Below are 70,378 nucleotides of genomic sequence, written 5' to 3' on the forward strand. Positions count from 1 at the left end.
TCAGTCCTGTATTTGCAGCATTCGGTCGACCCAGAACACTGGAATTACTCCTCTCCGCCGCATCCTACCCCGTCCCGCCAAAACTACCGAAGACCCGGGATTCGAACTTGAAATCTAAGGAGCGGCCCGCTCACCCAAACACCAGGCCCGCCCAGAGGAACCATGCGCATGCGCCATTTTCAGCCGCACCGTGCTCCCGCCTCCGTAATCCGCATGCGTACCGAAACCAGGAACCTCCGCGCGCGCGCGCGCCCAGTCCGCAGCGCATGCGCAGAGCCAGCAGAGCGGGGCCTGACTTGGACTGCACACTGTCTTCCTCTTCTTCCTCCTCTGGGCGCTTCCGGGACGCCGAGGCCTGTTCCGGAATAGCTGGCACCCGCTTTCTCTGCCTCTCTCTCACGTTTGTGACCTTCCGGCGCCATTAACTCGGCTGGTGGAGGACCCTCCCCGCCCACGCTGCACTCCTGTCACTCGGAGCGCGCGCCGCGCCCCAGGAACCAATCAGCAGCCGCCGGAGGTAAGGGGGGGACCCCGCGAGTCTGCGAGAGGCAAGCGCGCCGACGGGGCGGGGCTTGAGAGGGTGGGGCGTGCTCAAGCCGCGCCCCCTGCTCTACCGTTAGGAGGTTGCTGGGCAGCTGGCCCAAGTGAGTGGGAACCTGAAGGTCTCACATTGGTGACGCCGTTGGCTGGAGGTACAAATAAATTAGAGCTCCTGTGAAGTGTCCCCGTAGCACCGATATGGCCCTCCTAATAACATCAGGAGGATATTTCTGGAAATACTCCCATAGAAGCCCGAAGCCCGACATACCCAAGGAATGTATTCTTGAGACCTGGGTTTGGGGGTTCTCTATGCCTGAGTATAGGGAGGAGGCCCCGAATAAAATTGCAAATATAAATAGTTTTAAGTACTAGGGAACACTTAGAAAAATTAGTAAGTAGGGCTGGGCACGGTGGCTCACACTGTAATCCCACCAGTGTGGAGCCAGAGACAGGATTGCCTTGAGTTTGAGGCCATCCTGAGCTACATAGAACAGGACCCTGTTCCAGAGGGAGAGGAGAGGAGGAGAAAGCTGTAGACTATTAAGTTCTGGAATGTGTCGTGCCTCAAGCATTAGAACAGTTAGAAATTTCTCCAGGAAAGTTTGCAAAGCAACTTGTCAATTCTGGAAGATTCCCCAGAAGAGACACTTGAGAACAGAAGTGGTCGTGGCTCAGTCTGTAAGCACAAGGACCTGAGTTTGAACCCTGCAACCACATGAAAAGTGGGATGTGGTGGCGTGGATTTGTAGTCCCCTGCTGGGGGCGCAGAGCCGGGCAGATGTGTGGGGTTCCTTGGTCAGCAGTATATCCTAGTTGATAAGCTCCGGGTTCTATTGAGATACTCTGTCTTAAAAACAAAGTGGGGCTGGCAAGAGGGCTCATTAGGTAAAGGTGCTACCAAGGCCAAAGAGCTGATTTCCATCTCTGGGACTTACATGGTGGGAAGAGAAACTGGTCTCTCAGAGGTTGTCACCTGACTTCCACATATATGATACGTCTCTGTGCATGTGTGTATGTGGGTGGGTGGGTGTGTGCGTCTGCGCATACACTATTAGTGATTTGAAAGAAAGTGGATGGCACCTAAGAAACTACACCTGAGACTGACACCTGGCCTCCACATGTACACGCACACATGCATGCACACTACACCTGAGATTGACACCTGGCCTCCACATGTACACGCACACACGCATGCACACTACACCTGAGACTGACATCTGACCTCCACATGTACACGCACACACACATGCACACTACACCTGAGACTGACACCTGGCCTCCACATGTACACGCACACACACATGCACACTACACCTGAGACTGACATCTGACCTCCACATGTACACGCACACACACATGCACACTACACCTGAGACTGACATCTGACCTCCACATGTACACGCACACACACATGCACACTACACCTGAGACTGACATCTGACCTCCTCATGTACACGCACACACACATGCACACTACACCTGAGACTGACATCTGACCTCCACATGTACACGCACACACACATGCACACTACACCTGAGACTGACATCTGACCTCCTCATGTACACACACACATGCACACTACACCTGAGACTGACATCTGACCTCCACATGTATACGCACACAGGCATGCACACTACACCTGAGACTGACATCTGACCTCCACATGTACACGCACACATGCATGCACACTACACCTGAGACTGACATCTGACCTCCTCATGTACACACACACACATTCACACTACACCTGAGACTGACATCTGACCTCCTCATGTACACACACACATGCACACTACACCTGAGACTGACATCTGACCTCCTCATGTACACACACACATGCACACTACACCTGAGACTGACATCTGACCTCCACATGTACACGCACACACACATGCACACTACACCTGAGACTGACATCTGACCTCCACGTGTACACACACACACACATGCACACTACACCTGAGACTGACACCTGGCCTCCACATGTACACGCACACACACATGCACACTACACCCGAGACTGACATCTGACCTCCACGTGTACACGCACACACACATGCACACTACACCTGAGACTGACATCTGACCTCCACATGTACACGCACACACACATGCACACTACACCTGAGACTGACATCTGACCTCCACATGTACACGCACACACACATGCACACTACACCTGAGACTGACATCTGACCTCCACATGTACACACACATGCATGACACAGAAGCTCTGGAAGTCTCCACCCCAAGAATATACTTATTAGGCTTCATCTCTGTGAGGTCAGTGTGAGCCCTGTAAATAAACAGTTACGTAATAGTTTGTGGAGAGTGCTCCCAGAGAACTCTGGAGACAGCAGGTCGATGGCCGCTTAGGTTCTGGATTGTTCCCCACAAGAGCTTTAAGTAGACTCAAATACTGATTCCAGAACACTGCGCAATGGACACTTACTTGCCCGAAAGGGGGATAGTCACAGTAAACAGGCGCTTTAGTGTGAGGCAGGATCCCTGTGGGGCACCGGGGAGGTTTTCAGAATAATAGGGGGGAAGACAGTTAATTGCAGGGGAGGAAGAAGCCCCAGGTTGTGGAGAGGTCCTGGGTCTGTAAACAGTCATTTACACTCTGAATCACTCCCATAAGCATCTGTTATCAGCCCTTGCCCTCCTCGGTCAGTCCAGTCTGTGGCTGGGAAGAGGGGCTAGACAAGCCCTACACAGCTAGCAAGATTGCCCCTCATTTCTAGAGTGTTTCACGGGGACCTGCTGATGTCATCAAGGCCTGAGGTGACATGGGGAGGGTTTTGAAGGAACACAGTGTAAGCGCCAGATGCTGTGTGTCTAGGTTCTTGGGGACCACACTGTCCCCACCTCTGCTGCTTCTGCTGTCTGTGGAAGGCAGCCATAGCCACTCCGTAAATTGGTTGGGGCTAGGTTCCAATGACAGTGTATGTTTGGAAACTCAAAACAATGTAGATTCGGTCTACAGGCCATGGTTTGCCAACCTGACCTCTTGAGCTAGACCAGGCCGTCCATACAGTCCTGTGGACAGGGGAGGACTCAGGCCGTCCATACAGTCCTGTGGACAGGGGAGGACTCAGGCCGTCCATACAGTCCTGTGGACAGGGGAGGACTCAGGCCGTCCATACAGTCCTGTGGACAGGGGAGGACTCAGGCCGTCCATACAGTCCTGTGGACAGGGGAGGACTCAGGCCGTCCATACAGTCCTGTGGACAGGGGAGGACTCAGGCCGTCCATACAGTCCTGTGGACAGGGGAGGACTCAGGCCGTCCATACAGTCCTGTGGACAGGGGAGGACTCAGGGCCGTCCATACAGTCCTGTGGACAGGGGAGGACTCAGGCCGTCCATACAGTCCTGTGGACAGGGGAGGACTCAGGCCGTCCATACAGTCCTGTGGACAGGGGAGAACTCAGGGCCGTCCATACAGTCCTGTGGACAGGGGAGGACTCAGGGCCGTCCATACAGTCCTGTGGACAGGGGAGGACTCAGGCCGTGCATACAGTCCTGTGGACAGGGGAGGACTCAGGCCGTCCATACAGTCCTGTGGACAGGGGAGAACTCAGGGCTGTTCCACAACACATTCCACTGTAAAGAGACACTAGTGATGGAGAGTAGGTCATCTTGAGGATTAGACACTGGAGAGATCTGGGAAGTTCAGAGTGGGAGGGCTGACCAGCAGAAGGTAGTCCATGGGAACCCAGTGGGCCTGGGGGAGCCAGCCCCTGCCGCTCTCACCACACTCACAGGTCAGCAGTCCTTCAGCTGATTTGTAAGAAAATGACTTGGGAAGGAGACTCTTGTTTTTGTGCGGCTCTGCTCCTGTAGGTTGTTTGTGCTGGAACATTTTAGCAGTTGTGAATAGATATATTTCTCACTGCCCTCAGGGGTAGACTGTGGGATTGCCAATACTCGTGTCTTGTTTTGCCATGGTTGCCATTAAGCTGCCTTGGTGATCAGACTGGCTGCCTGAGCTCTAGCCTCCACACTCACATTTCTTATAGTCAAGAGGAGGGAGAGGCAAAAGACTGTGCCTGTTTCTGTAAGGGGACATTTTTGAGTACTCCCAAACCATGCTTCTGATACCACACCACTTACCACACCAAGAAAAAAAAAAATTAAAAAAGTATTTTCTGGATAGCTGTGTGTTTACCTCACCAAATGGAAGAAGTCAGGAAAGATACAGGACACTGGCAGCCACCTGCTCCCTCAGCCACAGATCTCCCTTTGGGTTGTTCTCTGTGCATATGTATGTATGTGGTTACACGCACATGCATATAGTACCCAAGGAAGCCAGAAGAGGGCGGTGGGCCCCAAAGCTGGAGTTCGAGGTGATTGTCAGCCGTCTGATGTGGATGCTGGAAATGGGACTCCGTCTTCTGCAAGAGCAGTGTGTACTCTTAACTGCTGAGTCATCTCTCCAGCCTCTGCTTTGTTTGTAGGGTTTGGTTTTGGTTGTTTTTGTGAGGATTCATTTATAACAGTGGGTGGGTGGGTGTAATGGGTGCAGGTATGTGTGGATGCCAGAAGCATTGGTAACTTGGTGTGTGAAGTCAGTTCTCTCCCACCATGTGGGTCCTGGGGATTGAACTCAGGTCATCAGTGTTGGTGGGAAACATCTTTACCCACTGAGCCATTTCTCTGGTCCAGTGGTTCCTTTTATAAGGAGGAGCCTTCATATAGTCAGATGAGCCCCATGGAGAGGGAGGACTCCTTTGCGCTAAAATCTCATTGTTCCCTCCAGGTGACCATGTCAGAGTCTGGGCACAGTCAGCCTGGGCTCTATGGGGTAGAGCGGCGGCGGCGGTGGAAGGAGCCGGGCTCCAGTGGCCCCCAGAACCTCTCTGGGCCTGGAGGTCGGGAGAGAGACTACATTGCACCCTGGGAGAGAGAGAGACGGGTGAGTGACCCCAAAGATGGCATGCAGAAATCCAGGGCTCTTGTTTGGTTGAACTCCTGCTGTCAGCCAGGCTCAGTACAGGGCTAGTGGACATATCCATGTCCAAAACTGCCCTCAAAAAGCAAGGAGGGAGAATAATAAAGGGGCTATTTTTGATGATGTGGCTAAGAAGACCTTTGAAGAGGTGACTTTGTGATTTGGGGTTTTTTTTATTCCTTTTTTAAGGTTTATTTTATTATTGTTATGTGGAATGGGAATGTTCACATGAGTACAGGTACCCTTGGAGGCACCAGATTCCTTGGGAACTGGAGTTGTGAGCCACGTGCTGTGGGTGCTGGGAACTGAACTCAGGTCCTTTGGAAGAGCAGCAAGTGCTCTTAACCACAGAGCCATGTCTCCAGCACCAAGAGGTGACTTTGAGTTGGGGCCTGAAGGTGAAGGGTCAAGCCATTCCAGACCCTAGATGAAGAGCACTGTGGACAGAACACCATGTGCAGGGGTCGTGGTGACCTGTGTGGTGGCTGGTGAGGCTGCAGCAGGAGGGGGACCTGAGAGGAGGTGAGCTCAGATCCCACTGGCATGACGGCGTTTCACAGAGAGGATTGAGCCAGAGCTGATACCGGCTCCTGTTTCAGAGTCGCGTGCCCCACTAACAGGGCATGTATGCCACTGTTTGCAGAGTGTCCTGTCTCTGTGGGGCTTCCTGAACCCTCAGAGGTGCCGTGTGAGCCCATGGACTCTGTTTCATGCACAGCCCTTGGGGGACTGTCCAGATCTTCCCACAGCTTGTCAGCCGTAGTCCCTGAAGAAGCTGCTGAAAATCTTACCTTTGTCTCAGGCGAGGCTGCTCCCTGACCTTTGTACATCCTCCTTACCCACCTGACCGCAGCCCCTTCTTGTCATTCTGCTCATGTGTGTTCTTCTCCTGCTGGGCTTGTTCTGGATCCCCTGCCCTTCCCATCCTCCTTGTTAGACACCCCTGCTCATGAGCACAGCTGTCTGTCACCCCCTCCCTGCCCTTCCTCCTTGTTAGACACCCTGCTCGTGAGCACAGCTGTCTGTCACCCCCTGCCCCAGCCTCGGTGCTGGAGGTGTTCTCTCGGAGCTGTTCTTGCTAAAGCACTCTGGGTCATCCTGGGGTTCCAGCGGGCCTCTGAGCCAGTAGAATGAGTAGGACTTATAGAGAAACAGGCACAATGAGGGTCCACAGTGACCTTAACCAGGAGCAGGCCTGAAATTTGAACCTTCCCCTCTAGACTAAGGGTGATCGGGAGGCAGAAGAGGATGACACATAGGAAGGAGTGCATTTGCCTGTGAGAACAGGGACAGGGCCAAGGGCTTGGCAGTCAGGGTAGTAAGGATCCCAGTGGCTCTCACAGAGCAGGCACCTGCCATGTATCAGGGGTCCCACTAGGCAACACACAGGCAGTTTCCCTCTGTCCTATACTGTCCTGTGAAGGTGGAGTTCCTGCCCTTCCCCCAAGGTTGACCAGGTAGGAGTGGGTGTAGCTCTTACTTGGGTTCCCACACCCCGCTCTCCCTCCTTCCCATGGGGCTGCAGAGGACGCTGTTGGGGGTTGCAAAGATGTGACTCAGAAGCCGGGTGAATAGTTAAGAGCAAGTTCCCATGCTCAGCCACATTCTGCATGGGTTTCCAGTCTCAAGGGCGTAGTATCAGCACCTGGGTAGGGTTGGGAGGCATCATGGAGGTTGTCTGGATTAATAGCTGCATTCTCTCTCCTCAGGATGGCAGCGAAGACCCCAGCACTAACGTCATGCAAAAGACCCCCATCATCCTCTCAAAGCCCCCAGCAGAGCGGGTGAGCATTGAGGACCTCAGGAGGGAGGTGGGAAGAGGGGTGATGGGAGGTCTCCACGGTGATCTGCAACCTTCTCACTCCCACAGTCAAAGCAGCCGCCACCAACCACAGCCCCTGCAGCACCACCAGCCCCAGCCCCACTGGAGAAACCCATTGTGCTCATGAAGCCACGTGAGGAGGGGAAGGGGCCTGTGGCTGGAACAGGGGCTACCACCCCTGAGGGCACTGCCCCACCACCCCCCACAGCCCCTGCGCCACCCAAAGGAGAGAAGGAGGGGCAGAGACCCACGCAGCCTGTGTACCAGATTCAGAACCGGGGCATGGGCACTGCAGCACCAACTGCCATGGACCGTGAGTGGACCCCACAGCCTAGGCAGGGACCAGTTCCTAGCCGCCTTAGATCCTCTCCATCCTGTCCCCTCTTTCCATCGAGCCATGGTGGGCCAGGCTACGCTCCTGCCTTCCTGGCCCACTCAGACCCTCACTGCCCTGTGTAGACGGCAACCGTACTTTCGTTTCCCAGACACTCAGACCCAAATAATCACACAGAAACTATATTAATTACAATACTGTTTGACCAAATCTTAGGCGTCTTTCTAGCTAACTCATATCTTAAATTAATTCATATCTATTAATCTGAGTATTGCCACGAGGCCATGGTTTACCAAAAAGGTTCTGGCCGCAGCATCTTTTTCCTTGACTCTGCCTACTCTCTTTATCTTTGTTCAGATTTTCCACCTGACTTTACTCTGCTAAGCCATTGGCTAAAACAGCTTTATTCACTAACCAATAAAAGCAACACATATACAGAAGGACTTCCCACATCATTTCCCCTTTTCTATCTAATTAAAAAAGGAAGGTTTTAACTTTAACATAGTAAAATTACATATAGCAAAATAGTTATCAAACAAAAATTATAGTTACAATATTTAGTCCATTTACATTTGGCAAATTAAGGAAAATACTTTAATACTTTATCCTGTATTTGTGAGTCTACAGTTTTATATCTAATTTATCTTTCATCATAACTAAGGAAAACTATAACTGTCTTCAACTCCAGCAAAGACCCCAGAAGGATATAATATTACCTAAGTAAACAGAAGTGCATTGTAAGCAACTTCCAAAGTTCTAGAAATGACAGAGACATCTTGCTGCCTGGACAGTCACCCAAAGTTCTTCTGTGATGTTGGGGCATCCACCTTAGTCTTTAGGCAGCAGTCTTTTCCATGAAGCAGGAAATTTGAAGGTTTTTTTTTTCTGCCTTGTAATGGCAAAGTTTGTCAGTTCCTGTTTTCTGTGTCCTGCAAAGTGTCTGGCAGGTTCTTCTGTGAAGCAGGAACCCTGAAGGACCAGCCCATCTTTTGGAAAGTTTAGCAGTCACTTTTCTGTGGGTCCTGCATGTCCAGTTCAAACAGCATACCATTAAGCAGTCCAGGCAAGAGCAATTTCTTGCCCAAATGGCTAGCCTTGTATTGAAGGCAAATGCCATAACAAGTTTCTTCAATGCCCATTAACCTCTCTGAATTGGTGCTGCCAGAAGCAGGCATGTCTCACTGTCAAGAAAAGTCTAGGTTCTTAAACCATTTTAATGCCATATTCTGTAGGTCTTTGGAGTGTTGAAGATTATCTAACTGAAATATATCTCTGTATATCTAGAAACTAACATGACTAAAAGTTTATTATAGATGACTATCTATTAACCTGTATTTCTTGATTATACATACATTACATTTTTAAATGAGCTGCAAACGTAATACCTTAAACAAGAGCAGAAATACATATCGACCTTAAATCTGTATGGACCAAAACCCATACCAATGCAAAGTATTCATCTCTATATGAATCCTCTCTCTTTCTGTCCAGCTGTGGTGGGCCAGGCCAAGCTCCTGCCCCCAGAGCGCATGAAGCACAGCATCAAGCTGGTGGACGACCAGATGAACTGGTGTGACAGCGCCATTGAGGTACAGCCTCCCTAAGTCCCACATGTCTGTCCATACCCCTCCAGAACAGCCCTCAGGACCTGCGAGGAGCTCCCATCCAGCTTAGGGGCTGCAGTTGAAAGACTGGGTTTGCTGATGTTAGGCGAGAAACAGTGGGGATTGGACCCAGGGCCTCCTGCACGCTAACAACTTCTCTGTTCCCGAGCTCCAGCTCCAGACTGCTTTGAACTTTTTTGGTTCAGAAGTAGGGTACTAAGTTGCCCCTGCTACTCTTGAACTGTCCAGTTTTCCTACCTTAGCCTCCTGTGACACCAGGGCTAGTTGAAACCCTGACATGCTCCGATGTCTCTTGCTAGACATCCCTGCTACCCTAATACCAGAACCTCTGTGCCATGGCACAGCAGAGGAAGATCCTGATCCCGCTCCCACACTCCTCTGGGGTCCAGCCGCATGCTGTCTTCACAGTGCCAGCCAGAGGCTCCTTCCCTGCAGCTCCTGCTCTAGCGAGGGCATCGTATTATCAGGCCGACGTGCCTGTGCCTCTCTGCTTTTGTTCCTCTTCCACTGTTCAGCAGACTCGGGAAGGGCCGCCCCTTCCTTACCCCTGTAGCCTCAGCCTTTTAGTGCAGCATGCCAGTGCTGTTGGTTAACCTGGCCGTGCCTGCTGGCTCCACTGGGCCCTTTCTGTAGTGATAAAGCCACTCTTTTTGCATTGCCTCGTTTGGCAGCCTCCACCTCTGCAGGGCTATTGAGCACTTGATATTGTGACCCCTATTTAATGAATTAAAATAGCCACATGTGATCCTGCTGCCACAGCGAACCTCAGTCCTGGGTAGTTTGGCTCATTAGACTCCAGTTGGCCTTTGGAAGAGGTTCTTCTGCCCCCTGGTGGTAAAGATCGGCAAAGCTGGTGACCGGAGGCAAAGGTCTCAGGTGTTTACAGACTTAGCTCCTTGTTCTGATCTGCAGAGACTGCCCAGAGCAGGGGCCTGACTTGGGTGGTCCTGTCTTCCTGCCTCTCCACTCCTCCCCTGAAGTACACTGGCCTTTCCCCACTGGTTCTCAACCCTCCCTAGCTGCCCCTGCCAGGCTCTACTAGGCTTGTGAGGCTCATGTCTTCCATTGCCCCCCAGTACCTGCTGGATCAGACTGACGTGTTAGTGGTCGGTGTCCTGGGCCTCCAGGGGACAGGCAAGTCCATGGTCATGTCACTGTTGTCGGCAAACACTCCAGAAGAAGACCAGAGGTGAGGCACGGAACAGTGTTGAAGACCAGGGGAAGGTGGTCATCCATGGGGAGAGGGACTGGGATTGTAACGAAAGGCTTCAAGGTGGCTTCCTGTCCTGGGCTCATGTCATGGACGAGGATGAGTGTGGGCTGTCTGTGGAGTGAGGCTCACCAAGGCTTTCAGAAGGTGGTGGCTGCCTCAGGCTCTCCTCTTGCTCGGGTAGTCTTTTAATTTAACTTTTATGCGCTTGAGTGTTGTGCCTGTGTATATGTCTATGTACTGCTTGCTTCATGGTGCCCACTGAAAGCCAGGAAAGGTTTCAGATCTCCTGGAATGGTGGTTACAGGCAGTGTGAGCCTCCCATGTTGGCACTGGAAACTGAACCAGTGTTCTCAACTGCTGAGCCATCCCTCCAGCCCCTCAAGTGAATTATTGACGGATGAAGCAGCTGGAACAGAGCCCAAGAGTTAAGGGTACCTGGTGATCTGGGAGATAAGACAGGGAAAGAGCGAATTCTGCGCTAGCCTTGGTCCTCCTGTGTTATGTTCCTCTGCACAGGAACGGTGAGGCCTGAGGTGCCGCTGACTTGCACACAGGTCTTCCGTGAGGGGACATGGGATGAAGATAAATGGTGGTAGTAGAAGAGAGGATTTGGAAGGGGACCTTAAGAACTGCATCCTGACACTGAGGCAGGGCGCCTGGCCCTCCTAGAAATAACCTTTCCACATGCGCGAGTCATCGGTTAATCAAGCCCTACCCCCTACATGGAGAGTGACCTGCCACATGTCCCACGTTACATATGCCTGCCTTCTCCCCCTCTCTCGTGTGCACATGCTCACACACACATCCGCTAGGTTCTCCCTACTGTCTCCTAAGGCACCTCTTAACACAAGACATCTGGCTTGCAGTGTCTTGGGACTTACTACTTCAGGCGCCACCATACTGTTGGCATTAATTAGCCTCTTTCCTAAAGTTGATTCCTCTCAGTGCCTCACTGGAACTTTCCCTCTCTATCTACACAACCTAGCGGGAGCAGGGAAGGCAGGGACGGGGGACTAGAGGAGCTTGAGAAGACCAAAGGAAGACTCAAAATAGGGATGGGCCATGTCTTGTTAGGGTTATTATTGCTGTGATGAAACATCATGACCCAAAGCAATTTGTGGAGGAAAGGGCTTATTTGACTTCCACTTCCACATCATAGTCCATCACTGAAGGAAGTCAGGGCAGGAACTCAAACAGGGCAGGAACCTGGAGACTGGAGCTGATGCAGAGACCAGTGGAGGAGAGCTGCTTACTGGCTTGCTGTCATGGCTCGCTTAGCCTGCTTTCTTATAGAATCCACCTAGGACCAGCAGCCCAAGAATGGTACCACCTGCCGTGGGCTAGGCCATGAGATAATATGCTACAGCAGTGGTTCTCAACCTGTGGGTCTTGACCCTTTCACAGGTCACCTAAGACTATTGGAAGACACAGGTATTTACATTACGATTCATAACAGTAGCAAAATTACAGTTATGAAGAAGTAACAAAAACAATTTTATGGTTGGGGGTCACCACAGCCTGAGGAACTGTATTAAAGGGTTGCGGCATTAGAAAGGTTGAAAATAGTTTTGCTTGCAGCCTGATCTTATTGAAGCATTTTCTTTCTTTCATTTTTGAGGGGCAGGTGGTTCAAGACAGAGTTTCTCTGTGTAGCCCTGGCTGACCTGGAACTTGCCCTGTAGACCAGCCTGCCTTGAACTCACAGAGATCCACCTGCCTCTGCCTCCCAAATACTGGGATTAAAGATGTGTGCTGCCACCACCCAGCCCGTGAAGGTATTTTCTTAATTGAGGTTCCCTCTCCCATGACTTTAGCTTGTATCAAGTTGACATAAAACCATGCAGCACATTGACTCCTTGTCATCTTGACAGACACACATACCACATTCAGCCACAACCTTTCCTTTCTCAATGGTCCCAAGATCTCACGTGAAAGACATAAATAACTTTAAAAGACCTACAGTCTTTTTTAAAAAAAATACTTATTTATTATGTATATAATATTCTGTCTGTGTGTATGCCTGAAGGCCAGAAGAGGGCACCAGACCTCATTACAGATGGTTGTGAGCCACCATGTGGTTGCTGGGAATTGAACTCATTGCCTGCTCTTAATCTCTGAGCCATCTCTCCAGCCCAATACCCATCTCTTTAAAAACCAAAAATCTCTTCTACTGTGGACCCCCATAAAAAGCAAAATTAAGTTAAATAGTTTCTTGTTTCAAGAGGGAAGAACCAGGGTACAGTCAAAATCAGATCAAAGCAAAACCAACAATATAAATAGCTCAGCGTCCAATGTCTGGGATTCACTCGATCTTCTGGACTCCTCCAAGGGCCTTGCGTCACTTCTCCAGCTCCACCATCTACCGCTCACACACTTGTCTTCTGGGTTCTGCAGCTCCACTGCACCAGAGCTGCGTTCTTGGTGCTTCTCCCATGTATGCTGGCTGGTTTTGTGTGCCAACTTGACACAGGTTAGGGTGATCAGAGGAAGGAACCTCAGTTCAGGAAATCCCTTGGTGAAATCCGGCTGTAAGACATTTTCTCAATTAGCAATTCATTTCCATTATGGGTGCTGCCATTTTCCTGCTGCTGGTTCTGGATTCTATAAGAGAGCAGGCTGAGCAAGCCAGGGGAGCAGGCCAGTGAGCAACACCCCTCTATGGTCTCTGCATCAGCTGCTGCTTCCAGGTTCCTGACCTGACTTCCTTTGGTGATGAACAGCAATGCTGAAGTGTAAGTCTATTAAACCCTTTGCTCCTCAACTTGCTCTTTGGTCATGGTGTTTCACCACAGCAGTAGAGACCCTAACTAAGACACCATGGTACTGGCATCGCCAAAACACTGGGGTCTTCTGCTCCAGCTGGGCTGTACTTTCACCAATAGCTTCCCCTAGGCTCTCTTCATGGTGCCAAGTCTCAACTTCTTTACATGACCCCTTCAGTCCTGAGCCTTCAACTGCCACTGAGGCTGCATCTTCCCCAGTGGCCTCTCCTGGCCTCTCACAGTGCCAAGCCTCAGCTGCTCTCCATGACCCCTTCCTGCCTTCAAAAGCAGCACTTCCTGGGTGACTCTTACATTACCAAGTTCAGTTGCCAACTTGTACAACCTTGGCCACCTCTGGAACACAGCTTCTCTGTGATGACTCACAGGATACACTTCCCAGAAGACTCAGTGATGCTGGCCCTTCCACAGTCCTCTCCAAAACAACATGGTCAGGTCTGTCACAGCAGTACTCCACTATCCTGGTACCAACACAACACTATTGCTGTAATGAATTTAGTTTACCTTTCCATATTGCTGTTCGTCATTGAAGTCAGGGCAGGACTCAAAGAGGGCAGGAACCTGGAGGCAGGAGCTGATGCAGAGGCCATGGAAGGTGCTGCTTACTGGCTTGCTTACAGGCTTGTTAAGCCTGCTTTCTTATAGAACCCAGGACACCAGTCCAGGGATGGTACCACCCGTCATGGTCTGGGCCCTCCCCCATCAACCACTAATTAGGAAAAGTCCTGCAGGCTTGTCTGCAACCCAGTCTTACCAAGGCATTTTCTCAATTGAGGCTCCCTCTTCTCAGATGACTCCAGCTTGTGTGGAGTTGACATAAGACTGCTCAACACCAGACACAGTAAAGAACGAAGGCCAGGTTGTTCCCAGAAGCTGGAGCTGGGCTTTTGTACAGAGGGTGCCTTATCCTTAGTGTACAAAGGGCTGTAAGCCCTTTGTGTGGAGTCTCGCATCTGAAGCACAGTTTTATTGTTGCTGTGATTGGAGATGGGGGTTTGTTTTGTTTCTTTAAGACAAGGTCTCTCTACATAGCCTAGGCTGGCTCCCATCCCACAATCCCTCTGCCTCAGTGTCAGGTTTTTCTTCTAGGGGAAAAGGCCCATACTTCTTACCAAGTCTTGGCCTGGTGGAAACCCAGAAAAGGTTAGGGAGCACCGTTGCCTGAGCCTAGAGGTCAAAGGTCCAACTGCCTCTCCATCCCCGGCCTCTCTGCCCAGTTGCATATACAGCTGCCTGTGCCGTCATGCTGTTTCACCTCTTGGGTGGCATCTTTGCACACCCCTCTTAGCAGCAGGCACAGTCCCCTGTGCTGTCTGTCCAGACTCCAGAAACCGCTGTCTCAGTTTGCATTTTACCCATGGCTCTTTTTGTCAACTCCTAAAGATTTCACCTCATTTACAGCCTGCTTCCCTCCTTCATGCCCAACCCCTGCTCCCAGCCATTATCTCCCCTGGCAGATGCTGAGATCTACCCAGCCAGTCTTTGTGCCTTCGCTCAATTCAGCAAATGTTTACCAAATGCTCCTTACATTGCCAGCCCCTGTTCTTGGTGCTGGGTTCCACAATACGCATGACTGTCATAGCCTGCCATGTGGGCTTGTTTTCTGGGGAGTTTGTAAAGAGAATCCATCTGGCATGTTAGAGCCATTTGGCATGTTGGAGGATGATAACAGCCAGGCATGTGGTGAATGCCTGTGGTCCCAGCTTTCAGGAGGTGGAGGCAGGAGGATCAGGCATTTGAGGTTATCCTCCGCCACATAATCAGTTCAAGGTCATCCTCAACCTTATCCTTGTTCAAGGACAACAAAACCAGTTTTAACAATTGGGCCAGATTAATTTAAATCCAGCACTGAAGGAAGAACGGACTCAGTGGATAGTGTGCCCTAATGAGAGGGAATACAGACACAAAGCCTTAGGCCTGGGATTTGGGCCCGAGTTGCAGAGCAAACAAGAAGGGGGTCAGTAGCTCAGGGACAGCTTGCCAAGTGAGGCCCATGGGTCTCAGTCACACTGCAGAGAAACATGCGCAGAGGGCTATAGGAATGAATGTGAGAGGCCCTGGGAGGTCCCTTGTCTGCGGAGCCACCTCCAGCCTTTCCTGCAGTCCTTGCACACAGCAGAGAGGGCATTTTCCAAACCAAAATCTATTCATCACTCGTCTGCTTCAGGGCATCTGGACTCATACACCCCCATCCCAACTCCTGCCAGTGTCCCATGAAGAAAGGCCTATATGTCTGCCTGCTGATGTCCTACCTCAACCTGGCCTGTTGTTGCCTTTCTCCTCAGTCTTGCCCTTTGTGCCTCCTGTCAGTCTAACAGCCCTGGTCTGCATCCACCCGTCCTCACATGTACTGCCTGTCCCTCTTCACTTGCTCCCTGGAGCATTTTCCTTGCCCTCAGAGCAGATCCACCACCCCCACCCATCCCATCATTGTCTTTTCTTAGCCGCATAGTTTCAGAGCATCTTTGAGCTAAATGGAAGTCTTTGGAGCCAGTGGCTTTGTTTCGTCTGATACTCTGCCCGTGAGCACTCTCACATGGATGTTGGGAATCAAACCCAGGTCCTTTAGATGAGCAGTGCACACTCCTAACCACCAAACTGTCTCTCCAGCCTAATTGCACACTTGAGTATGAACTTTGTAGGTGATATTTACACCACAAATACCAAAAGTTGGACACACTTGGTTGGGTAGTAGTATCATTCCCTTATAAATAAATAATTGCAACGGTGTCTTCACTGTGTAGACCAAGCTAGCCTCATAGTGATCCTCCTGCCCTTGCCTCATAAGTGCTGGAATTAACAATATACCCCCACAATGCCTAGCAGTTTTCATAATTTTTTGTGACATAGTCCCACTGTGTACCCTGGCTAGCCTGGAATTCATAGAAGTGTGTTTACCTTGTTCCTCCAGTACTGGCATTAAAGATGTGCACCACGGCTTCCTGCCCTTGTCATCTCCATATTACAGATAAGGAAACTGAGGAAGAGGGCTTAATGGCCAGGAAGACAGAGTTGAGATCTGTAACCTGGAAGTCTGGCAGTCTCTGCCTGTAAACGCTTGAGTCTGCTGACTCCCTTAGCTGCACTGACTGTACCTGTGGGCGGGCATGAAGCTGCATGCTGAAAATCATGTTGTCACTCCCTAGCCGTGGCGTCAGATGGAAGAGATGGAAGGCCTGGGGGCTGGCAGAGGGTCCGTGTCTCAGGTATTCTGTGGCTGGAGAGACTCAGTGCCAGACAGCTCATGTGCTCCACGTGTTCTCCTCATAGGGCGTATGTCTTCCGGGCTCAGAGTGCCGAGATGAAGGAACGAGGGGGCAACCAGACCAGTGGCATCGACTTCTTCATTACCCAGGAGCGGATCGTCTTTCTAGACACACAGGTGCCAGCCCAGCCCCAGCCCCCCTCTCCCTGGCCCTTAGCATCCTCCTGTTAGAGTGTGACATTCACTTTTGCACTGTGGCCTGGAGGATCTCCAAGCACTGTGCCTTCAGGTGTGGCCTCGGGTCTGTATCAGTCTAGATCCTAAACTTCAACCTTATCAGGAATGTGACCTGAAGTTGAACTCTGCCCCTTCACCTGTCAGTGGGGGTGCAGGCTCTACTCAGCCTCTTGCAAGCTCGTTCTAGTCTATGGAATGGTACAAGAAAAGTGTTTGACCAACACCTGGTACCAGGTTCTTGCTTAGAATTGTCACTATCATTGGGACTGACCTGCCATGGATATCTAGGCAGTGGTCCTCAGCTCCTCACCCTCAGGCCCTTCACAGGTCCTTTTCCATTTCTGACCCCAAGTTTCAGAAAAGGGAAGTCATACTGCCTGTCTGCCTGGGAGTTGCCCCGAGGTTTAAAGTTTCACAGTAGCCCTGACAGAGGTAGACCTGAGCCGGATGCTCCCAGCTCTCAGCACTGTGGTCTCTAGAACAGACTCTCTCTACACTTCGACCTGTTTGCCTGGCCAGTGTCTCCCTTCTGAAGACTCCCATGGTGCATGCTTCTTGACATTTGCGGCCTCTGATGCCTCTGTTCTCCACACCCCTCCACTGTGGTGTGAATCACTGCTGTGTGTGTCCAGTCCCAACTGCCTGGAGTCCTTTGGGCACTGGGCCTGGCCCAGCGTTGTTACTCCCCCTTGGGGAGGTTCTGCTCTCCAGACACTGACAACACAGAGTGGAAAACCTGCTATCTGGAAAGGCTTCAGGAAAACCTGGAACCCTGAGTGCTAGGCCTTGTTGTATAGGGTGTGCAGGGACCTGAACACATGCAAGCCTGGCTAAGAGCACCTTCCAGAACAGCTCACACCCTGCTAAGCGGCAGTATGACTGACACCAGAGTGGTTTCCCGAGGTGTTCAGTTGCCTGTGACTTTCAGGAAAATTCAACGTGCTAACCCGTTTCTTCTGTGTGCACTGATGCAATTTGTAAATTCACACCAAGTTTCACACTAATCATTTTTTGACCTAAGTAATTATTTCAGCAACACTTTGGAAGCACATAAAAAACAGCCAGCGACAAAGAGTCTTAAAGGGGCCAGGGCTTATTTATGCTCTGTGAAACTTAGGAGCACCAGGGGCTCTTGGGACTCCAGGCTCTTGGAAACAGCAAGGCTTGGCTCAGGAAGGCTGGGAGTTCATGGTTCGCCCCCTCTTGCTGACCAGCGCTGCACTGGTTAGACTGACCTGCTCTGCTGCTGGCCTCACTTTGTCCTCGGCAGTGTTTACCTGCACTCTCAGAGCATGCCTTGCAGTAACTGCCTCACCTTCCGGTTCCATCTCTTGCAGCCCATCCTAAGCCCATCCATCTTGGACCACCTCATCAATAATGACCGCAAATTGCCCCCAGAGTACAACCTCCCTCACACCTATGTGGAAATGCAGGTGAGGGAGTCTGGTAGGGACTGAGCTGAGGGCTGAGGGGGGAGCAGGGGGGTGGACCAGGGGCTGGGCTGGGGGAGAGGGGGCAGCCCTGGCTGAGGACAGACCTGGCCTCCAGCACTCACTTTTCACCCCTTGCCCTCAGTCTGGTGCCCCTCTATGTAAGGCGGCTGCTGCTTCCTACCTGGCCACATTTAGGGCTGGCCTGTAAGGAAACAGGTCACACAGTGTCGCTCACAGAAAGAAGCCCTTTGTGCTGCTCCTTGAGCTGCATCCTGGGAAGAAGAGCTGGTGTCTGACCTCTGCCCTCCCCATCCCTTCCAACAGTCACTGCAGATAGCTGCCTTCCTCTTCACGGTCTGCCACGTGGTGATCGTTGTGCAGGACTGGTTCACGGACCTCAGTCTGTACAGGTGAGCTGCGAGACAGGCTGGAGAGAGGACAGCCTCAGGCCAGGGCCCCACTGGTCCCCTCGGTACCCATGGGGATACTGTTGCATGTTTGTTGTAATTGGTCGTTCCTACAGGTCCAAAGGCCTCTGCTGGCTTCTCCACACTAGGATCTAGGTAATGCATGTCTCCTCTGCTAAGGCCCCATAACAAACCTTCACCAAGTTCTCTCAGTCACTATTAGACTGCTTACAGGGCAGTGGTTACAGCAGGAGCGTTAGTTGTCTTAAAGCCACCCATGGGAAGGCCTGCACATGGAAGGACGATGGCTTCCCCATGGCTATGAGGATGGAGCCCCTCCCTAGTCCTTCCCAGCGTGCATGCTTGTGCCCTCCCTGATACAGGTGCAGTTAGGGCAGAACTGCAAACAGCTACTTGGGAGGAGTGGCTGGACACTCAGGCGAGGGTCTCATGCCTTCCTCACCCTCTCCTGTGAGGGGAAGTCAGTGGTCAACAAGCCCGACATGGTGGTCTTTAGCCAGTGGGCACAACTGAACTCATGCAGTGCGACAGCCTGCAAAGCGCTTACCCCTCCATGGACCTCACCTCCGTGTGGTGACCACAGCCCTTTCTGTGCTGCCTGATAGCGCCCACACCATGAGGAAGACACCCCCGGGCATCTGGTTAGCCTAGGGCTCACACCATGAGGAAGACACCCCGGGGATCTGGTTAGCCTAGGGCCCACACCGTGAGGAAGACACCCCGGGGATCTGGCTAGCCATCCCTCCTGCAGCTCAGTGCCAAGGTGCTCCTCGTTATGCCTCTTGTCCCTGGCTGGAAGCACTTGGCCTGTATATCTTTTCTGATGATGCCCTCATGGCGTGAGGCCAGCTTCAGTCCTCCTCTCCCCTCCCTTCCCACACCCCCACCATGGTGCCTGCCACTCTGAAGTGACACCACTGTTCTGATGACCTCCCTTGGTGCAGGTTCCCAGCACTACATGCAGGGTCTAACACAGGCGGGTGCAGAGTGCACAGGGGCGGGTTTGTTCAGTCCTTGGAGTTTGGTTTTCCAGCAAGCGTGCGTACTATCTGGTCCCTCGGGCAGCAGGAATAAGGCGGTGGGCCGTGGGGAGGAGAGTTCTGCCTGAGCAACTGGGGTCCCCAAAATTAGGTGTTTCCAAAGTTTGAATCCCAGCTATGTTGAGTGGGTACCTGCCTGTGTTCCTCATTCTGTGCAGACCGAGTAAATCAAGGAGCTCAAAGCATCCGGTGCAGCACCCACAACAGCATAGTACTGGCACAGACCCACTATGGCAGTGTTGTGCCCTGAACGGCACAGTAGTGGGTACAGCACAGTTCCTGGTTCAGAAAAGCGCGTGTTTGGTGGGGGCTGCTCCTGGATAACTCTAGAGGTGGGGCTGAGTGGTGGGTCTCCACAGCAGTAGAAGTCTTGCCAGGAAGCAGAAGGGTGTGACCACACCTCAGTGATGTAATTCTGGAGCATCCACCAGGATTCGTTCATACAAGTAAATGAAGGAGCCCTGTCCCAGGCTCTGGGCACACAGGTGTGAAAAACACAGAACAGGCAGCTCCTGTGGGGGTTGTGTTCTGCTGGGACCCTCGACAGAGCTTTGTTGTGAACCCATGGTCTGCAGCTGGACCCTGGGAATCATGGGTAAACATGTAGAGAAAGCCCATGTACTTAACAGGTCTCGTTTCCCCATTAGATAACGGGTTTGTTTTATTTACTGTTACACACTTGGAAAATGTGTTGGAAAACAGCACAGAGTGAGAACATCCACATAAAGACCTGTGTGCAGATATTTATAGCACCTCTGTTCATAATGGCCGCTCAGAAGCAGCCAGCATGCTTTGAGTGGGTGAATGGATGAAGAAGTGGGTCCATCCAGACAATAGGGTGTTATTCAGCACTAGGAAGAAATGAGCTGTCAAGCTATGAAAGGAACGGAGGAACCTTAAATGCATATTGTTAAGAAGCCAGTGTGGGAAGGCTGCAGCATGTGTGGTTCCGGCCATGTGACAGCCTAGAGGAGGCAAGGCCTGGGACAGGAGGTGGATGAGGGTGAACTAGCATAGCACAGGGGACTTCCAGCACAGTAGCCCCCCACCCCTGCTATACTGGGGACTTCTTGCCCAGTGAATGTCTCCAGACTAGAGTGTCTGCACCAAGACTGAGCGCTGTGTGTAGGGTGAACTGGGGGACAGTGATGATCATGCTCTGGTCTGCCATTGTCACAGATGCCTGCTGTGCATGCAGGAGCGTGGGTCAGAAACTGTCTTGAGAGATCTTGGTTGGTTTTATGCTTAATTTGTTGGAGTTTTGTTTGTTTTTGAGGGACTCAGTTTCTATGTAGCTCATACTGGCCTCAAACCCCAGGTGGCTGGGATTACAGACACACGCCAAAACTCAAAGACAGTGCAGTTGACCCAGGTGCCATGAGCTGGTGTCATAGCCCTAAAAGTGCATGAGGAGGTTGTCTGACTTTGACCAGAATCTCAAGGGGCATCCTCCCCAGGATGTGGAAAGGGGGTGCACATGCATGGCCATCAGCCCCTCATTCCACACCTGCAGGTTCCTGCAAACGGCGGAGATGGTGAAGCCGTCCACCCCGTCCCCCAGCCATGAGTCCAGCAGTTCCGCAGGCTCGGATGAGGGCACTGAGTACTACCCGCACCTCGGTGAGAGCTGCTCTGGGACCAGAGGGTGGGCAGGCATGAAGACTTGGGAAACACTTTTGTGCCTGCGAGAGGGGAGTCTCTGGAGCTCCCTCTCTGGTCCCCACTATCTCAGTCAAAGGCTGGGGCCAAGCCTGGGTCTGGCTCCAAGTCAGAACGGGAGAGGAGTTGGCCTGCTGTGTCTGTGTCCTTGATGTCCCAGGGGGAGGGACCTGCTCTCTGCCTGTTGTGTCCTCCCTGGTGCGCTTCGACGATTGTGTTTCTGGACACACACATGTACACACTAGCCTCCTCTTGTGTTCCTGATCACACAGCTGTCCTTGTCTGTCTTGTCATCAGGCTAGGGATCCTTGATGCTGGAAATTGGGTCTGACTGTCTGTCCCCTGCTCCGCCCTGCTCACAAATGCTGAATGACTTGAACTAGTGGAGAAAGAGTGTAGGGCAAGGCAAAGCGTTGTCTGCTGCATGGCTGTACCTTCCACCCGCCCCCCCACCCCCAGTCTTCCTGCAGAACAAGGCACGCAGGGAGGACTTCTGTCCCCGGAAGTTACGGCAGATGCACCTGATGATTGACCAGCTCATGGCACACTCCCACCTGCGCTACAAGGGTGAGCATCCCCAGGCTTCGTCCCCCTCCCCCCCCCCCCCGGCTGGCCAGTGGCCTAGATCCTTGTGCCACTCCCTCCCAGGCAAAGAACCCCAGATGAGCCTTCTGGCTGCCAGTCCCCCACCATAGACCACAGCTCAGGCTGCGGACTGGTGTTTTCCCAGGGACACTGTCCATGCTGCAGTGCAACATCTTCCCAGGGCTGCCACCCGACTTCCTGGACTCAGAGGTCAACTTGTTCCTCGTGCCCTTCATGGACAGTGAAGCCGAGAGCGAGAACCCACCTCGAGCAGGTAGTTACTCTTAGGGACATCTGGCCATGGGGAGACAACCTGCCCTGGGGCCGTGAGAACTCCCTGGCCTGCCACTGTTGCTGGGGCCTTTCTTGGGATCACCTTCAGCATCGGAGAGGTTCAGGAACAGCTGGTCCGAAGCAGAACTCTGAAGACCCATCCCCCATTTTAGGGCCTGGTTCTAGTCCTCTTTTCTCGCTGCTGCCTGGGTACCGAGGCCACCCCAGCTTCCAGTCCTTGGTTAGCAAGCTCCGCAGTCAGGTGATGTCCATGGCGCGGCCTCAGCTGTCGCACACCATCCTCACCGAGAAGAACTGGTAAGAGTTGTTTGGAGTGCATTTGAGTGCCTGAAGGGCACTCTTGCAGGGGGACCTAAGTAAGTAAGGGGGACCCTTAGTAAGTCTCTCCAGTCCTTGCTAAACAACACTTCCCCAGGGCCAGCAGCACGGAGTTTTGTGTGACTAACTCGTGGGCCTCAGCTGGCTACGGGGGTTTTTTGTTTGTGTGTTGTTTTTTGTTTGTTTGTTTGTTTGTTTTCTGAAAGCTTGTAGTCCCAGCACCTGAGACTAAGGCAGGGGGGATCATTATGAGTTCAAGGCCAGCTTAAGCAACACAGTGAGTTCCAGACCAGCCTGATCTACAAAGCCTTCCTTATCTCAAAAACAAAAGTTTAGGTTCAAAGAAATGTCACATAGCAAAGTCAAACACTTATCGTATGATGCCAGGAGAAGGACCGGGACCCTGGTTAGGCAGGAGATCTGTTCACGGTCATGAGACTCTTTGTTAGCCGGGCAGTGGTGGCGCACACCTTTAATCCCAGCACTCGGGAGGCAGAGGCAGATCTCTGTGAGTTCGAGACCAGCCTGGTCTACAAGAGCTAGTTCCAGGACAGGCTCCAAAACCACAGAGAAAACCTGTCTCGAAAAGCCAAAAAAAAAAAAAAAAGAGAGAGAGAGAGAGAGACTCTTTGTTTTCCTGCTCCCTGCCTGCAGGCGCTCTGTCCCACCCTCCTTCACACTCAGAGGAGCCCTGCCTCCAGCCTGCCCTGTCTGGGAGAGAGTTGAATATAAGCAGGGCCTGGTGCAGCCTCTCACTCTGCTGCTGCAGTCACTGAAGAGTGGAGAGCACAGGCCACGGCAGGGTGCTTCTCACTGAGCACTTAGGGCACAGCTCAGGTTCCTGTCATTGCTAAACCAGGGCCTGAGGGGAGGGGAAGACCTGGGCTGTGCAGCTGCTGTTGAATGTTTTGTCCATCATGATGGGGGGTGGGGAGTGGAGACACCTTTCCCCCTTGGGCCTTCATCCAAGCCCAGCCCCTCAGCCCCCAGGAGAGGGCATGGAAGCAGGGCCACTCAGTCAAGGTGGCACCATCGCTCCAGGTTTGGGAAGCTCCTTTGTATGTGGAAACTTACTGGGCCTCAGTTTCCACCCCTGACTGCAGCCCTCCACCCACAGGTTCCACTATGCTGCCCGGATCTGGGACGGGGTGAAGAAGTCCTCAGCCCTGGCAGAGTACAGCCGCCTGCTGGCCTGAGACCGAGGGGGTAGCACACAGGGAACCCCTGTCCTGTGGACAGTAAAGGGCACAAAGCCTTCCCCCAGCAGGGGAGGAGAGCGACAGAGGCCTGGCAGAGGGATCATGGCTCCCTCCCAGAGACGTGAGGTGTCTGAGGCCAGCCCCTCCCTCAAATGGGATGCTGCTCGGGGTGACCAAGAGATCCCACCCCCAGCCTGGGATGAGCAGCCCTTCCCAAATCCCCATAGAGACAGGCAGCAGGAGTCAGAGCGGTCCCCAGGAAGCCTTCCCTAGAATTGGAGCTGGGGTTGGAGAGCTCTTTGTGGGGGGAGTTGGGGAGGGAAATCTGATGGTTCAAATAAACCTGGTCACAGGAGCCTGCTCTGGGTTTGTTCTTTCCCCGACCCATCACCCGCTCCAGGAACAGGGCAGCTGATCTTGTCACTAGAGCAACACTAATGTCTGTTTAGACTGAAAAGGTAGAATTGTCATGTGTGGTTTGGCCTATAATCCCATCAGGAGATGGAAACAGGAGGACCAAGAGTTCAAGGCCAGCCACAGCTGTGTAAAGAGAGCAGCCTGGACCGGAGACCCTGTCATAAAAATAAATGCAGGCATGGTGGTGCATGCCTTTAAGCCCAGCATTGGTTGGGGGGTGGGATGGGAGGATCTCTGTGAATTTGAGGCCAGCCTGGTATATCTACAGAGCAAGTGCCAGAGCTGTCACACAGAAAAATCTTCCCTCAAAAAATCAATCAATCAAGAAATAAATAAAATAAAGGAGTAATAGGATCGTCCTGTAACAAACTGTTTGCCCTTACCCGGCTCTTCTCTCTCCCTTTGGACCCACTGACTCTTGGCCTTCAGATGCCCAGCAGTGCACACATCCTCCTGCTTACAGACAGTGGAGCTTACAGACTTGCTCTGGAGTTGTGGCCCCATGCAGAGTTTGTCCGTTGGTCTTGAGTAGAGGCCTTCTAATGAGTCTTTTACAAACACATGGGAGAGTCCTGCGGTGCTGCCTGCACTGGGTGCAGTTCTGGGCCACAAGTCTGCACGCTCCTTTGCTACTGGATCTGATAGCAGAATCTTTCTTTTCACCTTCGTTGTTTACTGTGACCCCTGCATTATTTTCAGAATAAAGGAACTCCCGTCTTTTCTTTGATCTGACTTTTGTCGTAGAATTACCACTGCTGATGGGTGTTTTTCTTAGCTCTGGTTTGCCTTTCTTAACTGGCCATCACCACGGAACCCACACAAACAGCAGGAAGTCTGTTCGGTCATCCCTTGATTCCCTTCACAAACATGATAGACAGGATTTTGTTTTTGTTTTTTTTGTTTTTTTTTTTTTTAGATTTATTTGTTAATGTATACAACGTTCTGCCTGCACGTATGTCTACAGGCCAGAAGAGGGCACCAGATCTTATTACAGATGGTTGTGAGCCACCATATGTTTTCTAGGAATTGAACTCAGGACCTCCGAAAGAGCAGCCAGTGCTCTTAACCTCTGAGCCACCTCTCCAGCTCTGATATACAGAATTTTTTATAGTTTATTTTTATTTTATGTTCATTAGTGTTTTTGCCTACATGTGTGTCTGTTTAAGGGTGTTGGATTCCCTTGAACTGGAGTTACAGACGGTTGTGAGCTGCCATGTGGGTGCTGGAAATTGAACCAGGGTCCTCTGGAAGAGCAGCTGGTGCTTTTAACCACTGAGCCATCTCTCCAGCCCCCAATATGCAGAATTTTGTCTTCTGTATTGTCAGCACAGTTGATCACAGTTCCTACTGGAAGACCCAGGGAAATCCAGAATTTTGCCCTGGAGGGCCCACCACGTTCTGGTTTTGACATCTTGAGTACCTAGGAAATCAAGAAGGAAGGAACTCCAAGGACAATGGAATATGCGCTTCCATATGATCTTAAGGAACTTCCAAAGCCTTATGCCCTGCCCCCAACTGTGCAGATACCCTGCTGCTGCCCTTCCCTGTCCAAACTTGTGTCTCATGTCAGACAAGGTGCACATGTCTGTATTCCCAGCTCTGAAGAGACAACAGGGTCACAAATGCCAAGCCAGCCTTGGCTATATAAAGATTAGACCAAATCACAGATCCATGAACAGACCAACCTCTGCTCATCCAGGTTGTGGGAGGGCTTCCTCTGTCCGGGAGTTTGCCCCAGAATAGGGCAAGAGAAACTGGCCAACAACCAGGCCTCATCCCAGAGAGAGGGAGCCTGAGGTTCAGTCCTAAACACCAACTAGTCTGGGACAGCCAGAGCGGGGCAGGGAGCGCCCTGCAGCTGGGTCACAGAGCTCTGTGCAGGGTCAGCTCCGTGGCCAGCTCAGTCAGATCAGCTGGGGATGGATGGTGCAGAAGGTGCCAGTGTGCTCAGGGCAGTGACAGCAGAGGCATACATGAGGGGCTTTCATCAACCATGCTTTTTTTTTTTTTTTTTTTTTTTGGTTTGTGGTGGGGCTGGCTGAGATGCTCAACTTGTCTGATGAGGAGTCAGGCGATGACTTTAGACAGGAAAGCGTGTCCAGCTTCCTGAGCACTCCCTCTGCCCAGTGTGGCACTCAAGGTTGTAGAGTTACCTTTCTCTAAGAGGGGCGGTGAGATGAGCCAGCGTGGCCACCAGAAATATCACCCAGGCTTCTGCAATTTATTACTCTCAGCCAGTGGAAGGCAGATTTAGCCATAGCCAGCAGGGACTTGGTGTCCACTGAAGGAAGTGCCACCCACTTCTCTCCTGTCCCACTGGTGCTGCCTGGCTCACACTTACACTCTGACCGGAGCACAGCATGTGCTGGGCTTAAGGATGTCAGCCCTAAAGCCAGGCGGCCTCTGTTCAGACCCCAGCCCAGTGACCAAACCATGCTGGGGGTCTGCTTTCCCGTCTATGAAGGTTTTTTGACCAGTGGATCTGAGCTAAAAAGGCAGGCTCAACAGAGCCCTGGCTTTCCAAAATAACGGGCATGTCTCTGCCGTTTTCCGCAGTACGTGTGGCTGTCCCTTTGCCACTGCTGCAAGGAGAGCCACCTGTCGGGAAGCAGTATCTGTGAGCACCCCTTGACTGTGGGGTTTGGTACAATCACACGATGTGACCTTGAACAACTTCTGCCCACTCTGGACCACCACTGGAAGGTGGCAGTATTTCACACAGCCCACACCTGACAACACCATCCCAGATCCAAGAGGGTGCCAGACTTCCAGAGGCAGGGAAGTCTGCTTGGCTTAGATCAATTGCCCTGGAAGGCATTGTGGTATACTTCCAGTGCTTGGGAAGCTGAGGCAGAAGCATTGCTATGAGTTCTAGGTCAGTCTGAGTTACAGTCAGGCCATATCTTAAAAAGCAGAGGGCAGGGAAGAACTGAGAGAATTAGTAAAGGTGTTCGCTGACAATATGACATGCTTCGATCCCCTGGAACCCATGGTAGAAGGGGAGAACTGACTCTTTGGGCTTGTCCTTTGACCTCCAAATACACACTATGGTGCGCGCGCGCGCACACACACACACACACACACACACACACACACACTGATAAGTAAATGTTAAAAAGAAAAAAGAAAAGAAAAAAGTCAGTGCACCTGACTCTAGCAAGTGAAGTATGGCCCACACCTGGACAGCTGCTATTGGCAGGTGTCCTTGTAAGCATTGCGGCTCAATTGGAAAGGGAGTCAGGAGCCAAGGTATACTGAGTGCTATCGTTTGGATGGAAAAGTTCTGGCAGTCAGGGTCCAGGAAATACTGAGTGTTACAGCTCAGGTAGAAGAGTGTTCTGGCAGTGGGGGCCAGGGGATACGGGGTGTTATAGCTCGGGTAGATTAGTGTTCTGGCATTCGGGGGCCAGGGAATAACACAGGTCACAGTAAGCATAGCAGCTTACAGCCCTGCTTTAGGGAAAGGCTTCCCGATGTAACAGGTCTACTCTGGCAGGAGAGGGCTTTCCCAGCGAAGTTGTTGCAGTTCGGTTCTGGTGCCTGGAGTATAACAACTGCTTTCTGCTAGGGGAAAGATCCCCCAGGGAAAATGTTACAGCCGCACTCCACTGGCTCTATCTCAGCTCCAGCAAAAGAAGGTCTTCACCCAAGCCTCATTCAGGAGACTTACTGGAAGTGACTGCCTCTACCAGGGTAGAAGACAACAGCAGCAAATGGAACAGACACAGGGCTTATATAGGGCTTCTTGGGTGGAGTTTTTCTAGAGAGATTTTCAGGGTGTGAATTGGCCGGATTGAGTTCAGATTGGCTAGATACCTGCTCAGGGATTGGTTGGTTTTATGCTTAGTTGATCATTGGCAGAGTTGGCTCTGGTTTCAGATCCAAACTGTTTCTTTCACTGACCTTTTTTAGCTTTTTGCCTCTAGTTTTGGGGCCAGGTCATATATCTTTCACCGACTCTAATTCTAGGGCCAAGGTTTGCTTCTTTAGCACTGGTTTCAGAGTCAGGGTGCTCTCTTTGGTTCCGGGTTCAGGGCTGAAGTCTTTCTTTCACTGGCTCTGGTTTCAGGGCCAGGATGGGTTTCTTTGGCTGGCCTTTCTACCCTACAGTCCTGCCCTGATGACCCCTGCCACAGCCCTGGGAGCCAACAGCAATCTGAACTTGCCAGCCTAGGCACTGCTACTGCCCGAGCCCATGTTCTCGGCTGTCAGTACGTAGCCTTCAGCAGTGGCTATGTGTCACCACTGTCATAGGTGGTTTAATATCAATGACAAATTAATCTTGCTGCCTTGGCTTCCATCTTGAGGTCTGTCATAAGTTGTCTGAAGCCCAGATGTAACTCGTCACCTCGCCCTGCCCTGTGGTGACTTGAGATACATCCCACTTGTTAATCTCGGTGACCCAAGCCTAGCATGTGTCATAGCGGTTGACCACAGTAAAACAGTGTCAGCATCTCATAAAGAACTTTCATTCTAAGCAGGTTTTACCCAATGCCCAGGGGATACTGCCAGTGGAACTTAAGAAAACCATAGCCTGACATGTGTCTGTCCCTTCCACTCCCTTCTCACTATTGCCTTTTCCAAATAGAAAGAAATCAAAAGACTGAGTTTGATGCCCAAACCTGTAATTCTAGCTGCTTGAGAACCTGAGAAAAGAAGATTGCAAGTTCAAGGCCTTCCTGGGCCACAGAGGGAACTTGAGCTAGTTAGTGAGTCCCTATCTCAGAATAGAAAATAAAAAAAGACAACTGGAAATAAAGTTTATCTGTAGAATATTTACCTAGAATCCCCGGCGAGGGGATGGGGTGTGGCTCAGTGGTAGAGCCCCTGCCTAGAATCCCCAGTGAGGGGCTGGGCGTGGCTCAGTGGTGGAGCTCCTGCCTAGAATCCCCCAGTGAGGGGCTGGGGTGTGGCTCAGTGGTAGAGCCCCTGCCTAGAATCCCCCAGTGAGGGCTGGGCGTGGCTCAGGGGTGGAGCTCTTCCCATTTGAGATGCACTGTTTCCTTTCTCAAGAAAACAAATCATAAAAGCTAAAGTGACAGAGGCTTCGCCACTGTAGGCCTGGGAAAGAACAATATGGCTGACTAATTAATGTGTACTCACTGATAGTCCTGTCTCAGCAGCTGGGGAACGAGATTCTCCACCCACTTGTACTGGCTTTGAGAGGAGGACTAATGTGCTGGGGGTTGCCAGCTAGCACACGGGGTGTTAGGAATGGAACCTGAAGCCCTGCCTCAACCTTCACATGCTGGTATTCCCGGCGTGCACCACCGCATCCAGCCATCTCCGAGTGCAGGGAAGTGAGGCCCAGGAAGTTAAAAGTCATTTCCTTAAGACCTTCAGCCTGCTTCAGAGGCAGGACGTGGTCCAGCACTCGCGGGTCTCTTTTGGCATAAAGCCCCTCAATGGCTTCACTGCTGCATACTCAACTTGGCATGGCCAGACCTCCAGTCGGCACAGGCCTGAGGGAAGAGACCTGATGGGGCTGGTGTGTGAGCAGTGACCACCCTGGCCTCCTGCCTTCCGAGTACCGGTGCCTGCTCAGGAATGACGACAGATCAGCAAATCCTGTCCTGTGTCCGGGCCTTGCTGTCCTGATGAATACGGTGGGCAGGGACAGCCGGTGTAGACATTCTGTCATTGCGTGACCATGTGCATCCCCAGCCATGACACTAAGGCAGGTGCTCCGTGTGTGTTCTTGTAGGTACTTCAGTGTGTGCAGGAGCAGGCACACACAGCGCTGGTGTGTAAAGGTCAGTGTGTGCAGGAGCAGGCACACGCAGCGCCGGTGTGTAGAGAGGTCAGTGTGTGCAGGAGCAGGTGTGTAGAGGTCAGTGTGTGCAGGAGCAGGTGTGTAGAGGTCAGTGTGTGCAGGAGCATGTGTGTAGAGAGGTCAGTGTGTGCAGGAGCAGGTGTGTGCAGGAGCAGGTGTGTAGAGGTCAGTGTGTGCAGGAGCAGGTGTGTAGAGAGGTCAGTGTGTGCAGGAGCAGGTGTGTGCAGGAGCAGGTGTGTAGCGGTCAGTGTGTGCAGGAGCAGGTGTGTAGAGAGGTCAGTGTGTGCAGGAGCAGGTGTGTAGAGAGGTCAGTGTGTGCAGGAGCAGGTGTGTAGAGAGGTCAGTGTGTGCAGGAGCAGGTGTGTACAGGAGCAGGTGTGTAGAGGTCAGTGTGTGCAGGAGCAGGTGTGTAGAGAGGTCAGTGTGCAGGAGCAGGTGTGTAGAGAGGTCAGTGTGTGCAGGAGCAGGTGTGTAGAGAGGTCAGTGTGTGCAGGAGCAGGTGTGTGCAGGAGCAGGTGTGTAGAGGTCAGTGTGTGCAGGAGCAGGTGTGTAGAAAGGTCAGTGTGTGCAGGAGCAGGCACACGCAGCGCTGGTGTGTAGAGGTCAGTGTGTGCAGGAGCAGGTGTGTAGAGGTCAGTGTGTGCAGGAGCAGGTGTGTAGAAAGGTCAGTGTGTGCAGGAGCAGGCACACGCAGTGCTGGTGTGTAGAGAGGTCAGTGTGTGCAGGAGCAGGCACACACAGCGCCGGTGTGTAGAAGTCAGAGGATACCCTCAGGGATGGTACCTTTCATCACCTGTTTGAGACAGGACTCTTCAATGGCTGGGAACTTTGCCATGTAGCCCAGGCTAGCTGGCCCTCAAACTCCCAGAGACCCCCCCATCTGTCTCCCACCTCATCATAACTGGAATTACAGGTCCTCTGTGTTATTGTGACTTTGAGTCTGACTGACCTCGGGCTCACTATGTAGCCAAGGACGGCCTTGAGCTTCTGATTGGCCTGCTGAGTACCAGGGTTATAGGCACACACTGCCATTCAGTTTGTGGGGTGGATGGATGGATGGATGAACTCAGCTTTGTGTGTTCCAGGCAAGCGCTTTACCCACTACTACTCCCTCCCTCAGCCTCAACTTCCTTTTTCAGTGTTAGACTTTCAGCTGATGTCTTTGCACCTAGTAGTCAAGCCTTCTACAACTGGGCTACATGCCTGCCCACCCCTTGCAGGCTTTGCTCCGCCTTTCTCCAAGGAACTTGGCTGGAAGGAGGGGCCTGTTTTCTTGTTCAGTGGAGAGGACGTTCCCAGGAGCCTCAGCTGTGCTGTCTCAGAGAGACATGAACTATGGATGAGGTTTGGGCAGAGGAAGTGCCTGGAACAGCAGGCTGGAGAGCTGCGGAAAAGTTTGAGCAACTATGTGCGCACACGCACACACACACACACACACACACACACACACACTTCTGTGGTTCTGTGGGGAATGGGCCTGGGCCTAACCCAGCAGAGCAGAGCCAGAGCTGCAGGCACAGAACAAGGTCTGAACTCCAAGAAACTGAGGGGATGGAGTGGAGAAGGGAGACAGGAAGTAGGGACCCATTGGCTGAGGGAGTAGAAGAGAGGTGATAAAGAGCCTACTGCATCCCTCTCGACCTTAAGACTTGTGGTGAGACTCCTGATTCCTAACCCTCCCATCGCAGCCCCACACGGAGCCAGGATTCCCTGAGTTTGGGATGTCAGCAATCCATAGGGTACAGGGTCATGGGCTAATTTAGAGCATAGATCTAGAAGGGACCTGCTGAAGGTCTATGCTTCTTTAATATGTGTGAGCGCCTGCATGTATATCTGTGCATCACACACAGGGCTTGTGCCCACAGAGACCAGTAGAGGGCGCTGCATCCCCTGGAACTGAAGTTACAGGTGGTTGTGGGCCACCATGTGGGTGCTGGGAGTTGAACCAGGTCCTCTGCAAGAGCACCCAATGCTCTTAACCACTGAGATCTTTCAAGCCCTGAGCTGGAGCTGTTATTGTAGTGGGTGCTTTTGTTTGTTTTCTCTTGAGACTTTTTTTTTTGAGCCGTCGGGGCTAGCCTCAAAGGTTTCTTTCTAGTTCTAGGGGTTAAACACGGGGCCTCAAGCATACAAGGCAAGTGCTTGTACCCCTTCCCCAGTACAACCCCAGCTGAGCCTCTGTGTAGCTGAAGACAGCCCTGAACTCCTGATCCTGCTTCTGCCTCCCAACTGCTGCAATTTCAGGTATTCCCTACCACACACAGCCAGGTCTGGGCTTTTTCTACCCCTGCAGCCCCTTTGGTAGGGCCATGAGTACCCCTAAGTAATTCTTATAGAGACAAAACAAGGGAGAGAGACTTCCTGGGAAAGGGAGTTCTGGGTAAAGTTACTTGCATACAAGCCTGGTGCCCTGAGTTCAATCCCAAGAACCGACAAAGATGGGAGGAGAGAATTAATTCAAGTTGTCCTGTGACTTCCGTGCTTACACACACACACACGCACACACACACACATGCACACACACACGCATGCACACACATGCACACACACGCATGCACACACACGCGCACACACACACACACACACACACACATGAGGGGAGAGAAAGTCCTTTTACAAAGCAAAGAGAGTTCACCCCCCATAATCTTTCCAGGGAAAGGGAACCTTCAGTCTGGGGCTGTTTGCTAGGGCCAGGTCACCCAAGGCTAGAGCTATCCTCAGATCTGGGAATCCTCAAGAAGCAGATGGGTCCAACTTGGGTGAGCCCAGCTCCCTTGTCCCACATCCTTGTCTGCCACCTGCTTTGTGCAGTCTCCAGAACCTTCTTGGGAGCTTCACGAAGCTTGGAAGGTTTCACAGGGCGTAACTGCCAAGCTGGATCTCAGCCCAGCCTCCTCTGCACAGAGCATGAGGCAGAGCCGGAGAACACTTCCTTTGCTGCCTCCCCTGCAGGCGGCTCTCCAAAAGGCTGTTTCTATTGCGAGCTTCCCAGGACTCAGAGTCTCTTCCGGAACCACCGGTCATGGGTGTGTGGCTGATCCCATCCGTTCACCTGCCCCTGCCTCTCTGACTCTCAGGAACCCCAAATTTGACTTCTCATCTCACTGCTGTGTTCACACCTCTGACTCCACAGCTCAGAAATACCCATCTTTCAGTTATTTCCAGGCCATTCTAAGTTGGCCACACTGGGCAGCAAGCTGCAAATCGGCTTCCCCACAACCTGTAGGCCTCAGTGGTTCTTCTGCACTCCCAGCAACTCATTTATTTTTAATGCAGGTTTACTGTGAATAACTCTGAATGCCCTAGAACGCACTCCATAGACCAGCCTGGCCTTGAACTCACAGAGATACACTTGCCTCTGTCTTCTGAGTGTTGAGATTAAAGGTATGCACCACCACCCCCTGGCTTTCTCTTAGGTTTAACACTTGTGACCCTTAATAGGGAGTTCAGGCTTGAGTCCAGGCCAGAGTCCTGATCACTTCTGTGTACCACCGTTTGTGGGACCACCACCAAGAACCACACACAGAGGAAGGCCCTCACAAGTGACTAGGAGACTAAGCCCAGTAGTCTCACCCCTTGTGGCATACATACCAGTCACAACCATGTGTTATCGGATCCCCCCACCCAACACCAGACACACCCTCCAGCCTTTCAGCCTAATCCTGGTAACCATGCTCATCCATGCTGCCGTGGCTTGGATCTTAAGCACCAAAAAGAGGCATGGGTCCTCAATGCAGCATTCAGAGGAGGGGAGCTGGGGTGCAGTTCATCTTCAGGTAGGATGCTCACCCAGCATCCAGGAAGCCTTGGCTCCATCCCCAGCACCCATTAACCAGATGTGTGGTATACACCTGTAATCCCATCACTCAGGAGGTGGAGGCAGGAGGATCGGAAGTGTGAGATTCTTCAAGATGTAGTTCAACATCAAGGCAGGCTGTGTGAGGCCTTGTCTCTACAGAAAGCTTTTAGGACGGGATCGGGTCATAAGGGCCTGAAGGCATCAGTAGATTGCTCTGTTAATGGGTTCATAATATGACGTAGGGTGTACGCCATGGTTAGTCTGTGTGTCACTGCTTGGGTACCATGACAGCCTCACCTGTCGTGTATTTCCGGAGCCAAGAAATTCTAAGCACAGGCATATAGCTATGATGCCAAGCATCATGGGCTGAAGCCTTGGAAACTGAGCCAAAAGGAAGCCTCTTAAATCTTCAAGTTGATTTGCTTAGGTATTTTGTGTAGATCCACTATCTCAGAGTCATGGAGACTTATAGGATTCTAGATGGGGATGTAGGTCAGGGGTAGAGCACCTGTCCTGAATCCTCCAGTGAGGGGCTGGGGTGTGGTTCAGTGGTAGAGCCACTGCCTAGAATCCCCCAGTGAGAGGCTGGGGTGTGGCTCAGAGGTAGAGCCCCTGCCTAAAATCCCCCAAGGCTCAGTGACTAGAGGACTTGTCTAGCATGAAGCTCTAGATGTGGTCACTGGGGAGAACAATCGGTCTCCCACTCATAGACTTAAAAGGCTCAGTCTAGACTATTGAGGGGTCCATCTGCCTTTCTTCTCCTCACACGCCCCATGAGCATTGCACAGCCTCTCATTCTGCCAGTCTCCCATGCCCCACACCGAGGGAAGCCCCAAGCTTTCTGGCCCCCTCTTCCTTGCAACCCATGCCCACCATTGTTCCCTGCTATCAGGGCAGGCCCAGGGTGCCCTGTGTCGTTGGCCCCAATCTCTGTGTCTATTCTCTCTCTCTCCAGAAGTCGCCTTCACCATGTGACTGTAGGGCTGTCAGAATGGGACAAGAATGAAAGTTTAGTACAAGGAGTGGGTGTGCAGCTCAGGGGTAGACAATGCTTGGAGCCGGGCCCCAGGTCCATGCCCAACACCAAATTATAATATAGAGTACCTCAAGAGGTCCTCTCTCACTCACACACACACACACACACATACATCCAACCACACACACGCACACACACACACACCACATGAAAACACACAGCCTCCCAGGCATTTTACTACTCCCGCCTTGGCCTCGTGGGGAGCAGGGAGAGAGACCACTGAACAGTCCTGGCCACCCCTCCACCCCTCAAGCTCCCTGCCCTGGGGGGGTCAAGTGTGACCATATTCAGTATTTACCCCCTAGATCCAGGGCTATCTGTGTGCCTCCATAACACCCACCCTGCTACCCGTCCCACCCACCTCCCGCCCAGCAACTGCAGCGCTCAGTTTGATCACAGTAGCCATGTTTGGTTGATGTTGGTTTTGTTTAAGGGCTTGGCTGGAGGGTGAGGTGGAGGAAGCAGACTGGGGTGGGGGTTGGGGGGGCTGCACTTTCATTTGTCTTCTGACAAATCGCGCCTCTTCCAGCTGTCAAGAATGTACTTGAGGAGGAGACCGAGCTTCCTGCGAGTGGACAGCGGGGCGTCTTCGCTGGTTCCCTCCGCAGTCACCCGCTTTTCCACACCGCAGTCACCAGACGCCTCCAAGCTCACCTCAGCCTGGGGCTCATCTTCCTCCAGGGCCTTGATGCGGACGCGTTGGGCGTCCTCAGCCATCTCATTGAGACAGCCCTGGAGCATGGTGTAGACCGTGCCGAAGCTGATGCCCCCGGCCACCAGCGTTCCGAACACAGGGATGCCCCGCTCGAAGGCACGGGCCACCCGCATGGCACCATCCGAGGACTGCGAGTACAGTCGTAGGACAGTTTCTGGTGAGACCTCATTGGCCAGAGGGGAGCGGATAACGGAGCGCAGATCCCCTGCCTGCTTGCCCACCTGCTCGGCCAGTTTGGCCAACGAGTCATCGTCTAGGCCGAAGCTGCGGTGGTAGCCACGCAAAGAGCGGATGAGCAGGGCGTCGTCGTAGGCGGCTGCCAGTCCAGGGACAGGCAGGGCCTGGATGACCCCGGACACCAGGGCTGTCTTAAGCACCTGCTCTTGTAGCATGTCCTTCTTCCTTTGCAGAGCCTCCAGCGAAATGTCAGGCAGGGAGAGCAGGCCAGCGTGGCGACGGTGGGCGGGCAGGTCATGCTCCCAGGTGGACATGAGCATCGGGAAGTCATAGCGGGTTGGCGACAGGTTGGACACCAGGAAGATGCGTGGGTCGTTTATGCCGGCTGCCCGCAGCCGCTCCGCGCAGTGATCCCGGATCTCCTGGAGGACAGCGGCCTCGCTGAAGCCCGAGGGCCGCTGGCTGCGGGTGGCCGCCAGATCCTCGTCCACCTTGGTGCGCACGAAGTAGAACTTCTTCCCCTGGCGCAGGATCTCCGAGGCCAGGCGGGTCTCCACGGCGCCGCAGCGGCGTGGGGAGACGAGCAAGAAGAAGTCATAGCGACCGAAGTCCACCTGCTTCAGGTACTTGTCTGCTGAGCAGCCTGGAGAGCCGGCCCCCGGCAGGTCCCACAGGGTCACGTCGGGAAACTGTGGGTGCGGGTAAGGCGAAGGCTGCATGGTGGTCTCCACGACCCCTGTGAGAGCTGCACCAGGATCCTCGGCCCCCAGGCCACGCAGGGCATTGATGAGGGAGGACTTGCCGGCTCCCGACTCGCCCGTGACGCCCACCTCCAGCCGGGTACTCTCTGAGTTGGCCAGCAGCTCCCGGAGGCGAGAGGCGGCTTGAGGGATGTCGCCAGACTCAAAGGCGGTGCGCAGGGCCTCCAGCTCTTCTTTGGCCATGAGGATGGTAGTCTCTTCCTCAGGCACTCTGGGCAACTTGGAAGCTGCCATGGTTCAGAGCTGGACAGGAAGATGGGGGACAGTCACGGGACGTGTGACCTCTCAGCGTCTGCAGAGGAGAAGGGAGACGTTCATATGACAGAGGGGGAGGTGAAAGGACTCTCTTTAGAGTCTCTTTACCACCCGCTTTCTCTTCCTCAAGAACTGGGGTACTCTAGCTCTCACCTGCAATTCAGCACTAGGTGGGGGGCGGTGAGGCAGGAGGATCAGCATGAGTTCCGGGACAGCTGGGGCTACACAGTTTCAAAACAACAATGCCCGGATGTGATGACACTCGCTTCTAGTTCTAATAACGGGAGGCTGAGGCAGACAGAGCTACATGAGTTCAAGGCCAGCCTGATCTACACAGAGAGTTCAAGGCTGGCCAGGATTTCATAGTGAAACTGTCTCAAAAAACTGTAACAACAATCCAGGTCTAGTTCCTCACACCTGTGTTCCTGGTACTTGGGAACCCTCAGCTATACAGGGAGGGTTCATGGCTAACCCTGTCTCAAAATAAGAATCCAGATCTATTTAACATGAGTTAAAGGATTTTGGGCCACTGGCTTGCCGTGTGACCTGGGACAAACGGGCACCACGCTGGGCCTGTTTGTCGCTACGGTCAGTTGGCATAATAACCAAGCAGCCTACCGAGACACTGTCGGGTCTGTGAGTAACCTAGGAAGGACTCAACTTTGTGAGGGACGCTTTGTGCCCAGAGCATGGCTGGGTGGCCTGCTGAGACCAAAACCTTACAATATCTGGGTTGAGACGGTATCACTATATAGCTCAGGCTGGCCCAAAACTCACTGTGTAGCCCAGGCTACCCTGTACTCACAACAGTTCTCCTGAGTGCTGGCATTACAGGTATGAGCTACGATGCCCAACTGACGCTCGGTCTTACTGTGGCCAGGCCTCCCATCCTGGGCGGCAGGACCTGCCTGTGGCTCTGGCCAAGCTGGAGAGTCACTACTTTTCAGCTGCCGTGGTCAGCAGGAGCCAGTAAGAGGTGGCTCTTCCACATACTGGCCCAGCCCTGCCTTGCTTTCCTCATCTGTGAGATGTGGCTGTGACCATCCTCACCACAACGTCTCCTAAGAGTGGGAGACTCCCATGAACTATGACATTCATGAAACAATGGCAGACACACAGCAGGTGCTATTAGCCACCAGTGTTGTGATTCCTATCTGTGACCTACAACGTTCTTTTCTAAAGACGGGGTCTGGCTGTGTCTAGCCTCTAATCCAGAGCAGGGCTCTTACCTTAGCCTCCTGAGAAGGGATTGCAAGAAATGCCCCCATGCCTGGCTAGGCTTGTAACTTTGAGCCTCTGTCCTCCTGAGCCCCGCCTGTCTGCCTGCTCTGAGCCACCTTCAAAGGCCTCTTGGGCCCCCTTAGGCCCACCTATGTTACCAAGTCACGCCAGTCAAAAGTGAAGGCATTCTTCATTCAGCCCCCACCCAGGCCATGGTGGCCTTGCCAGGCCCACTCTCTTGTCTCCTCAGATCTCCTTGCTGATGGTCTCTCCATATCCCCTCCCTGTAGCCCTGACGATACCCAGCTCTCCCTCTTCTCATTTGTGAACCATGTGACCCAAATCCTCGAAAGTGCAGCCACTCACCCAGTTGTGGTGGTACATGCCTGTAATCTTAGCACTTAGGAGGCTGAGTTAGGGAAATTACCATAAGTTCAAGGCCAGCCTGTGCTACATACTGAGGTCCTGTCTCAAACAAACAAGCAATCCCTGCCCCCCCGGCCCCCCAAAAAACCCTCCAAATAAATAATGAAATCTCTTGCTTATAGAGAGACTCCCTTAGAATCAGGGCCCATTCATCTGGCAAGGAGAGGGATCTAGGCTCAGATAACACAAGGGATATCTCCCTGCTCAGAGATGCAGTCAGAACTCTAGTCCAGGTCCATAGGCTCCTTTAGCCACCTCCCCCTCTGCCACATCCCCCTTCCTCTTGGCCCTCCTGTACCCCCACTTCCTCCTCCACTGCCCTCCCCACTCTCTGACCCTCTTTCCCCAGCTTCAGCCTCCCCTTCCCAAGCCCCTCCCTTACCTACCTCACCTACCTCAGGTGTGATCTGGGACAGGTCCCAGCAGCCCGAGGCAGAACAGTCGTCAGTGGTGATGGGGTTCGGATGGGAACTTTGGGAAGCTCGGGGTTTCTGTGCACGGACCCAAAGGGCCCAGCTGGAAAGCCCGGCCCCTCAGGGACTCACCTGACCTGCAGGCTCTCCCTCTCCCCTCACACTCTCCCCGCTGGTGACGTCTCCTCCCCAGCTAGCCCAAGATCACAACCTGTTGCTAGGGCCCATTATAACAGTGAGTGTCATTTCATTGGTCAGCTGGGCGCCGTGTAATAATGAGGCAGTGACATCAGAGGGCAGGGTCCCAGGGAGCAGAAACTCCAACCCCAGGTGCCCCTAGAGCCGTCATATGGGCTCACTTTTGGCCTTTCTAACAGATTTGTTCAGAGTCCCCTGTTGGCTGAGGACGGAGGGTGCATAGAGGGTTTGGCTAACACAGCGAAGCCCTGGGTTTCATCCCCAGCACCAATCACACCCAGCGTGGTGGCACTCAGTCACTAAACCAGCCCTCCGTAGTTGGAGGCAGAAAGAGCAGAGGTCAAGGCCATCCATGGCCACGTAGCAAGTTCTGAGGCCAGCCTGGGTCTCAGGAAACCCTATCACAAACAAACAAACAAATATAAACATACAAACAAGCCACCCCAAATCAATAAGAGAAACTCTCTGTGTTCTCCATCACCCCCAGGACAAAGTCCTACATGAATAACTTGGACATCTGAGGCTCTGGCCTCGCTCACCACCCTGCAGTCGAGGGAACACTTCAGCAGGCTGCTTGCCAGCCTGTCATAGTCACTCTCTCTATGTAGCTCTCAGGTGTCCCATGCGCTCTGGGGCATGAGGGCCAGGGTGGGGGTGGGGGTTAGCTTGGCCACCACCAGCTGGGATAGGAGGAAACGGGCAATGGGACGGAAGGGGTTTCCGTAGTGGTTCATGCCTGTGATCCCAGCTCTGGGGCACTAGATTCCACGTTCAAGGACAGCCTCCTCTATATAATGAACTGGAGGCCGATCTCACAAGCCCAAGGACCCGAGTTCAATCCTCAGAATCCGTGTACAAAATGCTGGGTGTGGTGGTGGGCACTGGTGACCCTAGCACTGGAGACACAGAGACAGAAAATCGCTGGGGTTCCCTGGCCAGCAAGTCTCACTTAATTAGTGTCCCACAGACCCACGAGTGGTCTTTGTCTCAAAGGAGGCAAGTGGATGGCACCCGAGGTTGTGCTCTGGGTTACACATGCACCATAAACCAAGCCTGCCACCTGGTCCTAGCTATACCACCTGCAGACCATAGCAGCTCTGAATGGAGGACACCAGACAGGGCACTGAGCCCCGCTTCCCTCCTCCCTTCTCTACCTACCCGCCCCTCTGCCGCCTGTCAGTCTTTGCTCAGGGCCCTGTGTCTATCACGCCTTGCTTCATTCTGTTCCCTCTGCTTCCTCGTTACCCTGTGAAGCCGCATCCAGGCTACGAAGAGGGAAATGAAAGTAAACATGAGTTGTTGGTGGTAGCCCATGCTTGTGACTCCAGCACTTCAGAGGTGGGGGCAGGAGGATTGGGCGTTCAAAGGCATCCTCAGCTACTTAGCTGAGTTTGAGGCCAGTCTGGGTCCTGTGAGAGCTAAGAGCAAGTGGAGAGCCCTGAACCAGCAGATGGGCTGAGACAAGGCCCACTTCGGTGGGAGGGGCCTGAGGAGAGTAGAGGGCGCCAGGAAAGGAAAGGTCAAGGTGAAACGGAACAGACAAGACGCCAGGCACAGAGTGAACAGTCTCAGAGCTAGAGGTCTGTGAATCAAGGGGAGATGCGAAAGCTAAGGATAGCCACGTGTCCAAAGCCAGCCTCGGCTACAGGGCAAGTTCATGGTCAGGCGGGGCAAACATGAGGTCCTACTTCAGATGAAAAAAAATCAATAATTAATTAAAACGAAAATTAAAGAGAGGGGCGGGATATAGCGCAGTGGTAGGGTGCTTGCCCAACATGCGCAAACCCCTAGGTTCAGTTCTCGATACCAAAAAAATAGGTGGGGCCAAGACGCCCACAGGTGAAGGTTGAGGCACCCAGTGCAGGGAACCTCAGGATTCCAGCCGCTCTCAGGACCCTATTGTCAAGCTGCAGCTCCTCTCCCCTCCAGCCCCGGAACGCCTGTCTGCCTGTCCTCCTAACATCTCCTCAGCCAGGCTCCAAGGGCTTTCCTTCCCCCATGCAGTTTCTAGGATGTGCCTCAGGCTTCTGCAAGTCAAAGATTTGTTCTGGCCATCTGAGGAGCCTGCAGGGGTGAGGACAGAGGTCCCAGAAGGGACACATTGGCTGAAGCTAGGACAGGAGTGACTGCTGCCCACGGTGTCCAACGTTTCCAAACCTCGGGCTGCAGCTGCGGGCTCCGTGGGATCCTGCTGACTGGCAAACTGCAGAGACAAAGTCAAAAATAGTCTCAGACATTCCCCAACACTGAGCAGATTGTGGCACGTCCCCAAGACTCCTTCCTCAAACTCACAGACACGTGTGAGGCCCATGAGGGGAAGAAGGGACTCTAGAAGACCAGCAAACACAGAACAGTCAAACAGATCCGCAGGCACAGCAAGCCATGGGGCTGGAGAGATGGCTCTGCGGTCAAGAGCACTGTGACTCTTGCAGAGGACGCCCCTTCGGTTCCCAGCATACTCATGGCAACTTGCTAACGTTTGTATTCCAGTTCCCGTGGATCTGACACCCACTTCTGACGCCACAAACAACACAAACACATGGAGCACATACATGGATGCAGGCAAAATACCCACATAACTTTTTTAAAAATCTTATAAAAATAAATTTTTAAAAGGTAAACAGGAGTTGGGGACTTATCTCAGTGATAGGCGCTGACTTAGCAAGTGTGAGGGTTTGGAATCTAGCACACACCACACATAACACACATGCACACATGCACACATCACACATACATGTAAAGAAGAAAAGGGATGGTCAAGATGGCTTAGTGGCACTGAACATGGTTGGCACCTGCCTATATCCCAGCACTTGGTGGAGGCAGGTGGATATCTGTGAGTTCAAGGCCACCTTGGTCTATATATTTAGTGAGTTCTAAGACGGCCAGGACTACGTAGAGAGACCCTGTCTGGGGAAAAGAAAAACAAAAGGGCCGGGCAGTGGTGGCACATGCATTTAATCCCAGCACTCGGGAGGCAGAGGCAGGCTGACCTCGGTGAGTTTGAGGCCAGCCTGGTCTACAACAGCTAGTTCCAGGACAGGCTCCAAAGCCACAGAGAAACCCTGCCTCGAAAAACCAAAAAACTGGATAAAGGTGTTTGCTGACATGGCAGATAACCTGGATTTGACCACAAGGTAGACAGAGAAAACCGATTCCCACAACCTATCCTCCGACTTCCACATGTACACCTTGGCAACAAACACAGGCTCCCACATAGGAACACATGCACATGCACACTCACACGTGAGCAAACAAGGTCAGCCTGACACTCCCACCTATCATCCAAGTGTTTGGGAGGTGGAGGAAGAGGATCCCTGGGGCTACTGGCCAGCCACTCTAGCCCACGGATTGAACTCATGTAGCCACACCCATCTCATCCATGGGTGTTGAGATTTGAACTCAGGTCCTCACACTTGCATAGCAAGGACTCTTACGTAGTCATGTCCCCAGCCCACATTTACACTGTTTCTAATTTAATATTCTAAGAGCTCAGGACTAGAGCACATGATTGGCAGGAGGCCTTGGGTTCCATTCTTGGCACCAGAGAGAAGGAAGAGAGAGGGGAAGAGAGGTGGGGGGAGGAGGAGGAGGAACTGGGTCCAGAGGAGGTGATTGTGGCAGATGAGAGTGTCAGTTACTCGCTCCTTCCTTCCACACATAATCAAACCTAAGATGCCTGTGGTTGTCAGACATGTCCTTTTCTGATCCCGCTGACAAAGGAAAAAATAATGCTGCCAATAAAACCACAACATGACATTTCCTTATCACTTCAAATATTTATTCCAAGACAGCTGAAAGAGCTCTCAGGAGCTTATTTAGAAAACACAGATCTTATCACGCAGCAGTCCTGTGTACAGAGAGTAGATTGGGCTCGCCGGCCATGCAAGCGCTCGGGAGGCAGAGATGGGAGGATTGAGTTTTAATAGAATGCCAGCCTGGGCTACCCAGTGAGCCCTGTATCATAAAATAATAGCATCTGGCTGGGCAGTGGTGGCGCACGCCTTTAATCCCAGCACTCGGGAGGCAGAGACAAGGGGATCTCTGCCAGCCTCATCTGCAGAGCAAGTTCCAGGACAGCCAGGGCTACACAGACCCCTTCTGAAAACAAAGCAGAGGAACAATGAGCGGGTGAGATAGCTCAGTAGCTGAAGGCATTTGCCAAGCATGCATGGAGACCTGAGTTGCATCCCTGGGAGAGAACCCACACTCCCCGGTGTCCTTTCAACCTCCACAGGCACACACACACATCACTGTGCAATGCATAATCATCATCATCATCATAATACTTTAAAATAGCGCCTGTAATCACGGCACTTGAGAAATGAAGGGAGGCAGACACTCAAGACCATATAGTGAGTAGAGGCCAGCCTGGGATGTAAGAGACCCTGTTAACACAGACACAGACACTCACACACACACTTACGTATAATAAAACAAGCCAACAACAACAAATCCTAAAACACTTCCTTAAGCACGTCTGTACAACATGCGTCATTGTCCCTCATCCCCAGCGACCCAACCTTGCATGCTCTCCCCTTCCCGGGTGTTCACTGTATAGAACATCTTTTTATTCTTTGGTTTCTTTGGAGCCCCCACATCCTTCTCCTTTCTTTCTTCCTCTCTTTTTTGACAAAATCTCTTGTAACCTAGACTGACCTTGAGTCCTGTAGCTAAAGGACTTTGAACTCTGATCCTCCTGCTGGCATCTTCTGGGGGTTGGAATTACAGGTATGCATGCGCGTGTGTGTGCACGCGCGCGTGTATGCGTGCGTGAGTGCGTGTGTGCGTGTGTGTGTGTGTGTACATGGAATTAGCCTTCAGGGTTTCACTCTTCTCTCATTCATTCTTTCATTCAAACATTGGCTGCCATACAGGAGCCGGGGACACAGTAGTGAATAAAACTCTGTATCTCAGGCCGTCCCGAAACTCACTATGTAGCGCAGGTTAGCTCTTGTTTTTGTGGAGCTTACATGTTTTAAAGATATAGATAACAAAAACAGTGACGCTGAGGCCAAGGGGTGAGAATAGGGAAGAGAAGGAAATCACAGGGACGTATATGGAGGGTCCTTTATATGAAATTGGGACTTCAGTTCTAGCTTGTGAGTGGTGCTGACTCCATATTTTATTTCTTTCTTGGCATCCTGACCTGCCTTTGTGGACAAATGTCGGGCAGGGACAGCAGCTACTGCATGACCCAAAGCTGGCTAGCACACTCCAGCCACTAGGGGGCACCAGATGAATGCAGCCTCTGTGCAATGCCGGAGGAGGCTAAAAGAGGGCATCATAGCCTCTGTGGGTGCTGGAAATCAAATGTGTGTCCTCTGGAAAGCAGCAAGCACTCTTAACCACTGAGCCATCTCTCCAACCCTCCTCTGTACACTTTAGGACTTCTTTGTCTCCCTCCCTCTTTGACCCCCTGTCTCTTTCGTCTTCTCTCCCTCCTCCTGATCCTCCTGCCTCCAGCTCCCAGAATGACAGGTGCTCTCAACCACACCCAGCTAGAATTTTCTTTCAATGCACAGGAGAGGTATGTCATCCCAGTGTCTAAGATTTATTGGAAATTATTTGTGACTTGCAGAAATGGAACAGACATTAGTCCGTGTCCTGTCAACAGGATGTTGACTCCTGTCTCTCCTCATCAGAGGAAGATGAGAGGAAATTGCATGAATCCTCACCAAAGGTAGGCGGGAAGAGGAAGCCCTGTGAACCTCCCTCCCTTGATAAGGAGATGACAGAGTGAGAATCAAGACATCCATGCATGGTCATGAGGTTCACATCACACAACCGAGGACCGGGGAGGAACTGAAGAGTTGGAAGGTTCCCATGAGGTGCTAAAAGCTGAGAAAAAGGAAGATGGTGAACCAGTCAGTTGTGGTGGTGTACACTAATCTCAGCACTGAGGAAGCCTGTGGTTTAGAACTGGTTCCTGCTGGTCTATCCCCTGTGTCCCATGCTAAGAGAATCTTCTGCTAAAAAACAAGTGGGGACTTCCCGAAAGATTAGAGGAGGGATTCTTTCTGTATCATCTGTCTCTCTGTCTGTCTCTCTGTCTGTCTGTCTCTCTGTCTGTCTGTCTCTCTGTCTGTCTCTCTGTCTGTCTGTCTCTATTATCTATCTATCTATCTATCTATCTATCTATCTATCGATCATCTATCTATCATATCTCCATCTGTCTATCCATCCATCCATCCATCCATCTAGCTAGCTTTTGGTTTTTGTTTGTTTTGCTTTGTTTTGTATTCAAGACAGAGTTTCTCTGTGTTGCCCTGGCTGTTCTGGCTGCTCCGTAGACCAGGCTGGCCTCGAACTCAGAGATCTGCCTACTGCCTCCCTAGTGCTGGGATTAAGGCATGCGCCACCACTGCCTGGCTATGTCCTTAAACCTGAAAACCACAAGAAAAGACCAGTCCCACAATTATCAAATTATCCAATAAAGCAAGCTTTGTTTTATAGGTGCACCCTGGACTGGTCGGCTGTTGCTTTGCAGTGTCCTCTGGCCTTTTGAGGTCCCTTCTGGGGTGAGGTAAAAGGTTAACAGCTGTAAGTATGTTTACAGGGGCGTGAGAACTGGTTGTTAGAGTTTGTTAAAACATACAATGAAAGAAGAAGGCAAGGATATGCCTCGTGTAAATGAGGTCACGTGTTTTGCAGGTTACAACAGATTTAAGAAACAGAGACTTATTCTTAAATAGACTTCTATACTTTTTTTTTTTTTGTAAGGTATGAGGGCCTAACACAATGGACTCTGTAACTTGCAAGGTATGTTGCTCCTGCTTTGACCTCCCACTATGTATCTATATCTGTCTGTCGGTCTGTCTGTGTTTGGAAGTTAGAAGACTTAACTCCAGGACTTCTTTCCTTTCACATTATAGGTTTCAGGAAATAAAATCAGGACATCTGGTTTGGCAGCAGGAGCCATGGGTTATATGGGACCATCTCACCAGTCCCGTCCCCCCCCACACACACACACGTTTGTACGTGCGAGAGGTTGAGAGAGGCCCAGTCTTTGTGTGTGGGGGGGGCACATGTGTGCGGGAGGTTGAGAGAGAGCTGGAGAAAATGACTCAGCAGTTACCAGCCCTGGTTGCTCTTCCAGAGGACCAGAATACAATTCCCAGCACCCACACAGCATACAACAGCCCTCTGTAACTCCAGTTCCCAGAGACCCACGGCCCCCTTCTAGCCTCCAGGGGCACTGCACACACATGGTGAACAGATAGACAAGATGGCCATACACATAAAATGAAGCTAGGTTTAACATTTGATGTGTGTATGTGTGGGTGAGTGCAAGCACACTCAGGTCATGGTTCCTGTGTGGAGGACCACCACTTTCAGGAGTGGGTTCTCATCTTCCACCTTATTGAGCAGGGTCTGTCTGTTTCTGCGGCAGAGCTTCATGCTCCATGCTAGCTGGTCCACAAGCTTCAAGAAGGTTCTCCCACCCCCATCTCACCATAGAAGTCCTGGGGCTATGCGGGTCTCGGGAATTGAACTCTGATCCTCGGGCTTTACCCACTGATGTTCTGAGAATGGACCTAGATGATGCTAAGTCAAGAAGGATAACTCTACCACCTTACCAGGTACTGGCTGGCTCAAGTCTAGCCAGGGAGGCTCAAGGGGAAATCTGCACAACTGTGGGGGCTTATGGGAAGGCAAGAATGAAGGTTCTTTCTTCCAGGATATGGTGGCACCAGAGCCCAGTTTGGAGGGTGTAGCCCTCATGAGGCAATGTCAACATGCTGAGGACAGCAGAGCAGGGAGAAAGGTTCCCTATGGCTCCTTCCAATTATGGGATCAATGGGACACCACATCTCTGTCCTCTCATTATGTAATATTACCTGTCCTGTTCAGCCTACCTCAGGGCCTTTGAGTGCATAGTTCCCTCTGCCTGGGAACGTCCCACTCTGAGCTGCTGGTGGTGGAGCACACCTTTAATCCCAGCACTGGGGTAGGGGGGCAGAGACAGGTGGATTTCTATGAGTTAGAGGCCAGCCAGGGTTACATAGTAAGTCCCTGTCTCAAAGAAACAAATAAAAAAAAAAAAAACCAAACCCCTATAAACCTATCTGTCTTTGGCAACAGCTCCGTTCCTCTTGATCACACTGCTTCTCCCTAACACCCTTCCCCCGGCATATTGTCTGTGCTTTCCTTTGTCCTCGGTCTCCCCCACTATCCCACAGTCTCCCCGTGCTTGCTAACTTCACTGGATCTGAGATCAGCTAAGAGGTGGCAGCCTCTGGGGAACAGTGATGGATTTGCGTGATTAAATTAGCTGATGTGGGGAAACCCATCTTGGATGTGGGAGGCACAGGCTTCCCACGGCTCAGATATAAGGGGGTCCAAAGGAAAAAGGCAGCTGTTGGCATCATGAAGTCAGGAAAGAGGGCTTAGCTTTCCAGAAGGAAGCTGTAGTCCCAGAGAGGAAGTCAGCCTGGTGACCCCTCTGTCCCCAGGTGCTACTGGATCTCAGCAGTTCTCCATAGAGACAGGAAGGGATGAGGAGCCTTCCTGCCAAGGAGGACCGGGGAGAATCTATAGAACAACACAAGCATGACCGGGACCACACTTGAATGGCGCTGTGCCTAGCCTGGGCGGTGAATGGATTCTGTAGTGTGTCTGGCAGGCCAGCGGATAGCCTGGGAGCTCTGGAGCCTCTGGGTCACCTCCAGTTCCCTGTGCAGGGTGCAGAAGCCACAACCACGCAGAGAGGCGTTCTGGCGGCCTGAGGAGATGGTAAAGAAGGGAATTAGGGACATCCTTGATCCTTAGATGGAAGCATAATCAGAGCCAGCAGGGGCTTCAGGAAAATTCCAGTGGCCAGAGCTTTTTGTAAGGAATAAAAAGGCTAGAAGGACCCCTCTCTCAGAAGGCCCCCAGTCCCAGGGTTGCCACAACCCGATGATGGATGACAGCGTTAGCTATGCCATCTTGCGCTTTCCAGAGACTGGCGCACCTACAGCTGGTGATGCAGGGACCTCAGATACACAGGGTTCTCCTCCAAACAACAATGACACGGTCACTTACTCGGTGATACAGAAACGTCACGTGGGTGACTATGAGAATGTGACTCCAAGCTGCCCTGAGGATGACAGCATCCACTACTCAGAGTTGGTTCAGTTTGGGGCTGGGAAGCGGCCTGAGGCAAAGGAAGATGTAGAATATGTGACCCTCAAGCACTGATGTTGGGAGTAGCTGCAGTAGAAGGTTCTGGAGCTCAAGGAAGACCTATAACTTCATTATCCGCTGCGGCTCAGCTGCTAAGTCACCTATAACTTCCAAGGCAGCTCCCTGGGCACACACATGGGTGTGCCGGCCTGCACAATCATTTAAAATCTTGGGTCTGGCCAGAGCCAGTCAGCCTTCTCCGCAGTGATGATGATCACCCACATGTACAATGCCGGCTTCTCCAAGCTCAGCCATCTGCCACCATCCACTTCATCTCGAGCCTCACTTCCACTAGATGTGTTCCTGCTGTGATCAGCTGGGATTGTCAGCAACATTTCTTCTTCTCTGTCCCCTGAATACTCCACCTGCACTCACTAATCTTATTACCCAGTTTTTGGCCCTGGAGAGAAATCCCTAAGAAATGTAGAACCAAGGGAGCGAGAGGCAGTGTCCTCAGCTGGCTTTTCCTCTACAAATATGTCTACCAGTAAGTCAGGCCTTCTGTGGAGATGGTGCCTTCCCTCTGGGGTCCTGGGCACTGACCAGGCAGGACGACATGGACCTATGTATAATCCACTAAGTGCTTCATAATAAAAATAGCGCAGATGTCACATGAAAAAAAAAAAAAGAAGGGAATTAGGGACATACCAGGCAGAGGTTCACACCAGCATGTGTGCATACCTTGCACACACACACAAGGCCCTCTCACAGACTCACTTTGCACACCTGTATACACACGAACAGCACCCTTGTCCTTGGTGAGAACTCACTGACCGAGGGGCTACTCTCAGCTTGCTCCTTCACTGTGATTTTTCTCCCTTACCTGCTTTCCCTTAGTTCAATACTGACAAAAATCGATGGCCACCCCTCCTCCCCGGCCCCAGACTGCTGTTTCACACCTCGGCTTTACAGCTCCATCTTCCTCCTGTGCTTCCTTGGAGCTGTGGATGAGCTCATGACGTGACGGCCTGGATTGATGCCTCAAAACAAGCCATGAGTTTGTAGTGGATTGGATGGATGACATGAAAACGAAATGTTTTTATTTGTCTAATGCAGAAACCCTGAGACGAGGCCAGGTGTGGTGGTGCAGACCTTTGATCCCAGTGCTCAGGAGGCAGAAGCCGGCGGTTCTCTGTGAGTCAAAGGCCTGCATAGTGAGACCCTGCCCCAAAACACAACCAAAACAACCTCAAGGAGTCAGGTTGAAATCAAGAAGTAGAGAACCTACCCAGAATCCCCCAGTGAGGGGCTGGGGCATGGCTCAGTGGTAGAGACCCTGTCTAGAATCCCTCAGTGAGGGCTGGGGTGTGGCTCAATGGTAGAGCCCCTGCCTAGAATCCCTCAGTGAGGGCTGGGGTGTGGCTCAATGGTAGAGCCCCTGCCTAGAATCCCTCAGTGAGGGCTGGGGTGTGGCTCAATGGTAGAGACCCTGCCTAGAATCCCCCAGTGAGGGCTGAGGTGTGGCTCAGTGGTAGAGTGATTCTCTAGCATTCATAAGTCCCTTGGTTCTAACCCCAGGATGGAAAATAAGGAATCTCACACAACTGTAGATTATACAAATCCTTATCACATAATGTGTATGTACATTTATAGAAACACACTCACATATATATAGAAATACAAATGAGCTCAGGCTAACCCCTAATTCACAGTCCTACCGCTTCCACCTCCCAAAGTTAGTAGGTGTGCAACACCATGCATGGAACATGCACAGGAATACATTCGGACACTTCTGAGCAGGGCCGTCTTCCTGCTTCCCATCAGTGTCAGCGTGGGATTCCTGCAGTTCCGTCATAGCTCCTGCTGTGTCCCAGAGTGAGGCCACTCAGGGTGGACACGGAGAACCACAGGCGCTTTCCAAGCACTGGGGACATCGCTAGTTAGTCTGCATCAGCACGCATCGTGTAAAATCAACAGCCGACGCTCAAGAGAATTTCAAATGCAGCTCATACTTTTTCCTCCTTCTTTTGTATTTTATCTTATTTTGTCTTGTTTTTGCCCTTTTTTCCATTTTTAAATTAAGAATGTTTTTTTATTGAGAAAAGGAGAAAAAAAATAAAAAACAAAAAACAAGTTTCCACCTCCTCCCAGCCTCCCATTTCCCTCCCCCTCCTCCCACCCTTCTCCCCCTCCTCCCACCCTTCTCCCCCTCCTCCTACCCTTCTTCCCCTCCCCCCATTCCTCTCCCCCTCCCTCTCCAGTCCAAAGAGCAGTCTGGGTTCCCTGCCCTGTGGTAAGTCCTAGGTCCTCCCTCCTCCGTCCATATCTAGGAAGGTGAACATCCAAACTGGCTAGGCTCCCACAAAGCCAGCACATTAAGTAGGATCAAAACCCCGTGCCATTGTCCTTGGCGTCTCATCAGCCCTCATTGTTCGCCATGTTCAGAGAGTCCGGTTTTATCCCATGCTTTTTCGGTCACAGTCCAGCTGGCCTTGGTGAGCTCCCAGTAGATCAGCTCCACTGTCTCAGTGGGTGGGTGCACCCCTCGTGGTCCCGACTTCTTTGCTCATGTTCTCCCTCCTTCTGCTCCTCATTGGGACCTTGGGAGCTCAGTCCAGTGCTCCAGTGTGGGTCTCTGTCTCTATCTCCATCCATCACCAGATGAAGGTTCTATGATGATATGCAAGATATTCGTCAGTATTGCTCTAGGATAGGGTCATTTCAGGTTCCCTATCCTCAGCTGCCCAAGGAACGGGGCTCCCAGGTGCCCAAGCTGAGGTTCCCAGTTAGTTCCTTGGGCAGCTGAGGATAGGGAACCTGAAATGACCCTACCCTAGAGCAATACTGACGAAGAATGTTTTTTAATACAATCTTTTCTCATTTTAAATAGCTATCCCCTTTCCCACTGCCTCCCCTCCACCCACTCCAACCTTTCCCCGATCCCACCCCACCCCCTATCCATTTCTCAGAAAAGGTAGACTTCCCATGCAGAGTCAACAAAGTCTGACACTTCTCTTCAAGGCAAGACCAAGGCCCTCCCTCCTATATCTAGGCTGAGCAAGGTATCCCTACAAAGATAACGTGCTTCCCTAGACACCAATTCAAGCACTAGGGATAAATCCTGGTCCCACTACAAGTGGCTCACAGACTGCCCAAGCCTCACAACTGACCCCTTGCGGGCCTTGTTTGGTCCTATGCAGGTTACCCTGCTTATCAGTCCAGAGTCAGTGAACTCTCACTAGCTCAGGTCAGCTGTTTCTGTGGGTATCACCAACATGGTCTTGATCCCTTTGCTCATATTATAACTCCTCCCTCTCTTGGGCTGGTCTCCAGTAGCTCTCTGCCTAGAATCCCCCAGTGAGGGGCTTGGGGCGTGGCTTAGTGGTAGATCCTCTGCCTAGAATCCACTAGTGAGGAGCTAGGGGTGTGGCTCAGTGGTAGAGCCTCTGCCTAGAATCCCCCAGTGAGGGACTGGGGCATGGCTCAGTGGTAGAGCCCCTGCCTAGAATCCCCTAGTGAGGAGCTAGGGGTGTGGATCAGTGATAGAGCCCCTGCCTAGAATCCCCCAGTTAGGGGCTGGGGGTGTGGCTCAGTGGTAGAGCCCCTGCCTAGAATCCCTCAGTAAGGGGCTGGGGTGTGCCTTAGTGGTAGAGCCCCTGCCTAGAATCCCCCAGTGAGGGGCTGGAGGTGTGGCTCAGTGGTAGAGCCCCTGCCTAGAATCCCCCAGTTAGGGGCTGGGGGTGTGGCTCAGTGGTAGAGCCCCTGCCTAGAATCCCCCAGTGAGGGGCTGGGTGTGTGTGACTGGGTGGTAGCACGTTCCCTAACATGTGCATGTCTCATGGTGCCCACCAGTCATTGCATCTTACAAGTTAGAATTTGTTATCAAGGCTGCCCAGTGCTCAAGCAGGAACTGGAGCAGAGGTCATGGAGGAACACTGCTCACTGGCTTGCTCCTCAGACTTTACTCAGCTCCTTCTCTTATACATCCCAGGTGGCACCTGGCTAGGGATGGCACCGCCCAGTGAGCTGAACCTTTCCACATCAATAGCAATCAAGAAAATGTCCATAGGCCAGTCTGGTGGAGGCTACCCCTCACCTGAAATCCCCTCTTCCAAGGGAGCTCTAGTTCATGTAAGTAGGCAAAACCCAATCAGTATACAGAAGCACCAAGTCTACACAGGCTACCGAGAGGAATCCCCGAGACCCTTAAACACTCGCAGCTGCACGTCAGTTCAGCCAAGCACCCCACATCTTGCTGAAAACACAGCCACAGGAAGCTAGAGAACCACACAAAGCCAGAAATCAGTAAGCACCTAAGTTTAGCTGTTCAGACGTGTGGATACCTACTCACATGGGCCCTCACCCTCCCTGAGACAGTTCTACATCACCGTGACAGGGGCGTGATGGGCAGCATGGGAAACAGCCCCACACAGTCTGCCTTGCAAACATCAGTACTGCAGAAATAAACACACAAAAGCACTTTTCAACAGTCTGAGGAGATGAGGACTCAGTGGTTCTTGCAGCTATGGCAGAAGACCTGAGTTCAGTTCCCAACATCCATGTAGGTCAGTCAGCTTACAACCACCTGTAACTGCAGTTTCAGGAATCCATTCCAGGAACGCCCTCTTCTGGCCTCTTCTGGCACTGCATACATGTGCACATACACACATGCACAAACGTAAATAAAAGTAAAATGCACCTTTTTGAAAAGAACATTGTGTGCTTGATGGAATATACCAAGGTGCCTAAAAACTTGCACACACATGCATGTACACACACATACACACACCCCCACACAGGCACACTGTGATGGACATGTACGTTAGTTGTCTCTGTCTGGCTCCTCAGATGCATGGCCAAGGCCACCATGTTTTACCTGCTCAGACCTCCCCCGCAGTAGCCCTCTTCCTGCCAGAAGGATAGAAGTTACTGTCCTCAGACAGAGGGCACTGCGTGTGCGTGAACACCGTGACAGGTATGTGGCCTGAGGCTCAGGGGGACCTCTCCTTGTCCTCCCATGCTTGAGGCCTCAGCTTTAAGTGGTCACCTAGGCAGAGGCTTCTGCAGTCGGAAGTGTAGACTGCAAGGCCAGCACTGTGTTCGTCTGACTTATTGATGAATAATCACCAGCTCAAAGCTTAGAGCACACAGGACAGAGAGTGTGGTTTCGCTTACTTGAGACATCTAGGGCAGTCAGCAAAGCATGGAAACAGAAAGTAGATGGATGGATATCTGGGCTGGAGGAAAGCGGGAGGGACATAGAAGGACGTTAAACTGGGGGAGCTAGTAATTCTCCCCTCCATCAACTAGAGATGGAACCCAGGGTTTTAAGTATGTTTCCTAAGAGATCTACCACAGAGCCACACCCCAGCCCCTCATGGGGGATTCTAGGCAGGGGCTCTACCACAGAGCCACACTCATAGTCCTTCAGTGGTAAATTTTAGACAAGCCTTCTACTGCTGAGCTACACCCTCAGCCCTCTGAGAATGGAGCTGGGACTGAACACACGGGCATATGGACACCTTATGCCCATATTCATAGGGACTACATATGCAAAATTTCCACCTCCCCATCCCTCCTCTAGCAATCTTCTTTTGTCCTCTTCCTTTGCTATTGTAAATTCCAAGCTCCCACATCTGCCTCTTTCTCTTCACTGTGATAATTAATTTAATGTGCTGCTTAGTTTTGAAAGTAAAGCGTTAGCAGCTGGGAATTTGAGGATGTGAAGGTGAGAACATTCTGGCGTTGCCTACAGATCCAGCACGTGGAACATCTTTTTGTATCTCAGAATGGGCCTTGCTGTGCAGACTCTAACAAAGGCATCTTCTGCATCCTTCAAGCGCAGAGAATGCTGTTCTGCCCAAGTAAAATATCGTTCACATGTCTAGAATATCTACAATTCTGTCAGGCTGAATTCACTTAATAGTTGCCCAGTGAATCTCTAAGTCTGTCTCTGTCTCTCTATGCCACTGAGCCACACCCCAGCCCCTCACTGGGGGATTCTAGGTAGGGGCTCTACCACTGAGCCACACCCCAGCCCCTCACTGGGGGATTCTAGGTAGGGGCTCTACCACTGAACCACACCCCAGCCCCTCACTGGGGGATTCTAGACAGGGGCTCTACCCCTGAGCCACACCCCAGTCCCTCACTGGGGGATTCTAGGTAAATGTTCTACCTTGCATAGAGTTTCCATCTTATAAACTGTTTTTAATCAGCATTCCTTCCCCAAAGGGTAATAGTGATAAAGGATAATTCACAAAAATAATGGTGAATGCTCTTGGGTGGTGTCAAAGAGGACTATTAGCAAATCTACCTTCCTACACAGGCAGGGAAGTGGAAAAAGAAAGAAGTAGACCATGCGATTTTCCTTCCTTAAATAGAACCTTGGTCTCCAATCTCACAGCTCAGGATGCTGGAGCTTAAAATTCCTGCAGCTGTGGAGCTTCGCAGTGGGTGTTGGGATAGAAGGCTGCGAGTCTGTAGGGAGTGCCAATGGCGTTCTTCTGCTTTTGAATGTGTGAGGCGCTGTGTAAGAGGTTTCTCTTGAGAGCACTGTGTCAGGGCGCTGAGGGCCCTGGGGACACATACTTTTGGAAAGAGCGAATGTGAACCTGGAAAGGTTGAGAGAATGGGTTCTGAATGGTAGCGGGGTTCAGAGCTCCGGGCTGGGTGGGAGGAGCCTCAGGTTTTATCCAGCCTGAGCAGTGAGATGGACCGGGCATCCTCTGGACCCCGGGGTGTCGTTCTCCTGTAGGTCTGACTTCCAAGTGTAACACAGCAGCCCTCCTCTGGGATTTAGAAAGGCCTTGCAAAAGAGGGGGAGGTGACAGGAGCGACTCAGAGGCAGAGCCTCCCGTTTTGATGTCTGTCTTCCTCTTTCTGAAACCACTTGAGCCATTTCCTGCTCTTGTCTCAACAGTTCTATATGACCTTTACCATTTAACAACCGTTCTTTGTCTGCTGGTTTTTGTTTTGTTTGTTTGGTTTTGGGGGGGCATTTATTTATTGGATAGTGGGCACATCTATACCCCAATGTGCATGTGGAGGTCAGAAGACAGCCTGTGGGAGTTGGCGCTCTCCTTCCACCTTTGTAGAGCGTGGGCATTGAACTCAGGTCGTCAGGCTTGGCATCAAGCGCCTTTTCCCCGTGAGCCATCTTGTCCTCTCTGCTAGGGGTTTTAAATTTTGGAATATTCTCCCTTCAGCCAACATCTTCCCGCAATGCTTCTGTCTCAACAATATGTCTGTAACCAGGCAACAGTGATGCCCACCAGTCCTTACAGCTATTTGGGAGGCTGAGGCAGGAGGATCCATTGAGCCCAGATGTTTTGAGCAGCTTAGAATACACAGTGAGACCTTGAGTCACAGCTAATAAAGCTGAGCATGGGCCTGTGATCCCAGAACTTGGGAAGCAGAGGAAAGAGAATCGAGAGTTCAAGACCAGTCTGATTAATATACCAGCGCTGTCCCAAAAATGCAAGATGTGGGCGCTGGAGCGATGGCTCGGTGGGTATGGGGGCAGCTGAGCCCGACAACCTGAATTCTGACCCCAGGAACCCCAGGGTGAAAGGGGAGAACTGGGTCCCTCGAGTTGTCCTCTGGCCGCTGATATTTGTGTGCAACTCCAATTTTAAAACATGGTAATAATAAAATCTATAGATAAATACAGCCCCCGTGTCTGACTGAAGAACAGACCATAGTTCTAATCACCCGTGTCCTCCCTCCAAAGCCAGCAAGATCTTGTTGTTTTTGTATTTTTGAGATGGTTTCTCTCTGTAGTCTTGGCTGTCCTGGAACTCACTCTGGGGACCAGGTTAGCCTTCCAAGTGCTGGAAATAAAAGTGTGTGCCTCCATTGCCCAGCTTAGATATTTATTTATTTATCTGCTTTTGTTTGATACAGGGTCTTGCTATGTAGCCCAGCTGGCCTTAGATTTGGGCTCCTCCCACCTCAAGGCCTTCCCAGCTGCTGGAATTACATACACCTGCCCCAAATAGACTTCGAGGATCATTTCAGCCAACCGAGCGGGCGAAGTGAAAGTGACCCGGTGTGGCCTCTAAGGCTAGGTCACAAAAGCATAGGCAGCTGGGTGAGCTCCTGAGGCAGCCACAATGGGAGGAAGCTTAGTCTCGTTCTTAGCGATCAAAGGCAAAGATCCTGAGGCCCCACCTGTAATGTGCTCAGCCACTAATTCAGCTCTCACCGCAGACACTAGAGAGAACCAGTGGACCGCTTCCTCCATTCCCCATCCCCAGAAACCACAGGTGGGAGAAAATCATTGTTGCCTGAAGCCGCCACATCTGCAGGTGATTTGTTGGTTAACAAGAAAGAAACCAAGACACACATGCAGGTGACAGAGCGCCCTGCTTGCCAATGCCCTCCTGTACGATCCCTGCTCCACACTGCATCGTCCTGTTGAGGGTGACACACACTCTGCTTCCTAGGAACAGGAACGGTTCATGACTAACAGGAGCGGCATGGGGCTGAAGAGTTCCTGGAACAGTAGTGGCACTTCCCAGAGCTGGCTCTCATTCTGGAGAGAGTGGGTGTGACCAGAGGAAGACAGGAGCTAGGGGCCCCCATCCCAGACTACCCCCCTGACGCACACATCCATTCCCCAGGACAATCCGGGTCATGTTCCTCCACAATCTGACTAGCCTGGCCTCAGTTGTCTTCTTCCAGACTGGGAATGAGGGGTGCATGTCCTTGTACCCACCTACCTTCTGCTCATTTGTCCTGAAGAAACCTTCCATTTGGACCTGAAGTTCTAATGCCCCGCTTTGTTTTCATATTGGACTTCAGGTAGCCCTTACGTTGAAAGGTGGCTGAACATGACTTCAAATTCCTGATTCTCCTGCCTGTACCTTTGGGATGCTGGGATTAACAGCATGCACCCACAAACTGAGTTTGTGGGGTTCTGAGGATGGAGCCCTGGGCCTCATAATGCTATACAGGTGCTCTACCAACTGGACTATAATTCCAAGCCTCAGACCCATTTTTCAGATGGAAAAAACAAGCTTCCTCCTTCTTGCCTCAGCTAGTCAGCCCTGGCCCTCTCTCTCCTATGTGTGAGACACTCCCAGGTGCTGGCAGTAGTCAACCTTGTCTGGGAATAGATTGCCACGATTGTCACAGAGACCAGGGAGGAGACACAAACACCTGCTTAACAGTTCCCAAGACAATCTCATTTTCTAGTCCCCTTCCCAAGCTCCTGTGAGCCCTCTATTCCTCTCTAGATAACACAGATGTCGGGCTGGAGAGATGGCTCAGAGGTTAAGAGCATTGCCTGCTCTTCCAAAGGTCCTGAGTTCAATTCCCAGCAACCACATGGTGGCTCACAACCATCTGTAATGAGGTCTGGTGCCCTCTTCTGGCCTGCAGGCATAACGCAGAAAGAATATTGTATACATAATTAATAAATAAATAAATAAATAAATATTAAAAAAAAAAGCCGGGCGATGGTGGCGCACGCCTTTAATCCCAGCACTCGGGAGGCAGAGGCAGGCGGATCTCTGTGAGTTCAAGACCAGCCTGGTCTACAAGAGCGAGTTCCAGGACAGGCTCCAAAGCCACAGAGAAACCCTGTCTCGAAAAAAAAAAAAAAAAACAACCCACAGATGTCACCACAGGGCCCTTCATTAGCCACCCTAACCCTAACCTGTGTAACCTCAGGGTTCACCCCAAGGCTCTTCCTTGCTTACCCCAAACCTTATCCTTTTCCTTGATCTGCCCCATCGGGTCCCTACCCAGCCTCAGCTGACTGAGCTAAAAAGAGCCTTGCATGCAAGGTTGAGGGATGTCACAATGCTGTGCTTCAGAGATCAGGCTAGAAGTCCCTTGTGGGCTGTGGAGAGAACAGAAACCATCTACCCACACCACAGTGTTGCGTGTCAATGATGAATGTGTTTTACTCGTTTAGATTTTGGGTTTGGGGGTGTTATTTTGCTTTTTAGTAACCAACTTTGGGGGAGTTTTATTCTGTTGAGTTGTGTTCGTTGCTTCCTTTATCTCTGAGGTAGCCCTGATTAGTCTGAAACTCACTCTGTAGACCAGGCTGGCCTCAGGCTCCAGAGACCCACCTTCCTCTGCTTCCTGAGGGCTGGGGTTAAAGGTGTGCACTTCCATGCCTGACTTGTTTGGTTTGTTTTCCAGATAGAGTCTTGGGTGCCCAGGCTGACTTTGAACTTGCCACGTAGTTGAAGATCGTGAACTCCGGATCCTCCGGCACACAGTGCTGGGATTACAGAGTTGAGCTATCGTCTTTTTACAGTCTTACACAGCCAGGCTGACCTAGAACTTGAGTTGAGGATTACCTCAGACTCCTGAACCTCCTGCCTCCAACCCCCAAGTGCTAGGATTGGAGATATGCACCCCCATTTCCAGTTTTATGTGGGTACTGGGGATTGAACTCAGGGTTTGAGGCACACTAGGGATGCATATTACCTACAGGCAGATCCAAATTCTGGTGGTTAGACAAAAGCCGGAACTGGAACTCACGCAGAAGGGTCCCCCTCTACCCAAAAGAGCCATTCCCAATCACTGGCAGAAGGGATGAATGGCTATCTGTGGTGTATGCTGGCAAAGCAGATGCATGCTGGCCTCCAGGCTCCTCCAGTATCTCAAGTGCATGTTATACATTTCAGAGTCCATGCTACGCTAGCATCCTCTTCTCCACTCTTCTCACTACCCCTTCACCCTAAACTTCTCCAGCCCACAGGCTTCCTTCCCCAGCTACTCATTCTCCTCATGACCCTGTTATTCCGGTTATGCTGCTCCCTCCCCCTGGTCCTCTGCTCAGTCCCTTCTCTTGCCCTCTCTTATCCCCCCCACACACACACACACCAATCTGCTGGCTGCATTCAGTTTACTTCTTTCTCTCCCTGCTTCCTGCTCTGGACTCTTCCAGATGCTTCCAGCTGTCTCTCCCTCATATCTGCAATAAAAACCTTCCCCTCAATCACACCTTCGAGCAACCATGTTGTCATTCTATACATCTGGTGCTGAACCTCTCCCTTTATCCTGCACAAACAGGGGATGTCTGCCTGAAGGAGACGAACCACATTTCTGCATGGATACGAGGCAAAGGCAAGGTGGGGATTGCTCTCAGAGCCACCTCACTTCCCTTCCAGCCCACAGGCTCGCAGCAGCTCGGCAGTCTCCAGGCAAAGTCATGGCACTCCACTGTCTGCCCAGACTAAGCCATGGAGATAGAGTTGGCCCCAAAGGCCGAGCTGAGAGAACCCCAGCCAACCTCCAACTTGACCTCCAGAGAGACCCCTGAGAGTCCTGCATGGAAGCTCCAGCCTGGGAGAGGTCCAGCTCCTCCATCCACACCTTCCCATTCTAGATGAAGAATCTGAGTCCAGGGCTTAGGGTCTCAATCAAGGTCAAACACTGACTTCCCCACTGAAATCCAGGCCACTTAACTTTTTTTTAACATACCAATCCCAGTTCCCCTCTCTCCTTTCTTCCTGCTTCCCTCCACCTTCCCCCCCACCCCATCCCCATCCACTCCTCAGAGAGGATAAGGCCTCCCCTGGGAAGTCAACCAAGTCTCTCCCATCACAGACTTGATTCTTCATTGAGAAAGGACCAAGCCCCCCCCCCACCTCATGCCCAGGCTGAGCAAGGTCTCTCTCTATAGGGAACGGGCTCCGCAAAGTCAGTTCATGCATTAGGTTAGATCCTGTTCCCACTGCCAGTGTCCCCACACACTGTCCAAGCCACACCATTGTCACCTGCATTCAGGGAGTTCAGTCCTTTGCAGGTTCCCCAGTTGTCAGTCCGGAGTCAGTGAGCTCCCACCAGCTCAGGTCAGCTGATTCTGTGGGCAGGCCACTTAATTCTTAACCCAGGACAGAGCTGGGAGAAGCAGAACCAAAGGGAAGTAGACACTGCAGGCAAAACCCCAAGGCCTATGAATTGCCCTTGAATTGCAGCCCTCAACCAGGCAGCTGCACACATTCTTCAAAGGCTGGGACAGGAGGATTGGTGCAAGTTTCAGACTGCCAGCCTGGGCTACAGAGTGAGACTTCATCTCAAAAACAAACAACAATACCAAGTCCATTATCACCCCACCCCCCTTTCAGGGGCTGGGAAACTGAAGTCCAGAGAGGCTAAGGGACCTGCTAGGGAGGTCACACAGCTGAAGAATAGCAGAGTTTGAATTGGACTCTTTCCCTATGTGGCAGACAGACCATAATGCTCACCTGCATATGGCTCTGAGGAACACCAGGACTTAGGCCACCTAGCAGGAAGTGGGAGAAGGTACCCTGGGTCCAGGCCAGCAGTGCCACAGAAAGTGAGCAAATAGCATGGAGCAATAAGGAGCTGCTCGGGAAGGGCGTGGGAAACATCTAAATGGGGAAACTGAGTCTAGAGATGTGTGGGTGACTTGGAAGTGACCCAGTCCTCAGCGATTCTTATTAAGGGTTTGCTTCATGACTCCGTGCAGGTGTCAACCCACTGGATCCATGGAGTGATGCAGGTGGTCCACACCTGTAATACAGTATCCATAGAGTGATGCAGGTGGTCCACACCTGTAATACAGTATCCATAGAGTGATGCAGGTGGTCCACACCTGTAATACTGTATCCATAGAGTGATGCAGGTAGTCCACATCTGTAACACTGCATCCATAGAGTGATGCAGGTAGTCCACATCTGTAACACTGTATCCATAGAGTATGCAGGTGGTCCACATCTGTAACACTGCATCCATAGAGTGATGCAGGTGGTCCACATCTGTAACACTGCATCCATAGAGTGATGCAGGTGGTCCACATCTGTAATACTTCATCCATAGAGTGATGCAGGTGGTCCACATCTGCAATACTGGCTCCATAGAATGATGCGAGTGACCCACATCTGTAATACTGTATCCATAGAGTGAAGCAGGTGGTCCACATATGTATCACTGGATCCATAGAGTTATTATGCAGGTGGTCCACATCTGTAATAGTGGATCCATAGAGTGATGCAGGTGGTCCGCACCTGTAATACTGTATCCATAGAGTGATGCAGGTAGTCCACATCTGTAATACTGTATCCATAGAGTGATGCAGGTGGTCCACATCTGTACACCAACACAAGGAAGGCTGAGCATGAGTTCAGCCTGGGCTACAGAGTGATGTAAAGGGCAGAACAGTGCAGAGGTTCCTCCATCTTGTATTCTTCTGAAGCCATTTCCGGTTTAACTAGAATTTGATCTCTTTGACAGAGAACCCTGTAGGAGATTACGTACCTCTGTTCTGGGAACCGCATGTCAGAATGCCCCCACAAACTTATCTCGGCTTCTGTTAAAACTGCATGTTCATGTGGAGACCTTTCCGGCTAACCACTTCTCTTAGTTTCTCTTACTGCTGCTTGCTTCAGGCTGGAGAGATGACTCAGAGGTTAAGAGTACCTCTTTTAGAGGTCATGAGTTCAATTCCCAGCAACTATATGGTGGCTCACAGCCACCTATAATGCTCTGTTTATATAATAAATATAAATCTTTAAAAAAAAAGAAAGAAAAAAAGCTGCTTACTTCAAACTGATCCCTGTGTGAAGCCCCCGTGCAACTGTCGAGTGACATGCCAGTGACCTACTTTCCCTCAGGCTAGAGACTGTGTGTGAGGATCATCTCTGGAGGCAGGCTGATTTCTGAGTTTGAGGCCAGCCTGGTCTACAGAGTGAGTTCCAGGACAGCCAGGGCTACACAGAGAAACCTGTCTGGAACACATACACACAGAGACACACACAAATAATAAAAATGGCTGGACACAGTGGTACTCATCTTTAATCCCAGCACTCAGGAGGCAGAAGCAGGCAGGTCTCTGAGTTCAAGGTCATCCTGGTCTACATAACAAGTTCTAGGCCAGTCAAGGCTACATAAGTGAGACCCTGTCTCAAAATGATAACAATAACAACAATATTTGGGAGGTCAAGGGGCTGGTGACACCAGTCAGTAGAGTGTATACCTAACACACAGATTGCCCTGAATTCTATCTTTATAAAACTAAGGGGAAGGGGTCCTGCCTGCCATCCCAGCACTTAGGAAGCCGAAGCAGGAGGACCAGGAGTACAAAGCCAGCCTAGGCTATGTGAGAAACCTGTTGGGGCAGGGGTGGGGCTATGAATGAGAAAATTAGGACTAGTAACTCAGTGGTAGAGTTCTTCTGTTGTGTTATTTTTGTTTTGTGGTTGTTGTTTTGAGACAGGGTTTCTCCGTGCTGGAACTCACTTTGTAGATCAGTTCCTTCGAACTTACAGAGATCTACCTGCCTTTGCCTCCCGAGCGCTGTGATTAAAGGCGTGCACCACCACCCAGCAGTAGTAAAGTTCTCAGCAGTTCACTCAGGGCCTAGGTTCCATCCCCAGCACTAAACAAAAGCAAACAGCAGCCTCCAGCCACTGCTAACAGTGTTACCATCATCATCTTAGCAATAAAGATGAGGACCAGTAAATGGGCCAGTTGGCCCCTCAACTGTAAGATCCAGGTCACCCAGCCCTTGAGCAGACTCAGACAGGAGTGTTTGTTATAGGGATCGGTGGTTTTTTCCAGAGGGCATGAGGTGGCAGAAGTCTGAGTACTCAACTCATCCATTTTGTCTTACCAATTTAGAGACGCTGGTTCTGGAAAGAAGAGAGAGAGAATCCCAACAACCAAGAGAGAGGGACCAACCTTGGGGTTCCATGATCAGTTGTGGGGAGATTCCGTGAGAGGTCTCTCATCCTCAGAGCTTACTGGGGTGGTCCCACAACTGGGTCAACAGGCCCCAGAGTGCAGAAACGGTTGGCCAGTGAGGTAGAGTGGAGAGGCGTTCTCTCCCCTGTAGTGAGGGGAGGCAGCAGGCTGTGTCCTGCTCCCCGGCTAGCTTTGCCCGAAATAATTAAACGGAAACTGTGTTCTTTTAAACACTGCCTGGCCCATTAGTTCCAGTCTCTTATTGGCTAGCTCTTTCATATTGATCTATCCATTTCTAGTAATCTGTGTAGCCCACGAGCTGGCTTACCAGGGAAGATCCTAACCTGTGTCTGTCTGGAGTGGCAGAATCATGGCGACTCACTGACTCAGCTTCTTTCTCCCAGCATTTTGTCATTCTGTTCTGTCTACTCTGCCTACCTAATTTTCTGTCCTATCAGAGGCCAAGCAGTTTCTTTATTACGTAACCAATGAAACAACAGATAGAAAGATGACCCTCCTCCATCACTCCCCGAACTGAAAACCAGGGGTGAAGAAAAGCAGGGGTGTTCTCATTGTGTAATCCTGAGGATCTCATGCTCCCTATCCTTCTGCCTCAGACTCCTCGATGCTGGGTTATGGTTTAGACCACAGCAGCTGGACACAGAGCTCTTTATGGTAGCACAATTAGTCACACAAACCACAGGAAGATGCCCAATTGAGAGAGGCGCACACATCCTGCGTAGAAAGCGGCAATCTTTACGAAATACGGCTTATCTCACTGTTAGGAAAAGATTGGAGCAGAGCAGGGTGGGGAGAACAGTGGGTGCAAGAAAGCAGGGGCCTGTAGCCATACTGTGTGCATGAGTGTATGTGTGTGTGTGTGCACACGCAAGTGTGCTATTTGCATGTGTATGTATACACAAGTGTGTGTGCAAATACATATGTGCATGATTGCACATGCAACAATGTATGTTCATGTGTTCTTGTGCGCGTGTGTGTATGTGCGTGTGTGTGTGTGTGTGTGTGTGTGTGCGTGTGCGTGTTGCATGACTATGGGCACCCAGAGGTGAGAAGAGAGCATTGGATCCCCTGGAATTGGAGTTACTGGTGGGTGTGAGTGTTGGGAACCGAGCTCAGGTTGTCTGGAAGAGCAGCAAGCATTTCTCACTGCTGAGCTATCTCTCCAGCCGCCTTCCAGAATCTTTGTAAAAGATATCCTTAAAGCTTTATTTTATTTTATGTGTATAAGTGTTCTACCAGCATGTACACTACGTGCACGGTGGTGCCCTGAGAGACTGGACGAGGCTGTGAGCCACCATGAGGGTGCTGCGAACTGATTCTTGGTCCTCTCTAAGAACGGGCGCTTTCAACCATTGAGCCATCATCTCCCCAGCCCCAAGAATCCTTTCTATTTCCAGTCACATGGGCAAGTTTCAGGATGGGAGGACGGGAAGGGGAGCTGCCACATGTCCTAGGGGCTCAGTTTCCTTATCTGTGGTGAGGACTGGCCATGTAGATTTGTCCTCAAAACAGACCCTGCACCCACAGGCACCCAGTAACATGCAAATGGGGGGACAGCCTCATTTAAAACGTCCCTCGCTGGATTGGGAGGTTGAGGCAAGCCTGGGCTACATACAAAGACCATGTCTCAAAAACACCAAAGGGAGAGGGTGATGGAGGCTGAGGCAGGATGATTGCCAGGAACCAGAGGTTAGCCAGGGATTCACAGTGAGACCCTGTTTCAATAATACACACAAACACACAAATAGAGAAAAGAAATGATCAAAAGTATGGCTGAATGATAGCACTCTTACCCAGAATCCCCGAGAGAGGGGTTGGGACGTGGTCTAGCATGCACAAAGGTCACAGGTGCATTCCATCCCAGGTTACATCCCCAGAACTAAAGTTCTTTTTACATATTATTGTTGTTGTTACCGTTATTATTATTTTGAGACAGGGTTTCTCTATGTAGCCCTGGCTGCCTATGCCTCCCCAAGTGCTGAAATTAAAGCCCTGTGCCACTACACCCAGCACTAAATTTTGAAATTTAGTGGGGGGAGCTGGAGAATGGCTCAGCAGTTAAAAGCACTAGTTGCTCTTCCAGAAGATCCAGGTATAGTTCTCCACAGTGCACGTGACTCCCACGTTCTAGGGGTTCCAATGCCTTCTGTCCCCCCACCCTTGAGATTCCAGGACCCAAACCCAGGGCCCAACATGTCCTAGGCAAATGCTCTACCACCAAGCCACACTTCCCAGCCCCTCACTGGGGGATTCTAGGCAGGGGCTAAACCACTGAGCCACGCCCCAGCCCTCACTGGGGGATTCTAGGCAGGGTCTCTACCACTGAGCCATACCCCAGTCCTCACTGGGGGATTCTAGGCAGGGGCTCTACCACTGAGCCATACCCCAGTTCTCACTGGGGGATTCTAGGCAGGGGCTTTACCACTGAGCTACACCCCAGCTCTCCCAGACTCTTTCTGTCAGTCTCTCTTTCTCCATCTATCCCTCTAACTCCTTGACTGTGTTGCTGTCTCTGTGTTCTCTCTCTCTCCCCCTTCCCTCTCAACAATTCCTCATCTCACTGTCTCTCAGTTCCTGTCTCCTGCCCTCATCCCTTCACTTCATCTTTCCTTCCTCAGGCTGGGGAAGCCCCCACGTGCTGAGCCTCGCCCACAGTCCAGCAGCAGAATGAGACCCAGGTGAGTCACCAGAAGGAAGGAGTGGACATTCCTGCAATTTTTCTACAGGTATCGGTGACTTGGCACCTTCCTTTGTGCCCTACTTCAACCCCTCGCTGGAACCTCCCAAAAGTCAGCACAATACAAAGTCACAGCTGAGGAGCAGGGTATGGAAGGAGACAGCTATGTAGGGGCGACGAAGGTGACAGACCCCGATAGTGCCAACGCTCCTGATCCCCCTACCTCAGCTTCCAGAACACTGAAATGACAGTTGTCCCTCACCATGCCTGGCGTGCTGGAGAGCTGGGGATGGAACCCTGCGCCTCGCCCCAGCCCAGCCCACTGTTCAGTCCCCACACCACCCCAAAAGGGGCCGTTTTCCAAGAAAGGAAACAGAAGGCCTGTGTTGGCTCAGGGTGACACAGCCAGGGAGTGGTCCATCCTGGCCACCAGCAGGGTGACAGCCACTGACCTCAGACTCCCTGGCTCCGCCCCAGCTTCCTTGTCACTCAGGAAGAAGAATTTGGAGTCTTGCTGGCTGGGTTAAAAAACACAGCTCCTGCCTCAAAGGGGATGAGAGAGCTCGTTCTGGAGCCAAACATGACTGACCATAGTGGGTCACGGGTTCACACAATGTTGACAGTACTGCAAAGTGCAGGAAGGTGGGCTTTTGTTTGTGTGCTTGGTTTGGGTTGTTTTTTTTTTTCACAGTTTCTTTGTGTAGCCCTGGTTGTCCTGTCCTGGAACTTGCTCTGTAGATCAGTCTGGGCTTGAACTCACAGAGATCCATCCACCTGTTCTTTGCCTCTCGAATGCTGAGATTAAAGGCGTGAGCCACCACCACCCAGTCAGTCCCATTTTCTTATTTGTTGAATTATGATCTCTTAGGAGAAAGCATTTTATTTGGAACTTTTTCTTTTCCTTTTGGCTTATCTTAAAATTATTAAATTAAGAAGTGGGAGTGTGGCTCAGTGGTAGAGCCCCTGCCTAGAATCCCCCAGTGAGGGGCTGGGGTGTGACTCAGTGGTAGAGCCCCTGCCTAGAATCCCCCAGTGAGGGGCTGGGGTGTGGCTCTGTGGTAGAGGGATGCCTTGGGCTCCATCCTTCCTAGCTCAGGCCTCGGTGATTCAGGAGACACACTGTGAGATCACTACTGTACAGGTAGCTGCTACTCACTCATTGCTTTCTGCTTTCTCGGGTTCCCACACACCAGTCACACTGACCTGCTTGTGATTCTGTGCCCTTGGGGCCTTTGCACTGACTGTCTCTTCCCTGTGTCTCTCTCCCAGTTTCTGTTTCCCTGGGCCCCCACTAGACTTCTTTCCCAGCTACAGTGAGACTCCCTCACAGAGGAGCTTGCCTTTCCCTGGTACCCTTGCTCTTCCTTCAACATTTTTTCCTGATGCAAAAGATTAGATAACAAGACATCTTCCCCACTTCACAGCCACGAGGGTGGAACCCTTGCTTCATTTCCTGTGGTGTCCACTGTTCCTGGAATGGTGTCAAACACAAAGGCGGTTTTGGGGGAGGTGCTGAAGAGCTTGGTGAGCCCTCCATTTTGGCGAGTCAGTGTTCTGTTCTAGATGTGTCCTCTGCATGGCACTGCTCTGCCTGGGCAAGGTGTGGTACCATGCCCGTGATTCTGCAGCAGGCAGATCTCTGTGAGTTCAAGACTAGCTTGGTGGGGGCTGGAGAGATGGCTCAGAGGTTAGGAGCATTGCCTGCTCTTCCAAAGGTCCTGAGTTCAATTCCCAGCAACCACATGGTGGCTCACAACCATCTGTAATGGGGTCTGGTGCCCTCTTCTGGCCTGCAGGCATACACACAGACTATTGTATACACAATAAATAAAAAAAAAAAAAAAAAAAAAAAGACCAGCTTGGTCTACAGAGTGAGTTCCAGGACAGACAGGGCTACAAAGAGAAGCCATGTATGTATGTATGCATGTATGTATGTATGTATGTATGTATATATACATTTATATATGAAAACTCTGGTTGATAAGAAACAGTCAGGGCCAGAGATGGTTTTAACCTTTGCTCCTTCCTTCCTTCCTTCCTTCCTTCTTTCCTTCCTTTCTTCCTTCCTTCCTTCCTTCCTCTCTTTCTTTCTCTCTTCCTCTCTTTCTATTTTGTTTTGAGATAGGATTTCTCTGTGTAGCCCTGGCTGTCCTAGAACTCACTCTGTAGACCAGGCTGGCCTTGAACTCAGAGATCTGCCTCTACCTCTGCCTGCCGGGTACCAGGATTGCAGACCACACACCTGCCTCAACTGTTTCTAGGTAGTTCACTGCAAAGCTCACCTCCCTCCTAACTAGACTCCTATGGTTTCCCCTCCCTGACCCTTCTACTATCCGGCACTTAGCCACATTCCACCGTCCTAGGACACCTGGGATTTGAACAAAGCGAATGGGATGACAGGGTTGTGACCTCAGAGACCCTGAGTCAGGCCTCCTGGGATGGGTAGCTTTGTGGGCTAGGGAGGAGGAAGGAGAGGCACCCACACAACCCGGGCTGACTCACGCTTAAGCAAACGGTGGGCGGAGCCCTTGGGCCATAAAACTGTCTCCTTCCCTGCGCTCCTCTCCCTCTAGAGCAGAGGTGAAGGGAGACACCCAGAGCGAGCATGGGCCTCAGGGGGAGGCTGCTACTGCTGCTGCTGCTGACGGCCTGGGTCCCAGGTAAGGACTGGGTGATGACAGCCGGGGTGAGTTAGGGGGAAGGGAGCCCAGCACTCAACCCTTCTCCTCCCACCCAACTACTCTTGGGGTGTGTTCTCCAGAACACATTTAGACATCCCACGTGGCACATTTAGACGCCCGGAGGCATTCATTTAGCAAACCGATCTCTGGCGCTGTCCCAGGCTCTGCAAAGTCAAACTGCAGGATGCGGGAGGCACAGAGACGTTAAGTAGCTGGTGCCAAATTGCACAGCTAGCGATTGAATGTGACTCCCGGGGGCCGCTTCCCACAGTGTTCTCTTTTCGGTGGGGATGGGATCCAGCTTTGGGGTAGGAGGGAGATCGCCCCCCCCCCCAGCATTTCCAACGGACCCGTCCCTCGAGTACATTTGGCTTTCGCTACTTCCTCACCTGCTTCCTCCAGGAAGTGTAGGGGGAAAGGTGTTGAGAAAGCAGAGGAAATGGGGAAGGAATTGAGTCAGCGTTTAGGGCGGTGAATAACCCTCCGGATCCGCGAGAGGCCGGGGCTGACTAATGGTCTGGGAAGGGGACCTACGCAGGAGGTCCGGGTGGCCAGGGATCTGGAGGGGGTACGGGTGGGGGTGCAAAGGGGAGGGGCTCTTGGCGTAGAAAGGCGACCTGGCGCAGAGCAGGCCGGCTCTGAGTTGCAGACGGGACCTCGGGGTCGCAGACGGCTCTTACCGTGAATTAGAGCCCAGGGATGACAGCCCCGCGGAGAGGAGCCTTTAGTGGGGCTACCACCTGGGTTCGGAGCAGGCTGTGTGGTTTAGGACAGTTACCTAGCCTTTCTGTTCCGGGAACGTGACTGGAAAACTGGGGAGGATCCAGAGCCTAATAGGCTGGAGCTCTGGTCCTGATTAGAACCTAGGATGTCCCCCTTTCCCCTGGCTAGCAGCGCGGAGGCCGCACGATGCCTGGAGTTACTGTAAAAGACGTTAACCAGCAGGAGTTCGTCAGAGCTCTGGCAGCCTTCCTCAAAAAGTCCGGGAAGCTGAAAGTCCCCGAATGGGTGGACACAGTCAAGCTGGCAAAACATAAAGAGCTTGCCCCCTATGATGAGAACTGGTTCTACACGCGAGCTGCCTCTACAACATAGCACCTGTACCTGCGTGGTGGTGCCGGGGTTGGCTCCATGACCAAGATCTATGGAGGACGGCAGAGAAACGGTGTCAGGCCCAGCCACTTCAGCAGAGGCTCCAAGAGTGTGGCCCGCCGCGTTCTCCAAGCCCTGGAGGGACTGAAAATGGTGAAAAAGGACCAGGACGGGGGCCGCAAGCTAACACCTCAGGGACAGAGAGATCTGGACAGGATTGCCGTACAGGTGGCAGCTGCCAACAAGAAGCATTAGGACAAAGGATGCTGGGTTAATAAATTGCCTCATTCATAATCCTAAAAAAAAAAAAAAAGAACCTAGGATGTCTGGGGCGGGGCCACGAATTTGAGGAAGAATTAGAAGACCTGGAGGAGGGGCTCCAAGCCAGGGGAGGGGCCAGGAGCGGGACTAACTTTTAGGTGCTGTGGTGGGTCTATGACCCGATTTAGGTTCGATTTACAGGGGTCGCCAAAGACCATCGGAAAACACAGATAATTATGATTAATAACAGTAGCAAAGTACAGTTATGAAATAGCAAGGAGCTGGGCGGTGGTGGTGCACACCTTTAATCCCAGCCCCGGGAGGCAGAGGCAGGCGGATCTCTGTGAGTTAGAGGCCAGCCTGGTCTACAAAAGCTAGTTCCAGGACAGGCTCTAAAACTACAGTGAAACCCTGTCTCGAAAAACCAAAAAATAAATAAATAAATAAATAAATAAATATAAAATAAAATAAAAAGAAGTAGCAAAGAAAATAATTTTGTTAGAGCGTCACCACAACATGAGAAACTGTATTAAAGGGTCGCGACATTAGGAAGGCTGAGAACCTCTGGTCTATGTAATTAAGGTGAAGTCCGGACAGAGCAGAATGTTGTGGGAAAATGCCCTTAAACGGAGGCAGGTGGATCTCCGCATTCAAGGCCCGCCTGGTTTGCATAGAATTCCAGACTATACATATGTAATGAGACCATTTCAAAAATGATCAATGAAATAATATAAATGTAGGAAGAAAATTTAAGGGAAGAGTCAGAGGGCGTGGTTATAGTAGAGATTACAGTCTGAAGCAGGGCTAAGGAAGTCGGTTCGGCTAGAATACTGGGCGGAGCTAGAGAAGGAAGATGGGCAGGAGTTGTGGGGCGGGGCTAGCGCCTGGGTGAGGGCGGAGCTAAGGTGGAGCTAGAACCTAGCAGAGGTGTTGGGGAGGTAAGAAGAATGCTTTTGGAGCTCACTCACCTAATTTTGGAGGGCTGATGGGTGAGGTTATAGCTTCAGGATGAAGCTCA

At 51.7% G+C, this 70,378-nt stretch overlaps 3 protein-coding genes and 2 pseudogenes across 3 annotated transcripts in view; 3 read left to right on the forward strand and 2 right to left on the reverse strand.

Moving 5' to 3' along the window:
- The first annotated feature begins 272 nt into the window (after positions 1 to 272).
- Positions 273 to 24,020, forward strand: Smg9 (SMG9 nonsense mediated mRNA decay factor). Its single transcript, XM_041654781.1, has 14 exons — positions 273 to 517; positions 5,302 to 5,457; positions 7,203 to 7,277; positions 7,364 to 7,628; positions 9,141 to 9,238; positions 10,351 to 10,463; positions 16,538 to 16,649; positions 18,047 to 18,142; positions 18,467 to 18,552; positions 21,124 to 21,230; positions 21,729 to 21,836; positions 22,000 to 22,128; positions 22,301 to 22,445; positions 23,584 to 24,020. The coding sequence occupies exons 2-14, from the start codon at positions 5,308 to 5,310 to the stop codon at positions 23,660 to 23,662; spliced, it is 1,563 nt and encodes a 520-aa protein (XP_041510715.1). The 5' UTR covers positions 273 to 517; positions 5,302 to 5,307; the 3' UTR covers positions 23,663 to 24,020.
- On the reverse strand, positions 23,909 to 25,493 carry LOC121449943 (annotated as a pseudogene).
- Positions 25,494 to 35,185: 9,692 nt separating this feature from the next.
- Positions 35,186 to 36,717, reverse strand: Irgc (immunity related GTPase cinema). The gene has a single exon (XM_041654741.1). The coding sequence runs from the start codon at positions 36,575 to 36,577 to the stop codon at positions 35,186 to 35,188; it is 1,392 nt and encodes a 463-aa protein (XP_041510675.1). The 5' UTR covers positions 36,578 to 36,717.
- A 31,184-nt stretch (positions 36,718 to 67,901) lies between these two features.
- Positions 67,902 to 70,378, forward strand: part of Plaur (plasminogen activator, urokinase receptor) — a 13,190-nt gene continuing 10,713 nt past the window's right edge. Inside the window, exon 1 of the mRNA XM_041653939.1 lies at positions 67,902 to 67,986. Within this exon, the coding sequence (XP_041509873.1) occupies positions 67,932 to 67,986 (55 nt within the window). The 5' untranslated portion in view covers positions 67,902 to 67,931. The remainder of the gene's footprint in view (positions 67,987 to 70,378) is intronic.
- Positions 68,858 to 69,354, forward strand: LOC121449481 (annotated as a pseudogene).

This window comes from Microtus oregoni, unplaced genomic scaffold (assembly GCF_018167655.1).
Source record: "Microtus oregoni isolate MIOR12 unplaced genomic scaffold, Mior012 000006F_ref0000085, whole genome shotgun sequence".
Classification (NCBI taxonomy): Eukaryota; Metazoa; Chordata; class Mammalia; order Rodentia; family Cricetidae; genus Microtus; species Microtus oregoni.

What these genes read in the sequence shown, in the direction of transcription:
- Smg9 (XM_041654781.1), top strand. Translation starts at nt 5,308, where the DNA reads ATGTCAGAGTCTGGGCACAGTCAGCCTGGGCTCTATGGGGTAGAGCGG. An exon ending in ACACCTATGTGGAAATGCAG is followed by an intron (nt 18,143 to 18,466) that starts GTGAGGGAGTCT and finishes CCCTTCCAACAG; the next exon opens with TCACTGCAGATAGCTGCCTT. An exon ending in CGAGAACCCACCTCGAGCAG is followed by an intron (nt 22,129 to 22,300) that starts GTAGTTACTCTT and finishes CCCCCATTTTAG; the next exon opens with GGCCTGGTTCTAGTCCTCTT.
- Irgc (XM_041654741.1), bottom strand. Translation starts at nt 36,577, where the DNA reads ATGGCAGCTTCCAAGTTGCCCAGAGTGCCTGAGGAAGAGACTACCATC.